We start from the raw sequence: 72089 nt of genomic DNA, 5'->3' as shown, positions 1-72089 counted from the left end.
AGACATATATTTTGAGTTAATATGTCCCATTCTCATATGCCAATAATTTTGAGAGTCATTATTAGCTATAAGACAATGTTCAATAATATTCTCTAGGTATAATTCATATATATTATTTTTTCTTATACCTTTTAAAATAATATTTTCGTTGGTGTCTGCTATGAGGCATGCATCATGTTTGAAGCTAACGTTATAACCTGTGTCACACATTTGACTTATACTTAAGAGGTTATGTTTTAAACCTTTAACAAGGAGAACATCTTTGATAAGAGGTTTGTCGATATTACCAACATTGTCAATATCAATTATCAACCCTTTGTTGTTATCTCCAAAGGTGACGGTTCCTCCTTCTTTATGATGAAGAACAGCAAAAAGATCTGGATGTCCTGTCATATGTTTTGAACATTCACTGTCTAGTATCCATCTGTTCTTCTTCTTTAGAGCCTGCAAAACATCAAGTAAAACTTCTTTTTGGTACCCGATCGAGTCCCTTTTTGTTAGACTTTGAAACCCATATCCATTTAGATTTGGGTTTGTCTATAGATTTAGAGGAGTACATGGTATTAAAGTTGAAGTTGTAATACTTCTGTTTAGGCTGAGCAGAACCTTTGACAAATGTAGTCCTTTGATTCATACAAGAAGGTTTATTTATATGCGAGTAACCAATACCATTCTTGTAAAAAGAAAATTTTTGAGAGGATAGGAGTTTATCCAGGTTCTCTTTCCCTTTGGTATACTTAAAAACCGTTTTCATAAGGTTTTCAGTTTTGCTTTTTAATTCTGCAATTTTTACTTGAAGATTTTTTTGTCTTGGAACTAGTAGAATTGATTTCAGAAGTAAGAATAAAATTTTTCTTTTTCAACTCAAAAATTTCAATACTGAGTTCTTTATTTTTCTGGAGAAGCTCTAGATTTTCAGATTTTAAAATTTTGTTTTTGAGAATCGTTTTTCTTGATTCTTCAAAAAGTTCTTGAAAAGCATTTTTAAGTTTTTTAAAAGAAAAATCAAAAGATTCACTTACCGAGCTTTCTTCTGTCATGAAGCACATGTTAGCTATTTTGGCTTCATCATCACTTGATTCTTCACTTGTGGATGGTTCTGAATCATCACATTGAGCATGCAGAGCCTTTTTCTTGAAGAACATTTTCTTTGGTTCCTCGGTTTTGGATTTTCTTTTTAGAAGAGGACAGTCACGTCTCATGTGACTTGGCTTATTACATTGATAGCACATGGTATCTTTCTTAGAATCTTTCTTTTCCTTGTGTTTATTTGATAGCTTGTTCTTTCTTATGAAGCTCTAAAATTTTCGAGTAAGCAACACAATTTCATATTCCTTTTCTGAGTCTTTTTTCTTAGAAATGGCTGGGAAGGCGAGATTTTTCTTTGTCAGTTGTTCCTCTTCCCTTCTTTCTTTCATATGAACTTCATAGGTCATAAGATTGCCTATTAAGTCATCCAGAGTAAGCTTGGATAAATCTTGAGCTTCTTCAATAGCTGCTGCCTTTTTCTCCCAATCAGTTGTGAGCGATCTCAAGATTTTCTTCACCTTATCGGTCTGGGAATAGGTTTCTCCCAGAGATTTAAGATCGTTGGTGATGTTGGTGAATCTTGTAAACATCTCTGTGATGGGTTCATCTTTATTCATTTTGAATAGCTCATATTTTCGAACCAGAGATAAGATCTTAGCTTCCTTTACTTTGTTGGTTCCTTCATGGATAACCTCCAGAGAGTGCCAAATATCATATGCAGATTTGCAGACTGATATTCTGTTGAATTCAATTTGATCAATGGCACAATACAAAGCATTCATGGCCTTTGCATTAAGATTAGCCATCTTCTTTTCTTCATCAGACCATAAGCTATAGTCTGAAGATGGAGATGTGTATGGACTTTCAACAATTTTCCATACAACAAAGTCTATAGATTTGAGAAATATGGCCATTCTGCATTTCCAATATCCATAGTTGGAGCCGTTGAAGAAAGGAGGGCGAGATGTGTGTTGTCCTTCGATGTCACGAGCATAAGAAGTTGATGTCATTAGTGTTGGAAGACTTGTTAGGTCAAAACCAGCAAAACCTGCTCTGATACCAAATGAAATTCCACTAGAAGGGGGGTGAATAGTGAAATATGATAAAGATCGATAATATAAAAATTAAAGGCAATAAGTCACAACACAGAAAACATAAGATTTATACTGTTTGGTCGAGTTACTGACCTACATCCAGTCCCCAAGTAAAACACTTGAGCTTTTCACTATAACATCTGTGTTACGGGATAAATAGTACAATCACCCTCTTTCACAGAGGTCTACTTCTCTCAACAGAGAAGGGATACAGTGAATAACAAAAAGTTACAATACTTCCTAAAGAACCTTCAGAATGATATGAATGCACGAATGAAGATTCTCATAATGTTCTTTTCTTTTCACACAAATGATTCTTTTGTCAAAGAGTTTTTCTTGACTTTTTCTCTTTCTTCTCTTTCTTTTTCTAGGTTCTCTTTTTTTAATATTGAATAGGAGTTTTTCTCTTTGTAAGCTCACATTTGTGTGTAAAATACTATTTTGTTAGTGTATATATAGCCTCAAGAAAATAGTCGTTGCCTTTTTTAAATGATTATCCTTTTGGGATATGAGATGTCAAGTCATTTCAAAAACAACTTTGTGTAAAAAGATATGTGTACTACATTGCTTTTTCAAAAAGTCTTCTTTTCATAAGTGTATCATTTGGGGTACACTATTTGTTGTTGCATTTTAAATGTGATATAATTTGTAATAGGTCTTTTCTCATAATAAATGATTTGTAGTACATTGAACGTTGGAGTGTAATCTGTCATGTAATTTTGTCTTTACTCAATTTAATGATTTGTAGTATATTAATATTTTTCTTACAAATCGTCACTTCTTTAGTTAAATGCATGTAAGTAATAAATGCTTTGTTGAGTACTTTATTTATAAATGGTCATTTCTCAAATGCTTTTTGAGGTGTCATTTAATGTTTACAGAGAAAATGATGACTTTAAGTAAGTCGACATTCTTGAGTGTGGATTTTATTATTAAATAAATAGTCATTTCTCAAATGCTTTTGAGGTGGCATTTAATGTTTACAGAAAGAATGATGACTTTAAGTAAGTCGACATTCTTGAGTGTATAAAATAAATAAAGTCTTGTGTAAATTAATATTAGTTTTCTCAATTTGTCAATTCAAGATAGACGATTATGTATTATGATTAAATTCATTTTGTCTTTTTCTTTCATACTTGAAATCATTAGCTTTTATTTCTTTTCAAGTTGTCTTTTTCATAAATGCATGTTAGAAGGTACAATTAATGCTTTTGAAATCATAAGCTATTATATCTTGTCAAAATACCTTTTTCATAAATGCTTGTAAGAAAGTATAATGATTTGTTTCAAAAAAGGTATTTTTAAAATATCGGATCCTTTTATGAAAACATAGCTTTTTGTAGATAGATTGCTTGTATGATAAATTATGTAATATTAAATATGCAATATGCATGCTTCTGAAGGTTCTGTTACATATGACTCTAAAGAAGAAAAAATCTTCATCTTGAAGTAGCCGATCTCCTTGGATGATCTTTAAGAATGTATGGCCCATCAAGCTTTTTCTTCAGAGAGTATGATTGCACCAAATAGTTGTACTTAAGTAGGTTGTCTTCATACTTCTTAGGTGAAATAACCTTGCATCAAATACTCGTTAAATGCATGACAAATCATATCCAGTCATAATATAACATTTTTCATGAAGGCATATCATCATATCATATTAAAGCATATATGACAGTATATCATATTATGTGTCAACAAAACATAGTTTCTCAACATTTTCTACCTAATTCCTGCAAAATTCAAGTTAGCACAAGGTAAAAGATGCACCTATAAAGAAATATCATATTGCATGCAAATGATGGAATGGATGCTAAGATGTATATGCAATATCCTAAGCTATTGGTGAAAAATAGATGTTGAACTATATAAATGATATCCTGAGCTAATTAGGATGCATATATGATATATCATCTAGATGGAAACATCAGACTTGTATTTGATGAGGAAACGGATGTGACTTATGCCTATACGTATGCCTATACAAGATTAAGATTAATGAAAATATATAACATGAGATCTGGCCAATGGTTGGGTTGGTGCTATTATGACCGCATGTGGTGATTCAACAAGGTATTATAAAATGAAAAAAAGCACAAAATCACAGTGAAGGTAAAAGCTAGATATCCTAGCAGTTCACAAACTACTTGTGAAAGCTCGAGGTGACCGATGGAGAAATGCACTTGCTAAGTGTGTAAATACAGCATTATGAGAAAGGTACTAGTGCATATATAGGTGAGAATGGATGATAAGCTGTGTTGAAGCTGGGAATACTTGTGCAATAGTGGCAAGAGGTGCTATGGATGGTAAGTGGTATTGTTGGTGGTATGGCAGGGTTGTAGAGTGCCTCAATGTAAATAGTGATTGTGCTGAGTGTGCAATAGTGAAGTGTGGAATGGCAAGGGTATAAGGGAGATTGAGAAGAGGTTGATGATACTGTGAGATCTGCAGAGGAGTGAGGTGCGGGATGCAAAGCATAGCAGTATGTGAAGTAGGTATGATGTTGTAAGTTGCAACAGGGTGAGTGGTGAGGAAAGTGCCTGTGGAATATGATGTGGATGTGAGTGAAGAATGTGACTACAGGTGGTAAGTGTTGAAGGGGTAATGTCATGCATCAGTGAAACATGCACGGGTGCAAGTGGCAAGAGATGCATGTGTGTGCTACAAGGTGGAGGTATGAAGGTGTGAAGCTGGAGAAGGTGTTGTGCTGCTGTGATTACAGCAGGTGTCGCACAGTATGAATGACAAATGCATGGATGTAGGGTATGCTGGCATGAAGGTGAAGATGCTAAAGAAGTGATGCTGATAAAATTAAAAATGGTACCAGGAAAACTTACACCCCATTGGAGTTATCTAATTGACTGATGATTCAATCCTATTACTAAAAATGTTACTCACAGAGCAGTCATCATGAACATGCCACATGGTCTCTCCAAGAAGATTTGCAACTAAAAGAACAGTCAGCTGAGGGGAATAAATTTAAAATTTTTTTTATCACTGGGATGGTGTTTGTAATGATAACTTCTTGAAATAAGCCACTTGAGAATCACTCAAATACAGGAGGGTTAAAAACAGCATGAGTGCTACATGCATAGATTTTCCTTTGCACCCTCTTGATGCAGAAGTATTATACCTTTTGCTATAGTCCCTGTAGTATCAATCATGCCATCCACCATAACAACTACCTTTTCCCTAACATCTCCCATCAAATTTATGACCTCAGCCACATTATGCTCATGACGCCTTTTATCAACAATCACTAAAGGTGCATCAGATAGCTTTGTAACAAAAGCACGTGCCTGAGCAACACCTCCAACATCAGGCGAGGCAACAACCAAATTATTTAAAGATTTTGCCTTACTAGACAAGTAATCAAGATTCACAGGCTGCCCATGCACATGATTCACTGGAATATCAAAGTACCCCATTGATTGGCCAGAATGAAGATCACAAGCTAGAACACATTTTACACCAGCCTCTGTAATCAAATTTGCAACAAGCTTTGTTGTAATAGGTTAATGCCCTTGAGTCTTCCTAGCTGCTCTATCATATCAAAAATATGGAATGACAATAGGTATAGGATGGATATGGGTGCAGGAGGGTGCAAGGATGCAGAGATAAGCAATGATGGTTATGAATGCAACCAAATGAATTTCAAACATCTATGTGTTGTAGCGACTTTCAACTATTTATGGCAGACAACATATATAAAATGCTAAAACTAAATGAGGCTGATTGCATAAAAGCCACTAGGCTAATAGCTAATAAAGGATTTTCGACATAACACATCAATGACATATGAAACATGTTGAAAACTCAGTATTTCTAAAGAGAAGGGAAAAAAATAGATAGATTATGACAATACACGTATCATGCTAAACCTAAATCTGGGCTAAAACTAATGTACTAATGCATAAGGCATGGCACACCTAATGAAATGACTTGCTAATGTATAATGAACTAGTTAATGAATTACATTGCTAAATAGGGGGAAAAGGAAGCTGGGAAAAACTGTCTCAGCGAATGGTGGGTTTACCGATAGGAGTGCCTTTTGCCAAAGCAAATCCCCAAAAGCTTCTGTCTGGAGTTCATTAGATGGCAAGATGCAGCCAATAAACTGATGAACAGAGATGACATAACTGAAGCATGATGCAGAGGCAATTATGTTGATGAAAAGGGGAAGCATAACAAGAAAATGCAAATGCTAGTAAGTGTTGGATTGCAGCATAATGATGCAAACCTGTCTACAAAAAAGCAAATACGGATGTATAGATGGGGAAGCTGGATCACAGAGATTCAAATGGATCAGGAAAAGAAGGAAATAAAATACTCACCAGAAGTTTACTGAATGAGATCATTCGACAATCATGGCATTCAACTTAAGCAAAACAAAATACATGTGGATTAAAAGGGGATGACCAAACTGATAACACAGATGGAATATAAAGTGCAAAATGCAAAAGCACACCTTCGGATCAGGTGTATTTATAAAGAAAAATGAAATGAGAACCGACTATGATGTAAAATGAAAGATGAAGATAGGGAATCAAAAGCATAAACAGACGATCAAGGTCAACAAGACAATCAAAATGAGAATAAGAAAATGAAAAACCAAAAAAATTGTCAAACGAAAATCAAAGATAAAAAAAAGAGGGAATAAAAAAAAATGAAACTAGTGATGGGTTGGAATATACAGGACGATGATGAAGCAAACAAGAGCACAAAATGATTTACCATGTATAGAATATGTTATGTAATAAAATGGAGCATATCAAATGCAAGTGAGAACCAAAATGTCAGGAAAACATAAACGATGCATATGAATGCTAGGATGTAAAGCTATGTAATGCTCTTATGCTACAGAGACAAAGGGGAATGTAGAAGCATACGTAAAGATGATAACCAAAAATGATTAAAAAATGACAATGAAAAAGAAGAAAGAAGAAGAAAAAGGGAGTGAAATAAGCTGCATAATCATAATTGTAGTGAGATACGCATAAATGAAAAGAAACACGGGTAAAATGCAAAATAAGAAGTTAATGCAAAGCATGTGGATGCTGATATCCAAAATGAAACAGGAAATCAGTTGTAAATTGGAAATCAGAATGAATATGAGAATAAAAAAAAAACGCAAATATGAAATCACATGTAAACAGATAATGAAAATAAAAACAGAAAAATCGGGTATAAACAGATGTTCGACTGAAAACCAGAGAAATTCAGTAGACCAAAAAAAAATATTGGAATGAATATTTTGTTGATATCACAATACGTAGATTGGCACTGCTATATGCAGGCCGATCCTATGAATTATGCTCAAAGTGAACAATAGAAAAACAAGGCAAAAAAACAAAAGAAATATTATAAATGGAAATTTTACAGAAAAGAGAAAAAGGGCGATGAACAAGAAAATAAAAAAAGATCAGAGATAACAAAGGGAAGAAGGAGTACTTACCGTGGTTGATGCTTTGGGATCGACCTTCTTCAACTAATTTGGGGAAGAAGATCAGGGAGAGGGGAAAGTGGAAGAAAGCAATAGGGAAGGAGAGGAAGAAGGAGCTTATTCATGGCAATGGAGGGGTGAAGGCGATCAAGAAGAGCCAATGATGGGGTGAAAACGGATGATCGACCCCTTCCTCTGCGGTCTCTCTTTATAACGAGAGACCGTTAGGAATTTTTTAAATCGGGTCCAAAACGTTTTTGAAAACTTTCATAAAGGTGGCTCCTTTCAAAAGATTTTTCTAAAAAGTGGTTTTAACAAAGCAATACTTTCAAAATAGGGGGTTTCTAAACTATTTTTTGTGTTTTGCTTTAACTTTTTCTATTTTTTTGTTCTTTTCTTTATATTTTCTAGCTTTTTTTGTGTTTTTGAAATAAAAACTTTTTAAACTGTGGAAAAATAAGGGATTTTAAACTATTTTTGTAAAATTTTGAAAATATTTACAATACAGGGGTTTTCTGAGAATTCAGGGTTAAACTTTGGGAATTTCTTCAGAAAATGGGTCTGAATCCAGAGCTTTGAGAAAATATTTGAGTTTTTGGATCTTGAATCGAGAGGTACAGAATAATGTATCCAAATGGATATCGAAGAAACTGTCTGAGCCCTTCAAAAATTATTTTTGGTATTTTTGTAATTTTGTTTTGAAAATTGGACAGCGAGGCTCAGATTTGGATTTTGACACTGGATTCGGATCCAAAATTGAGTCAGATATAGAAAATAGATTTGATTCTAGTAAAATTCGAGGAATAAAGTGGAATTTAGATTAAAATTGACTCAATTTATTCAAAAAATGGAGGCCAAGGGCAAAAGGTGAATTTTTGGTATTTTTTGAAAATTTTGGGGTGTTCACAGTTTCCCACACATAATCTTCTTACACAACGAAACTTCAACTTAGCGAACTTTCCTTTCTTTTAAGAAATCCTTTCGACATGGTTGTCGTGCATCCGATAGCCACTTACGTGCATAATCGTCCTATACCGACTAGCACCTCCAACCAAATAGCCAAATGTATCTTGTCGCTCACACAGGCAAGCGTACGGTGTCATAAGCCGAAACGTACCTATGTGGTACGATCGACTTAACCAATATCTAACGCGGGTCATAAGGAGCATGGTGCATCCCTAAAGCCTTTATCGATGCATGCTAAGTCCTCAAGTATCATTGTGAGACACCTTTCCTTAATTCTAGTCACTCAGGCCAACAATGCACAGATGCCTTAGTCTCGCCTACCATGGAGAGGATAGCGGCCCCATGAGCAAACCCCCAGCAGAACCTCACCACCAAAGGGACAAGGTCTTTCGACCCCCAGTCCGAAGACCAGTTGATGATTGAACACCATATCGTAGAGCACCACCCAAACCCATTCGTCGACGCCTAGGCATTCACTTGCCTAGCCCCAAGTCACCATACTCGATTGGAATCACCTAATGTGATCCCTGTGAGAATTGGCCTTAACCCACACGCACCCCCGTGTATCCAATCGCTACGCATAGAAATCTTGCAAGTCGAGAGGTCCTTAACCAAATCTCCAAAGGCAACATCCTTTGATCCGCTGGCACTGCTTAACAAAACAATGCTCCACGAGGCTGAATCTCTATTGAACCCATGTTGTTCTCAATGAACCAATGTCGTTCTTAGGTTGAATCCCTATTGAACCCATGTCGTTCCTAGTGAACCAATGTCGTTCCCAATGGACCAATGTCGTTCTTAGGCTGAATCCCTATTGAACTCATGTTGTTCCCAGTGAACCAATGTCGTTCTCAAATGAACCAATGTCGTTCTTAGGTTGAATCCCTATTGAACCCATGTTGTTCCTAATGAACCAATGCCATTCTCAATTGAACCAATGTCGTTCTTAGGCTGAATCCCTATTGAACTCATGTTGTTCCCAATAAACTAATGTTGTTCTTGGGTTGAATCCCTACTGAACCCATGTTGTTTCAGTGAACTAATGTCGTTCTCAATTGAACCAATGTCGTTCTTAGGCTGAATCTCTACCGAACCCATGTCGTTCTCAGTGAACCAATGTCGTTCTCAATTGAACCAATGTTGTTCTTAAGCTGAATCCCTATTGAACTCATGTTGTCTCCAGTGAATCAATGATATTCTTGGTTGAACCAATTCGAGTTTCGACTCAAATTTTCTTTCTTTTAAACTTTAATTGGTGGAGTCTCTCCTTTGGGGAAAGGAGAAGAAAATTTTTGTCATGGATGTGTTAAGTCGTGCTCCAAATGCTCGCTTTCATGAAGGATTTCAAGAATATTTTGCCAATTTGTCATTAAATGCTTATTGATTTCAAAATCTTTATTGCACAAAAAACTTTACCTAGGAATACCTTCAGTATTACTTCTGAAGGACAAAGCTTTCGCGAAGAAGGATTCAAAATTCAAAATCTTTTTTTGGCCAACCAAAAGGACGAAGGATAAATCTTTGATATGGCCAACAAAGAAAATTAAATGTTGTCATAAAGCCATAAGTGATTGATATTGATCGCAGTCAATGACACATTTTTAAAGATCATTCTTTGAAAATAAGGCAGTCGAAATATCCTGGGTGATACAGAAAAATCCATTTAATTTTCATATCTCCTCAATCATTTAAGCTGTAATTAAATATCTGCAAAAGGGATCTCTCAATTGTCGTCAAGTTGAAGATGAATTATGCGAGTTAGACCCCCGGGGCAAAAGAAGATTTGGATCATCTCCAAGATGAAGGAGTTTGTGATAGATCCTTCCAGGGAAAGTTCAGATCATCGTCAAGATGAAGGCGACTGCGATGAACCTCCTCACAAACCTTAAAAGATATTTAATTTCTGCTATCATCAAGAGATTTTCAACCAATGAGCCAATACTGTCAAGATAATCCCTGAGGCAAAGAAGGATCAAAACATCTCTGAGATGAAGGAGCTTGTGACGTACCCTTTTCAAAAAAAGAGAGAGAAAAGTCAGGACATATCCAAAATGAAGGTTGATGTAATCTCCAAAAATCTAAGAGAGCTCTAATTCTACCAAAAAAAAGAAAGTGCAGAAAGATCATCATGAGAAAAGAATCCCAGAATATCAGACTGCCAAATCTGTCAAGAATTCTCTTTAAATTTTGTGAAATTCTATTATCAATATTCTTTCACCAATTGCTTTCACAATATCAAGAATACTCTTATTTCTGCTCATATCAAGGAAATTGATAGCTTCCTTGAAAGAAAGTCAATTGCAAGCAATTTGAATTCGAATATTGATTCTATGAAGTTAAGCCCAATTGGAGGTAATACTTTGGGTAGAAAAGAAGAAATATTTTCGTACCGATATACATCATTCTTGAGTATTTTGAATCAACAAACAATTTTTAACATTTTGGCAATATTTTCTTACTATCTTGACATGAAGTGAAGAGTTTGGTGTCCATCTTGACACGTCCTGGTATCACCTTTTGCCTCCTTGAGAGAGTAACCGTTATTGTCTTTCACGTTGTTGAAAGATTAGCCTTCTCTCCAAAAGGATAGCCTTTGTCGTCTTTCACATTGTTGAAAGATTAGCCTTCTCTCCGAAAGGATAGCCTTTGTCATCTTTCGCGTTGTTGAAAGATTAGCCTTATCTCCGAAAGGATAGCCTTTGGCATCTTTCGCGTTGTTGAAAGAATTCATCTTTTGCATTGTCAAAAGAATCGCCTTGCTCCTTTAGATCGCCTAGTTCATCTTTCATGTTGTCGAAAGAATCTCTTTGTTCCTTTGGAACGCCTTTGTCATCTTTCGCATTGTCGAAAGAATTCATCTTTTGCGTTGTCAAAAGAATCGCCTTGCTCCTTTGGATCACCTTATTCATCTTTCGCGTTGTCGAAAGAATCACCTTGTTCTTTTGGATCGCCTTGTCATCTTTTGCGTTGTCGAAAGAATTCATCTTTCGCGTTGTCGAAAGAATCACCCTACTCCTTTGTCATCTTTCGCGTTGTCGAAAGAATTCATCTTTCGCGTTGTCGAAAGAATCGCCTTGCTCCTTTGGATCGCCTTTGTCATCTTTCGCGTTGTCGAAAGAATTCATCTTTTGCGTTGTTGAAATAATTTTCCTACTTCTTTGTCATCTTTCGCGTTGTCGAAAGAATTCGTCTTTCGCATTGCCAAAAGAATTACCTTGCTCCTTTGGATCGCCTTTGTCATCTTTCGCATTGTCGAAAGAATTCATCTTTCGCGTTGTCGAAAGAATCGCCCTACTCCTTTGTCATCTTTCGCGTTGTTGAAAGAATCGCCTTGCTCCTTTGGATCACCTTATTCATCTTTCATGTTGTCGAAAGAATCGCCTTGTTCCTTTGGATCGCCTTGTTATCTTTTGCGTTGTTGAAAGAATTCATCTTTTGCGTTGTCAAAATAATCGCCCTACTCCTTTGTCATCTTTCGCATTGTCGAAAGAATTCATCTTTCGCGTTGTCGAAAGAATCGCCCTGCTCTTTGGATCGTCTTTCGCGTTGTCGAAAGAGTTGCCTTATTCTTCTTCAAAAAAAAGTTGTCTTATTCGCCATCCAACTTATCATTTTCATTCTCAGTCAGGTTAAGGGTTAAACCTGAGCCTCATTTTGATGAGGTATTTCATTCCCGGTCAGGTTAAGGGTCAAACCTGAGCCTCATCTTGATGAGGTATTTCATCTCCTGATCAGGTTAAGGGTCAAACCTGAGCCTCATTTCTATACGAGGTATTTCTCATCCCATCCAGGTTAAGGGCAAAACCTGAATCACACGTCTTTGAAGTAAATCTCTTCTTCTTTATTCTCCATTTCATACCTATCATTTTCATCAGGGCTAATCTTCATATCCAGTTAGATCCTTCTAACTGGGGCATTTTTATAGCCCAAATTTGGTGTGTTTTTCTTTGCCACTAAGCTCGGCCCTAAACTGACTTAGTAGTAAAGAGGGGCATATGTAAACAACCCAAATTTTTCTCATCCATTCTCAGACAATCCCCCTCGTGTAGGTGTCAACCCTGCTAAGTCAGCATAGGAGTCCAACCCCAAATTTGTGTCAGAAAATTATCATTTTACCCACTTTTATTAGGAAAATTACCATTTTACCCCTAGGTCATCACAGACCCCAGTTAGTTGAAGTCAACCAAGCTCATTGGTCAGTTCAGAATAGTTAGAATATCAGTCATTTCAAGATCATCTGAGCTCACGATGAACCAATCATTTCCATTTCTGACCATTCTTGCTAGAAATGGGATCATTTCTTCAGAAATGAGCTCATTTCTCACTCAAATCCAAGCCAATTGTCTCTGAGTCAGTCATTCCTAGTCAATCTTATCCCTCTGAGTCTAGCTGGAGCTCACTAGAAGTTCAAGTGTTCCAGTTTCAGTTCAAATCCACTTTCAAGTGTCTAGGAGTCCATTTTAGCCCATTTCAGCTCTTTCAGCTGAATTTGAGCTGAGTCTAGTCAGTTGATCTAGTGTTCGAGCTTCAATTTTAGTTCATCTCAGTATTACCGATCTTTGTTTCAGCTCAAACTCAGCTCTGGCTTGTAATTCACTTCACTCTAGTGATCATTTCTCTAAAAATGACAGCTTTTCTTGATAATTCAGTCTAGGAGTCCAGTTGAGTTAGTATCTTGTCAGTTCATTTGAGTTCTAAAACTCTAAAACCCAGCTTAATCCAGTTCATTTCACTTCAATCCAGCTCATACTCCAATTTTCAATGTCACTCTAGCCTGACACAGCCCGAAAACCATTTCTCGAACCATTTTGCGACTTCTGTCAAAATTATCACTTTTTGAACTTGTACAAGTGTCAATCAAGGTCTAATATCCAAAATTCTTCATCCAAAGTCTGCATTTTGCATAGCATTTCATATCATTTCTCATCATTTTGTATCATTTCATCACATTCCATTTTATTTTCGAGATCCAAAACTCCAGTTTTATAAATTCCAATCCAGATTGAGTTTTAAAAGTTTTCAGAAATCAATTTCAAACACTGCATTTCCAAAATTGACATTTTTACCCCCAGGATTCTAAATTTGGAAATATTCTCTCAAGAAAAACAATATGGATTTCTTCCAAACTCAAATTTTCAAATTCTAAACTGGATTTGCTTCGCAATGGGGTATGGAACTTTAAATTCTGAGCTTATTTCAAAAATTGCCAAAAATAACTCATTTTGTCCAGAAACTTTCTAAAAAGACTATTCTACCACTATGATCCTCAAAACGAATTTTAAATTTAAAAAGTGAGCCCACTCTGAGATGGCTCCTTCATTTTCATTTTAAAATAAAAAATAAATAAATATCTTTTTCTTTTCTTTGTTTTCTTTTCTTTTCTTTTCTTTTCTTTTTTTTATTTGTTTATTTTTTTATAAGAGGAGGTGGGACCCACAAGGGGGTCAACCCTCCTTTCTCCCTTCTTTCCTTTTTCTTTCTCCCTTTCTCTTTCCTTCTTCTTCTTCCTTTCTTTTCTTTTTCTTTTTCTTCTTCTTCTTTCTTTCCTTTCTTCTTCTTCCCTTTCTTTCCTTCTTCCCTTCCCTTCCTTCCTTTCCCTCCTTGGTCCAGCTCATTCACGTACACTCATCCCCCTTTTCATTATCCTCTAAAAAAAAAAACCTAAGTCTATGGATGGATTAAAAACCTAAGTTCTAGGTTTTTAATGGGGAGAACAATCACACGGCTGCCCATTCTTTTCCCTCTCACACCTCTCTTTCTCTCTCTTTATCTCTCTCTTGCATTCTATTCAGCCACTCCTTGGCACCAGCCACCTCAAGCTCCACCTCCAGCCACTCTTTGGCTCCAGCCACCTCAAGCTCCAGCCATCAAGTAGCCTTCCCAAGCCTTACTCCAACCTCTCCTAGTTGCAACCTATGACAACCGGTTCAGCCATATCAAGGTAGCTGACTACCAATCTCCATCAATAACTCCAGCCGGTGAACCACCTTGCGACCTCCTCCTTCGACCATTGTAGCACTCCCAACAACATCTCCAAGAGCATCTCAGGCCATCATCTCCTTCACGCCACATCCAGAGCTACAGCCCCTTCCAAACCTTTACCTACAACTTCTCCATATGGTGCATGAAGCCTTCTCCATTACAGCAACAACCTTCTTTCACTTCCAGCTGATCCAAAGGAGGCAGCTCTTCCAACAGTTCAGCTGACGCCCTCCACCTTCCTCAAACAGTCCAACCAAAACCAGTGCAGCCTTGTTTCAATCTTGAAGTCACCATCCCCTCCATTTGTATCAGACTTCTTCCCAAGGTAAGATATTCACACTATCCTACTTTGCTTTTTCGGTTTACATTGCTTCATGCTTTTGCTAGTGAGAGAAAAGGATCTGTCCAATCAATAGACCAACCCCTCCCTTCTCATAGCCACAAAAAATAAATAACATATGATTCATACCCCCATGCATTTATTTTCTTTTCATGAATAAATATGCATTTTAGATGTTTTATTAAGGTAGTTTCATTGCTGATGTCTTTTTGTAATCGTTGTAATTTTGAAAAGATTTTTAAATGTAAAACATGTGAAAACCAGACATCAAATAATAAAAACCGGTTCTCACTAGTGGATGAGACCGGGTCGAACTCAGGGAACGGGAATATATCGTATTCAAGTACACAAATTTAAACTAATCTTTATTGCCGAATTATTTGAAATGTAAAATATTCAAGAAAAGTAAAGACAACTAACTATTACAACAAATGAATACCCTTCGCAGAGGGCGTAAAGTGCAATATTTACAAACCCAATTAAAATTCTAATTCTAAATTTAAAAGTAAAAAAAAAAAAAACTTTATTCTTCGTACTTCGTGTCACGTAATCTCTTCCACTCCAGTCTGTGCTATCCGAATTGGAATGATTAGAAGAGAGGTTGGAATCCTCTATCTTGCTTCAGCCATTGCCGGAATTCTCCACCGGAAAGAGGATGAGAAAAAGAGGAGAAATTAGGGAGAAGAAGAAGAGGTAAGAAGAGGTGGAGAGGAAGGGGAAGAAGAGAGGGCTTGGGCAAAAGAGAGAAGACAAGCCTCTCTTCACCCTACGTATGATATTTATAATTTTGAACTTTTCTCCATAAGTCCCTCTTCTTTGTAAAATTATATTTCAAAAACCTCTCTTCAAAAAGTTATTTACAAAACAACTCAAAATGACTATGTTTTAGAAAATACAAAACTAAGTCTATTTTAACTCTAATTTTTTTTATGATTTTCAAAAACTAAACTACTACAATTATGTCAAACACTAAAATAGGCATTAAAATGTAAAATAAAACTATTTTTCATGCATTTTCTATTTTTAAATCATTTTAGCACATTTACTCGAAACTAACATAAAATTGGGTTTTTAAATCATTTTCTCATGAAATCATGCATATTTTTATATGAAAAATCCCTAAAATATATGCATGATCAATTGCTTTATAAGTACTTTGCTTTAGTTTGTAGGTTTTGATTTTATACACAATTCCGGTTATTATTTCATGTCTAATTATTTGTCAATAAATTCCAAAAAAATTATTTGTGAGTGATTTTATTTGTCCATGATCTCATACCAAAAATTTAGATTCATTTAGGTTTCAAAACTTCTCTAAAAAACCGAATCCCAAATTGGGATTTCACCCTTCTGAAAATTCCAGGTTTTGGTTTAGCAGACAAGAACATCCGAGATCTCCCAGATGGATGATCCAAATCCTCCTCAAAAAAATAAAGTGGATCGCTGTTAGTATCTATTGTTTTTAAGTATTTTTTTAGATTTTTTTAATGAGGTTTAGTCTCTGCTAAAAATCGAGTTTTCCCGAAACCTGTGAAAATATCGATTTCTCATTGTCGGGGTCTGAACCGACCCTAATCCACTGTGATGCTTTAATACGTAGGTCAGATGTCAAAACCTTCAACAGTGGAATTATTCCTCATTATTCCCTATGTCATTCTCCAAAAATTAAGAATTTTAGGAGCATCCTAGGTATTTTTCCCGGAATTAAATTCCTTATCTGTCAAATTCCAATGTCTGAGAATTACAGAGATCTAGATCTTTGATAATCCTTTGCTCTCTTCAAACCATAACCCAAATCCTAAAACTATAAAAAAGGAAATTTTCCTCTGTTTGTTAGAAACATTCTTACAAAATTTCAGTCATTTTCTCCATTGTTTGCTATTTTTCCCATAATTTTTCCCGAAACCTATCAGTCTGCCCTAAGTCCTAGAGTCGCCGGATTTCGATCCAACTTGCCAGAGCTGTCAAGCTCCGACCATAGGTCAAAACCAGAATCTGTAAAAGGAAAAAATCTTTGCCTAACTGTCCTATGTTACCCCATAAAATTTGGAAAATTTTTATGGTAGTTTAGTACCCGAAATTCAATTTAGAGTTAGCATTTTAGGCAAAATCTTGATTTTTAGGATTTCTAGCTAATTTTCCATATTAAAACAATATATTTTCGAGTTCCATTATGTTTTTAGGGTTAGTTTATGCGTCCATGCCAAATTTGGCTCAAATCCAAGTTCATTTACCTTGTATGTTAGTTTACTTTTAAATTTAGAAGTGAAAATCAAGTTAAATTCGATAATTTATGATATTTTTACCATTTTAGGGTTTTTATCATGTGAATAAGCATATCATATCATATCATATTAGGGTTAATTTCAATATCATTTGCATTTCATTTTTCCCATTTTTGCAAAATATATTTCAGAAAACCTTGGTTTCAAGGCCATAGTATTGTTATCAGGGGCATTTTGGTCATTTTGACCTCAATTTTGAAATTCCAATCTTTATTTTTCTAAGTTTTCATGCATATCATCATATTGAATCATCTTATGTTTAATTTTATTTCATTTGATTTTCAAATTTCCTAATTTTACAAAAGTTCTTTCAAAAAACCCCGATTTCAAGGTCATTAGGGGTATTTTGGTCATTTTTACTCCAATTTTGAATTTCCAAGTTTATTTTTGAATTTTATAACATATTTTTCATGTTTATATCAAAGGGGGTATGAATTCGGGTTTATATCTGAATAATATCCGATAATTTCCAATATTTTCGGATAAATTCAGATAAACCTATATTTCTGTGCTAACATGTTTTCTAGTTTTGCAGGAACATTCAAGAAAGAGATTTGGTTATTTTATTTATTTTCTTTTGTTCAATTCAATGTAATATCAGATGTAATAATTTGGAATAAGAGTTACTTTTCAGCTTAGAATAGGATTACATTGCATATAGCTTAATTTCTGTAATTTTCAATATCTGATGTATGATGCATATGCACATTTTCCAAAATCACTGTGGTTGACACGAATGGCACGTGCACAAGATCTTAGGGAGTTTACAAATTTTGTGGGATTTGTATTTATGGCCATAGTCAGAATACGAAGAAAACCAAGATTTGTGATCTTCGTATTAGTCACATTCAGCCTACACTCTTAGGCTAACTTCAAAAATGCACTGCATTTCTTAAAACTCAAAAGCATTTTCTCAATTCCTCAATAAAATATCTTTCAAAGTCATATTCATTCATTCAATTTGCATCATTTTCAAACTCATTTCCTAATTCCATTTTAGAGAAATCAATTTTCTCAAAAATTTCCAAGTCTTTCTCAAGATTTGATTTTTTCAGAACTCTGAATTTTCGAATGAGATTTCAAAGTATTTCCCAAGTTCAAATCAAGATTTTTCAAGGTTTCTACATTTTCAATTTAATTTTCAAATCCCAAAATCAATTTTTCCAAAGTTCCTTGAATTATTTCAGAAGTTGGTTTCTCAGAATTCTCAAATCTCCTTTAGAAATTGATTTTCATTTCACACCCAAATTCCAAAAATCGATTTTCTGAGAGTTTCCCATTTTTCTTGAGAATCCATTTGCCATTTCAAAAATCATTTTCCAATAAACTGATTGATTTCCTCAGAATTCTCAAATCTATTTCCTCATAAAAGCAATCCAAACCTTAAAATTGATTTTCTCAAAGTTCAAGTTTTCCTAAGAATTCATTTTTCATTCAAAAATTCACTTTCCAATACAATTTCTGATTTCCAATAAAATTCAATGATTTTCCGAGGAATTTCATTTTCAAGTACTTTTCCAATCATTTTCCAAGTATATCTCAATTTTTCAAAGCAAACATCATATTTCTCAAATGTGCATTCTTTTCAAAATTCTATAGCACATGCCTAATTTTATGTGCATTCTAGTAAAATAGAGCATAATTTAGATAATTTAACTCAGTCAAAGCACACATTTGATCCTTGGTTCGATTACCCCTGGTAAAGGCGCCAAGAACAGTCGAACCTCGTACCGACAGGCAGATCCCATTCCATGGAATTTTTCCACAAATTTTCAAAACGGAGGCATACTGCTTCCTACACTCGATGCATTTTCCACTTAGTAGAGCTACGCAGTGCGCATATCCCATTTCAAAGGATCGACTCAGGACAATATGTGTTACGGGCTAAATTCCAAGGCCAAATTTTTCGCCATTCAAGCCAATGAACGCCCGTGTGGTACTAGGCCTCGCAGACTAGTAAGCCTCACAACACATGTTTCCCACGCGTAATCTTCTTATACAACGAAACTTCAACTTAGTGAACTTTCCTTTCTTTTAAGAAATCCTTTCAACATGGTTGTCACGCATCCGATAGCCACTTACATGCATAATTGTCCCATACCGGCTAACACCTCCAACCAAATAGCCAAACATATCTTGTCACTCACATAGGTAAGGGTACACTGTTATAGGTCGAAACGAGCCTATACGGCACTACCAACTTAACCAACATCCAACGCAAGTCATAAGGAGCATGATGCATCCCCAAAACCTTTATCGATGCATGCCAAGCCTTCAAGTATCATTGCAAGCCACATTTCCTTAATTCTAGTCACCCAAGCCAATAATGCATGAATGTCTTAGCCTCGCATGCCATAGAGCGTATTGTGACTCCATGTGCACGTCACAATAAAACCTCACCACTAAAGGGACAAGGTTTTTTGACCCCTAGTCTGAAGACCAGTTTATGATTGAACACCATAGCGAAGAGCACTACCCAAACTCATTCGCCAGTGCCTAGGCATTCACTCTCCTAACCCCGAGTCACCGTACTCGGTTGTAATCACCTAATGTAATCTTTGGGAGAATTAGCCATAACTCACATGTACCCCCGTACGTCCAACCGTTATGCATGAAAACATCTTGCAAGTTGAGAGGTCCTTAACCAAATCTTTAAAGGCAACATCCTCTGATCCACTGGCACTGCTTAACCAAACAACGCTTCATGTTTGTGCCGCCATACAACGATGCACTAACAACGATATTGTTGCCTATCGCATGCCATGCTACCACTGCACGTCACCGATCAAGCCAACACACACCAATCATTCTTACACTATGCATTTTTCACTTAGTAGAGCTCCACACTGCACATGCCCCATTCGGAAAGTTCAGTCCGAGAGATTCTCCCTCACCCAAATCATTGTCATCCTCGACAATGTCGATGCAGGTAAGAACACAATTTTCACTGATATGTTAATTGCACTTTGTACTTATCTTTGGTTTACTTTTTTCCTTTACCCTACTCAACTTATTCTGGTTTTTATCCACCATTGCCGCAACCTTTAACATGCAAAGTCTCATTCTTTAACGCGCCTTCAATTACTTAGACAACAGTCTTTTGCTTTATCAACATCAAGCATTCTCTGCTCACGAGACTCCAGTGCAGTCTTATACACAAGCATATCATCCTTTCTCGCACGACAAACTTGCCATCTATGCTCATGATTGAAGGTGCCTTTTCACCAGGGTAATTCTGTCGCACTTCATACACATCCATGCATCGATTGCCGCACCTGTGATGCACCACGCCTATGCATGTGCCAAGTCCCTTGCACAGGCCAATGCCGAACCCAAGCACAAGACACACTCCATGGCATACACACACCTCTTCCGCACCAGGCACCACACCAAGTCCCATACCACTGGCATATTGCAAGGCTCTTTGAGGCTTTGTGTGCAACACTCTCTTCCACTGAAGCCATCATCATCCTTGATGATCTCTTTGCCAACAACCAAGGAGTTCCCTTCGACAATGCAACCCATCTGAATGTTGTGCTTCTCCTTTATCCCATTCAGTTCATTTTTTTTCTCGCAATTACGGGACCCCAAGCATAGTCCCAATTCTCAAGCAGGTCTCCCATGCCCGCATGACATCTTGTCGTCTCAGCTCGCTTCACATGTGTGCCCTCTTTGCACATGGCCACTTTACCCACTCAGGCGCCCCCTTCGCTCCGACTTCACCACTCAATCATGCGGCCCATGCACAGACTGCCAAAACAAGGTGAAGCCCATTCTACGGGTTCTCCTCACTTGACTCCCCTGTAAGTCCTCATTGCTTATTCACTGGCTTGGTCACTTCAGGTTTCATCACTTCGTCCATACTTGACTACATACCACCTATCCTCTTGATTGTGATCCATGAAGAGTATGCTGGTACACACGAGCGACAACCGAGGCACTCTTTTTTCGCGTTGCCCTCAACTTAGAGCGACAATCGAGGCAATTCTTCTAGCATTGCTCTCAATCACGAGCAACAATCGAGCTTCTCCTTGTGCTACCCTCAACACAGAGCGACAGTCGAGGCAATCCTTCTCACACTGTCCTCAACGATGAGCGACAACCGAACTTCTCCTCGTGCTTCCCTCAACACCCAAGGCACCCTCAAACCCAAAGGTGTGCCTACACTTTGGCTTCAACACACAGTCATCACAACTTTTGAACACACTAAGTCTCATACCTTAGCGTGTGTCCAACAACAGTCCATCGCATTCCATAGCGACCTTCTGTCGTGCACAAGCCCTGATTCTTAGGGCATTTTCTTGGTAGTTGGTGAGCTCGTAACAAGTGAACACTGCCCTCTTCAGTACCGTTGTAACCCAAAAGATTCATCCTTTTTAAATGCACATTTTGTATGCCACTGTGCCTCACAAAGCTTTTGAGGCATGAAGGAAAACAATCATCTTTTCTGCCCACATAGGAACTGCATATTATTGTCCTGAGCTGACTACATAGTTGGCCTTCTACATAGCCAAACTCACCTCTAGCAAACCAGCCTTCATGCTAACTCCACCATGAAGCGTCGCACTCCGACTTTGGTGCTTCGAACAAGCCTTAGCAACGTGAAGAGAAACTCAACCAAAGGCTCTCCAACACATCCACCACTTAGGCACTCATGTGCTCCTACTCAAAACAAATTTGACACCTAACATGGCATTGTTGCCAAATCGGCTCTGATACCAATTGTCATGGGCTAAATTCCAAGGCCAATTTTTTTGCCTTTCAAGCCAAGGAACATCCGTGTGGCACTAGGCCTCGTAGCCTAGTCAGTCTCATAGCACGTGTTTCCCACACGTAATCTTCTAACTCAACAGAACTTCAACTTAGCAAACTTTCTTTTCTTTAAATCTTTTTTATATGATCATCGCGCATCCGATAGCCACTTACATGCATAATCGTTCCATACTGACTAGCACCTCTAACTAAATAGCCAAACGTATCTTGTCGCTCACACAAGCAAGGGTACACTGTCATAGGCCAAAATGAGCCTATATGGCACTACTGACTTAATCAACATCCAACGCGGGTCATAAGAAGAATGGCGTATCTAATGATGCATGCCAAGACTTCAAGTATCATTGCGAGCCACATTTCCTTAATTCCAGTCACCCAAGCCAATAACGCACGGATGCCTTAACCTCATGTGCCAAGGAGCATATTGCAACTCCATGCACATGACACAACAAAACCTTGCCACCAAAGGGACAAGGTCTTTCGACCTCCAGTCCGAAGACCAGTTGATGATTGAACACCATAGCGAAGAACACCACCCAAACTCATTTGTCTAGTCCCAAGTCATCATACTCTGTTGGAATCACCTAATGTGATTCCTGAGGAAATTAGCCCTAACCCACACGCACCTCGTGCGTCCAACCGCTACGTGTGGGAATATCTTGCAAGCCGAGAGGTCTTTAACCAAACAATGCTCCACGTTTGTGCCGCCATACACCGATACACTAACGATGATATTGTTGTCTATCGCATGCCATGCTACCACCGTATGTGGCGCCCTAAACCCCGACCTTGAAAAAAATCCTTTGATTTTTTAGTAAATCTTTTTTTTTTGAAATGGTTTTTATGACAAACAGCGGAAATCACCTAAAGAGAGGGGTAAACAAGGGAAAAAGGCCGCAAGTCTGAGCGGGCCACAGGTAAATGATACATATCCATCAAGTCCAAAATGTATAACCCAAAGTGTTTAAATACAAAATGAGACAAAAGTACATCAATCCTCACAGTCTCTAAAAAATAAGGAAAACATCCCCTTAAAATCCCAAACCAATAGGATTCAGGATCCGCAACTAAGTGTGGGTCCCCAAACCTTCATCGTGTGCCATCGCATCGCTGTTGTACCTATTCATTACCTGCATCCCCATGAAATGGGGTTAGCACTCTTGCGAGGTGGTGAAGAATCAATAACATTATATAGCTATTTCTCAAAGGAAAAGCATGTATATAGCATGGAACATGTGACGACATGTATATGTGCAAGTGTCAGGTAAGTGTACGTGCTACGAGTCTACGTAACAACAGAAGTATAAGTACAACAAGCAGCAACAGTAAAACTGGGAACTAAGCAACTACAAGTAGCTAAGAACAGTAAGTAGAACAAAACAAGAGCAGTAAATGAAGTAGCAAGTAAGGAACTATTAAGGTACGTTAGATGTAATTGGTTAGTATTTAAGTTCTTCTGATTACTCCTTTGGGTACGCGAAGGAACCTCGCATTCTGTGAGCCATGCACCCGACATCTGTTATTCAAATTCAAATATGGTAACCGAGGATGCTACAAATCGAGTAAATCTCATGCGAGTAGCATGCAACTGAGAGAAACCCTCGCATAGGTAAGCATTGCAATCCATACTACTGCAGTAGTGGGGTATCTTAAAAGATCACCTTGATCTCCCTAACTCTGAGTGACTGGAGGTCAAAGAATGCTATAGCTCCTATCAAAACACGTGTCGTAGTAATGACTAGTCACTCAGGGTTGTACCATCCGCCCTCTCTAAGGTGAACCGTTTTGTGAATGGAGTGTGGCAGGTTTATCTTTCTTAGGCTCATTTATCAAGTCATACCTCCTTTCGAGGTATTTATGCCTTGTGGTCCCTGCGGGGTACGCAAATGAGGACTTAGCCTGCCCATTCACATGCTTAGCCTCACGCGGCCAACAAAGAACACATTGCCTGTGAAAGCGATCATAACACCATTTTATTATTTTCATATCTAGGGTATAGACATACGTGAGCTCACTCACGAACAAGGGGCCATCGCCCAAAGACTTTAACTGAGTCTAAAAACCACAACAGTGTATTGCTCATACCCTATGGTGTTTAAGTCTACATCATTCTTTACATCTCATGTATAATGTGCACTTCATGCACTCATCAATGCCTCAAGCACAAGACCAAGGTGTACCTCTCGAGGTACGTACTAAGCAGTACTAGTGTCAAGTTGTGCTACGTGCAGGTGCGAGACTAAAGTCACACTTCCTCAAGTCATTCACACAAGTAATAAAATAGAGGCAAGCTACATATGCATAATTATTCTAGCAAGTGACAATGTGCGAGTGGGTGTACCAGTTCGCATTTCAGAGAAATAAGCAACTCTAATAGTAGAACAATATCAAGAATATGTGAACATCAAGTTATAACAAATATCGCAAACCAAATTGCAATTCTCCAAGCTCAGGATTTCTAAGTGTCATACCTTGACAATTTCCACTTAGTAGGACCAATTCTATGATTCTCGACACACTCACGTGTTAAGGTTGAAATCTAGAATATTCCCATTCATATGGGAATTACATTATCATATTCACAGTGAATAGTCGCACTTGCGGGATCCATGAAGCAAATATAACATAAGTACAATGAAGAATTTACCAATAGTCTGCATACTACTCACTGAATATCCTGCCCTAATACGAGCAAGACGGAAAACATTTTCATGGGAGACTCGTGATTTGACCTACTTACAAGTCGAGATTGAAATTAAGATACTCCCATACTTATGAGAATTACATTAGCATTACCACGGTTGGTTACCGCACTTGCGGAACCCAAATATGCTAATACGATGTTTTTAGGCATAACTGTCAGAAGCTTAAGACAGAGAAAATCTTTATGTACGTGTGGGCAGCGTAAAGCTCACTCGACAACTCATATTAATGTTGCCAAGATGATACAACGGAGAAAAACACAAGGTTTAATTCTGAATTCAACACTCCTTTGGCTACCCGATTGTCAAAAACGGGATATGAAGTACTGATGCGTCCAAACACTAGATGGGACCCGTAGGACCACAGGGCATGTATTTGTTCAAGACATAAAGTGTGCCAAGTGTCCAACTGGGTCTGTTGGATGGCGGACCCACACATTCCAACTTCTATATGTTCGCGGTTTAACTCACATTCTTTCTTTTATCATCATCATATATATATATATATATATATTAATGGATCGCTCTGCGAGCTTGCGACAATGAGGGGATAACTGCACTTATATAATGAGCAGCAAGAGTTCAACCTAGTCTGGTTCAGATGGGACCAGACTCCGCTAGCTCAATCTTGCTTAGATCCCACCAAGGGGGTGGTGCTGCAAGAGTGGGCGGATTGGAACTTCCCGGAATGGTGCAGTTCGGGTGTTCCAACCAAAACAAGACCCGACCTGAGGGGTCACAAGAGGCACTGGACTGAACCTAAGGGTTCAGTCCAAGCGCTGCACTTGATGTGCAGTCCGCACTAGGGCCCATCAGGCTCGATTAGCTCACCCGAGTGCATTAGCACCCGACACCCAAGTCCACACCCGTACAAGGGCAAAAGGGGCAAACCACGGGAAAAAAGAGGGTCTGGTCCTCTAGACCAGACCGTAGTCTAGGACCTTCTCTGGTCTGAACCTAGGGGTTCAGGCTAGGGCTGCCATGTATCAGTAGGCCCAGAGCAAAGAGTTCAGGCCCGCAGGCTACCCGGGTGCAACTAGCACCAAACGGCTAATATAGCGCCAAGGCATAGCTGCCGAAAAAAAAAGAAAAGAGGCCACTGGTCTGGTCCTCTAGACTAGACCTTTAGGTCTGAAAAAGTTTTGGTCTAAACCCACGGTTCAGACCAGACACACATGTCGAGGTTCAGTAGCCCAGAGTCGGGGCTACCCGAGTGCAACTAGCACCCGACGGCCACTATGGCGCCAAGGTGAAAATGAGAAGAGTTGGGCCGCGGGTCTGGTCCTCTGGACCAGACCGTTCGGTCTGACCAACTTACTGGTCTGGGCCTATGGGCTCAGACCAGACTTCGTCGAAGGATGGGAGCTCGGTCCAGGCTCCCAGGCCGACTAGGCTACCCGGGTGCCTTCGGTACTCGGTGGCCTGCTGTGTGCCAAGAGGGAAGACCCAGGGGCTGGGTGCACCTGGCCAAGCCCTACTCAGCTCAGGGTGCACCTAGTTGGGTTTGTCCTAGCAGAGGATAGTCCAACCGAACCGTGCAACAACAATCACAAAAAAAAAAAACCAAAACCGAAGGAAGAAGAAGAAAGAAAAAAACAGAAAAGGAGAGGGGGATTTGGACGATTTCATGCAAGCACAAGAGCACAATATAACGAAACGTGAAGCTGTGCGAAATCTAACAATTTTCAAGAAATGCAAGTGCATAAACTGAGTGCAAACGAAGAGAAAGAAAAAGATTTTCGAACCACAAGCAGAACAAAATGGAATGCAAAAAAAAAATTGATAATCCGAGATCAATAAGCAAAACGAGAAACAATGGGCAAAACGACCATCCGTTTGTTTGGAGCATCCTCTTCCTTCTCATGGATTGAAAATAGAGGAAATGCTCAATACAAAGAAAGAAAATGAATGTACTACTAAATCCACTGAGAAACCATGCATGCACGTATACAAAAAGGCTTCACGGTTTCATGATCACACTATGTACCGATTTTCCAAGAGAAAACAAAAGTAGGGTGTTGAAGCTTCACCATGATTCGGTTGAAGGTGAGGCTCGGTTGCAAGGGCTTCATACAAGTGGTGGCTAACACACACCACACGGCTAGAGGGGAAGGAATGAGAATGGGAATGAGAGAGTAAGAGAGAGAGAGAGAGAGAGAGAGAGAGAGAGAGAGAGAGAGAGAGAGAGAGAGAGAGAGAGATGCTCCAAACTCGCCAACTCCAAGAGTGCTCTCTCTCTCCTTTCATTAAATTTTTTATACTTTATTGCTTAATGAACCAAGGACTGGGATTAAATCTGCAGGAGATGAGTGGCTGTGGGTGATTCACGCCCCCCCCCTCCCCCCATAGCCGCCCACTCCACCATACACCTCCTTTTCAAAATTTCTTAAAGAGTTTTCAAAAACGCCATTCAAGAGGCTATCAATTTGCCATTAAAGTTGTCAAATTATTACATGGGGAGCCCCAAGGCTGCCGCCCATTATGGCTAGTGAAAACACGCCATTTAAGCGTCACTTGAAGCTTTACAAAAATGCCATGGGTTGCCGCCCACTTGGCCAACCCATGGCCGGCATTCAAAAAGAAGTTGGAGTTTTACCTCCATGCCACTGCCCAGACTGGTCAACCCCTTGACCAGCTAGTCCTCATGGCCACAACCGTCTCACTAGAGGGTCACCCCTGGGCTTGGGTCGCCCCTTAGTCAAACCTCGCTTAAAAATGAAAACCATTAAAAATATATATAATTCTTTATTAATTCTTTAAATGAAATAAAATAAAATAAAATATCACCACATATTTTCATTCTTAAATTCTCAATTATAATTAGATTTTTCGAAGCATATCTCAAGAAAATTTCATCTCTTGCAAAATTTGCTCTCGTTATGACTCACGTTCTATCAATACATGTTTTCAGTAATTCACATGAAATAACAAAGTTTTTTTATCTTTTGGATCCCAAATTCGGGGATAAACTAAATATACATATTGTGAATTTACCTTAGAATTTTTAGAAGTTAATTCATTACAGATCGCATTCGATTGTTGTGTTCATCTCACTTTCGCGATTTCAGACCTCGTTTATCCATACAGATATAATTATGAAAAGTTCTCGAAATCATAAAAGAAATTTCCATTCACTGAAGCACATCGTATTATATTATCTTAAAAATATCGCGGACCTTACACCGTACGTCACCGATCAAGCCAACACACACTGTGTGTTCTTACACTCGATGCAATTTCTACTCAGTAGAGCTCTGCACTGCACATGCCCCTATTCTGAAAGCTCAGCCCGCGAAAATATGATTGCCCTTAATTAATGGGGGTCTAAATCATGACATCCAAATTGTCCTACTATATCGTTGAAATTGAAAAAAAGACAACGCAATGCCACGATACTTCATTGTAAGATCTCATGAACCATGACACAAAGGGTGGCTATCACTGATTCACCCTTCCATCTTCTCCACACTATACTGAATGGAAGCAACGACTATATAGAGTGATGATAACATGAAGACCACACTCATATATCGTAGATGATAGCCCACTTTACACGCTCCAATATGGATCTTTAACTCAGGAAGCCTTTTGTTCCATCTTTCATTCTTTGGATGGCTTGTGGAACTATTGACATATTGGGTCTATGGCTAATGCTCATCTTTATGTTTTTTTTTTACCTTCTTTTTCTCGGTACTATTGAGATATCAATCATGATATAGACCAGGATTTTATCAATATGGATCAAGGTGTGGACCAGAAAAGTGTAGCTTGCATGGATCAAGGCCTAAGCCACAAAGATCAGCAGAATCTGATTCCTTTTTATTCCATGTATCTCGCTCTTTGGACTGTTGAGTTCCCAATCACATATCATTGTCGCAGAGATGAGATGGATCTACGTACTTATATATATGAGCAGAGTGCCCATATTATCTATGCTCAGGAGATTGGATTTTGCAACTAAACACGGATGATGTGGCAGAATGGCCCCCAGAAAATGCTATCAGAGGCACAAAAGCATGACGAAGTAGGTTATATGCCCCCCCCCCCCCGAACAGGGCATCTCATGCTCGGGGGTCCCAAAAAGCACCATGTATTTAAGCCTGTGCATCTTGTATCCCCATGTTTGTCAGCATTAATTAGCATTGGAGTTTGATGCGATTGCAAAAACTTAAGTACCCTCTCCTCCATTGGTGCCAAAAAAAAAATAACGATTCTAGAAAAGGAGTGATTGTAAAGACTTAAGTGCCCCGAAGAAGATTATTTAAGACCCAGTCTTTGCACTGCAGGATTATCAGAGAAAGAAATCTCTCCTAGAGGAGGCCATGAACATCAACCCTCTCACTCTCTCTCTCCCTTCTCTTTCGGCTTCTATGCACATCCAACAAAAGATCCTACATTGCTCCATCAAGCACCGACTGACCTGCACATTGACTATTGTGGAACTTGATTCAGAGTTTTTACCCTTACAGGAGGAGGGTTTGGGGGCTCCTCCCAGCGTGGGTAGCATCATTCAACTAAATGAGTTATGGATCTTGATTCAGAGTTTTTACCCTTACAGGAGAGGGGTCTGAGGGCTCCTCCCAACGTGAGTAGCATCATTCAACTTGAAGAGTTGTGGAGCTTGATTCAGAGTTTTTACCCTTACAGAAGGGGGGTCTGAGGGCTCCTCCCAGCGTGGGTAGCATCATTCAACTTGATGAGTTGTGGAGCTTGATTCAGAGTTTTTGCCCTTATAGGAGGAGAGTTTGGGGGCTCCTCCCAGCGTGGATAGCATCATTCAACTTGATTGGTTGTGGAGCCTGATTCAGAGCTTTTGCCCTTATAGGAAGGGGGTTTGGGGGCTCCTCCCAGCGTAGGTAGCATCGGTCAACTTGATTCGTTGTGGAGCCTGATTTAGAGTTTTTGCCCTTACAGGAGGGGGGTCCGAGGGCTCCCCCCGGCACGGGTCCCGCTGTGCGGTCAGCGGGCGGGGGTCCAGGGGGGCCGCCCCTGGCGAGGGGGCTCGTGGGGCAGCGCCCCCCAGACCAAAATTTTTTGAGGCCTTGTATAATTTTTTTATTTTCTTTCCCTCTTTTAACTATTGAAAAAGAGCAATAGAGCATTTTGTTTAATCGTGGGGCTCATGTTTCTTTCGGTTGTTTCTTGCTCGAGGTTTTTGTAACACCCCTTCCCACGATTTTTCTATTTTTCTTTTTCTGTTTCTTTTCCATGTTTTTTTCAATGACTCCCCCATATTGATTTTTGGTGTTGTCGGGTCTCCAACGAGCCCCACAACGATTTATAGTATTGTTCGGTCTTCCAACAACGATTTGTAGTATTGTCGAGCCTTCCTACAATAATTTATAGTGTTTTGGGGTCTCCAACGAGCTCCACAACGATTTATAGTGTTATTCGGCCTTCTAACAACGATTTGTAGTGTCTTCCATAAATGACTATAGCGATTTATACTGTTTTTGGGTGTCCAACGAGCCCCACAACGATTTATAGTATTGTTGAATCTCACTATAGTGATTTGTAGTGTCTTCTGCAAATCACTATAGCGATTTGTAGTGTTATTCAGTAAGCAAATCACTGTAAATCGCTACCCGAATTAGGACCAACTTGTCAGGGTCATATCTCCTTAACCAGAGGTCATTCCAAATTCGTAAAAAGTGGTGTCTTCGTTACTGTGTCTAGTTTATTCCTATAAATTTTCAGCAATTTCTATTGTCATTTGATTCCCCATTTTAACTAAAAACTGAACCCCTATTTTCAGCGAATGATGTTGTGCAACTCAAATAACACAGAATAATAGGGGTCTGGTTTTTAGTTAAAATGAAGAATGAAATAACAATAGAAATCATTGAAAATTTATAATAATAAACTAGACACAATAACAAAGACACCACTTTTTACGGATTTGGAATATGATCTTTGGTTAGGGAGATATGACCCTGACAAGTTGGTCCTAATTCGGGTAGCGATTTACAGCGATTTGCTTACTGAATAACACTACAAATCGCTATAGTGATTTGCAGAAGACACTACAAATCGCTATAGTGAGATCCAACAACACTATAAATCATTGTGGGGTTCGTTGGAGACCCAAAAATACTATAAATTGCTATAGTGATTTACAGAAGACACTACAAATCATTGTTGGAAGGCCAAATACCACTATAAATCGTTGTGGTGCTCGTTGGAGACCCGAAAACACTATAAATCGCTATAGGAAGGCCCAACAATACTGCAAATCATTGTTGGAAGATCGGACAACACTATAAATCGTTGTGGGGCTTGTTGAAAACCTGACAACACTAAAAATCACTATAGGGGAGTCATTAAAAAAACATGGGAAAGAAACAGAAAAAGAAAAATAGAAAAATTATGGGAAAGGGTGTTACAAAAACCTCGAGCAAGAAACAACCGAAGGAAACATGAGCTCCACGATTAAACAAAACGCTTTATTGCTCTTTTTCGATAGTTAAAAGAGGAAAAGAAAATAAAAAAATTATACAAGGCCCCAAAAAAATTTGGTCCGGGGGGCGCTGCCCCACGAGCCCCCCCTGCCAGCGGCGGCACCCCCTGGACCCCCGCTCGCTGACCGCGCAGTGGGACCCGCACCGGGGGGAGCCCCCGGACCCCCCTTCTGTAAGGGCAAAAACTATAAATCAGGCTCCACAACGAATCAAGTTGAACGATACTACCCACGTTGGGAGGAGCCCCCAAACCCCCTCCTATAAGGGCAAAAACTCTGAATTAGGCTCCACAACCAATCAAGTTGAACAATGCTACAGTCAGTGTGCAGGTCAGTCAGTGTTTGATGAAGCAATGTAGAAACGTCTACTGGATGCGCACAAAAGTAGAAAGAGAAGGGAGAGTGAGTGAGAGGGTTGATGTTCATGGCCTTCTCTAGGGAGAACTCTTTGCCTCCCTTGATTTCTTCTCTAAAAAGAGAAAGCGAGATGGTTTTACAGTGTTTTACGGAGAAGGAAGAAGAAGAAGATGATGATGAAAAGTTCAAACAGACATTTTTGATGGCTCAGATTCATTTCACCGGATGACCATCGGATTGTCGGCTCACCATCGGATTGTCGGCTCACCATCGGATCGTCGGCTAAGGTTCGTTTCGCTATGTAGACTTTGAAGAGTCAACATCATCCTCGACTTTATGGATGAAGGACATGTTTGTTCTTTTTTTGAACCGTTTGTTTTTCTTTTTTGAATGAAGGACATTTTTGTCATTTTCTCAAACCGTCATTTTATGGCAAGAATAGCAAGAAAGGGTACTTAAGTCTTTGCAACTGAACTAGACTCCAATGCTGAGTGATGTCAACATACACAGGAATACGAGCCTCATGTGCTTATATACGTGGTGCTTTTTGGGACCCCCGAACACAGACGTGGGATTCAGTGAATCATCGGGGGTGAACATACACCACCCTCTGGGAGCATGGAAATGAGAACGAATCGATTGCACTTTCTACAGAAGAGAGAGAGAGAGAGAGAAAGGACGAAGGGCCTATGGATAGCTCACATGTGGACGAAAGATACGGGGTCGAGAAAGCGAACCCATCCGTTGACACCAAACGTGAGGGCTCGTCGCAACCAATGGGTGCCGGGTGAGCTCGCCCGGGCCGCTATCCACCCTCCCTCGCTTTCCTGGGGCTGGACCAAGCGGTCCGACCTGTTCCCTCCATGACACAAAAATAATTTTTTTTTTCAATAAGGAATCTTCATTTTCGGATTGGCACTTAAATTTTCCACATAATTCAAGAATGCACCTATGCGAAAAATCCACCTAAATATTGTTGTGGTTAATAAAAAAAAATGCAGTTTTAATTGGCATCACATGTATAGGAAGATAATGATGGTGATGATCTAAATATCGATTTTTTTTAAGAATAACTAAGCAACAATAGATTGAAAGATCGAGAGAGGAATACATCAAATCAAAAGCAACATAATTGATAAGCCGTGTAAACCACATTGCATATATAAAACTAAGGACATCTTCTAAGTTTTGGAAGGTAAAACAGCAATATCATATATGCCAACCACAATATAGGTTAAAGCTGCCTTTAATTAGCTTGGATCTCTAAGGAGAACCGAGGTTTTGTGGATCGAGGAATGGGGTCCACATCTTGATCCAACCTCCATACAAACAGAGGATCTTAAAACCTCTTTTTAGGCCAACGCCGAGACACACACAGACTCGAGAACCCTGGATCTCTAGTTAAATTACATTGGATCTTGGACACAAGGTAATCAAACGTTCAGTTAATTTTATAAGTCTGTCTTAGATCTTCCTAACAAAACTTTCTTTAGATTTGGAAAATTTGAAAAATACTTGGGGTGCCTTTTGGAGGAGCTATGACAGAAAAGTTGGGTGCCAATTTGTAAACTTTCATGACAATAATTATAGAATTATAAAAAAATTATAATAATAATTTCCATATTTTCACCCCTCCTCTAGAGAGGGCAGTGGAGCGGGGGCGGGGGACAAGGTCTCCAACCTGCCCCATTTCAAAATCCGAACCTTCATCCCCGCCTTCATCCCTGCACGGGGATGAATTTTAACCTCCATCCCCGTTTCATGTCCTCCATCCCCGGTCCAAACCGGGGCGATGCGGGCCCTGTTTCCCCTTAGTCTATAGTCATTCCTTAAAGGACTGGGGACGGGGGCGGAGTGGGGAAATGCGTAAGTCCATCCCCGCATGGGGATAGATTTTAACCTTCATCCCCGCCTCCATTCCCGTTTCATGCCCTTCATCCCCGCCTCCAGCCCCGTTGTCCCCCGGTCCACTGCCATCCCTACCCTCCTCCTTGTTCTTCCATTTTTATTTTAAATAAAGGTTTTGCAATAATTTAAAATTAATGAATGTCGTTAAATACCAAACCCTGAGGGGAAGGTCAACTCATTCTCCTCCCTCTTCCCTTTGGAGAATCAATCTCTCATCAGTGGTGGAGCTCCATAGAAGGTCATCTTCCACTCCTTCCCAAAGGTAGTTTCTTTATTTTTTCTTTTATTTCCTTGCGTATTTTCTTCTTCTGCCATTCTTTGTAATCTCTTTTGAATCTGGGGCTGTTTGAGATCGATATCGGGACCATTATTCTCTTTCCGGTGATTTTTCTTTTGATTTCTTGTTTTTTTAAGTTTTGTGATCTCGAAGACGATTATTATGCGATGCGTTTCGTTGGTGATGTATTTAGTGAAGTATCGTCGGTTTTTATCTTGATCGTTTCTTGGCGGAGAGTTGTATCAGAAGAACTCTTTGGGCTTGTGACCAGGAATAGGGCGTGTGCGGATCTCTGTAGGGGCATCGAGATTGGTGATGAATCTTAAAGGCGGGTGTGTTGGAACTTCTACTGTGGTAGTTAGTAATAGGTTCTGATTCAACGTATGCAGAGCGCGATGTGTGGAAGCTTAATTTCTTTGTTTCTACTAGAACTTCATATTGTTATTCTCCTTGGAAATCTTCTTAAGAAACATACATCTTTGGGAAGAAAAAAACTTCTAATGTTCATTTGCTCATTAAAATGAAAATTGGACTAAATTGATACATATATATGTGCTAAATTGAAGCTTTTCTCTGTTATAGGACAGAAATTTTACCTTATAAAAATGTTTAAGAAAGAATCAGCCACACTGAAAATCTCAGATATTTTCACGAGAAACCAATGACACCTTGATCAAAATTGTCAATTTTTTTTTGTTTTCTAACGGTATGACTATTAGTGCTTGATTCATTTAATTTTAAATATTTGGGTCTTTTGGGTGTACTTCAAACCAATCATAAGCATCTCCATCTATAGCATTAGCTGTTTTTTGAGAGAATGAATGAATCAGAGAACACAAAAGAGAGAGGTGGGGGCTGACAAGTTGCCTTCGACGTGGTTCACAAAGAATGAAAGAAAAGGAGAAAAGAAAAAAGTGAAAAAAAGGATAGAAAAACTATGCAGAAACTGTAATAGAACCTTTAAACTCAATCTATCAGATAACAATTTCAAGAGAGAACTTCTTTCATGGATCATTAGTCGGCCTTCTATCTTGACCACCTTCATCTGACTCTAGTTAGTGGAGTTGTGGCATCAGTCTGTTGTTGATCCGACTTTGGTTAGTAAAACTGAATCATAGGAGCAGTTTTCCATGGTTTGATCTGACAGTTCTGCATGCATTATTTGCTTGATCTTGTTGGATCTCAATAGCATAATTTCCCATGTGAGTCATTCACTACAGACTAGTTGGTTTCAACTGAGGGATCTATCTCATACATCTTCTCACAAGACGTTTTGCCTACATGACATTTGCAAGAATCATTATTATTTTTTCTTCTCCCAGTCAGACTCTTTCAATCACTTTTGTTTCCTTCATTAATCATTATTGACCGCTTCTATCTTGAGCACCTTTATCTGACTTTGGCTAGTGATAACTATGGCTTCATTTTGTTGTTCCTGACTGGATCATGGGAAACAACTTCTCCGTGGGTTGATCTGACTGCATATGTTTTGCTTGATCTCATTGGAATATTGACAAGTAATAGAGATGCTATAATATTTTTGATTTGTAGTTGTTTCCACTTGATAGTGAGGACTCTGTCTCATGCCCTCTTGTAAGACGGTTTACCTACTTCATGTTCCTTTGCTTGCAAGCAGTCACAGTCTTGAATAAGCCTTTTCAAGCTATTGCTTCAATAATTATATCATAATAATCTTTCTCCAAAAAAGACCTATGTTTTTATATGATCAGCTATTTCATGCAGCAGGGGATGTTACGTTCCTGGGCCCATAAGGTAGTTCTAGGTTGGTTAGGTAGGTTAGAAACAAGATTAGTTTCAGTTTGGATTTTGACAGGTTTTAGTAAAAAATTCAATATGCCTAAATTACGATAGATAAAATGCTACAAATTTAGGGAGATTTAGGGCATGTGGAAGTAGGTCATGTTAAAATATCAGGGCCAAACTCCACTTGGTTCGAGATTTATGAGCTTGGGATCAGGTTGCAGAAAACTGGGTTCAGACTGGGTCTAGATTGTGTTTTGGGTTTGGTAGGGTTAAATAGAAAATTCGGTTCTCTCTACTGGGTTGGGATCTAAGGCTGATTTTTGGAGGGTTGGTTGGGGACATGTGGGAGCACCTACAATTAAAATCTTAGGCTTAGATTAAGTCAGGTTAGGGAGATATGACTCAAGGAAGCCGAGTCAGATTCTGCAGTTCACATCAAGCAGAATATATTGGGTTTCTTGAAATCTGTTTGGGTCAAATGGTGTAGACATAGGTTTGGGCTAAGGTGAGGGCCAGTTTGACTCAAGGCTCATGGTGAGTTCGCGAGCATAGCCTCTGTTCTTATGGTTTAACTACACGTTCACTCCTTAGAGCTTGTTGGGGCAGCAACCTAGATGACCACCGAGAGCCTTAGAGATGTCAGCTAAGAGTGACAGTCACTTGCAGAGAGAGAGAGAGAGAGAGAGAGAGGGGATAAGGTTTCATTTCATTTCATATCACGATTTGAGCTACAAAAGAGCCTCCATATATAAGCTCAAGGGAGGCTATTAACAACACCTCACAAGTTACAAGATTTAATAAATAAAATGCAAATTCCTAAGAGCCTTTTAAATAGAACCTATTAGAGGCTAGATAACACCCAAGCCAATTTTTCCTTATAAAACAAGTCATAACCAAAAATATGACTTAAAAATGGTGATTTTCATGTTATCCAAATGTGTGTACCTTATCCTTTTTCCTTCTTAGATACTTGTAATGCTCACCATCACAAAAAATTCCAGTTCATACTCTGATAAGTGTTGCCCGTTCCCAGCTTGGCAACTGATAGCTAACGATAAAAAATGTTGACCAATGGTTAGTTTGCCACATTGGGCATTATTCAAAGCCAGCATGGCCAGCTATTTTTCATGAACGGGTGCTTCTTGTAATGCACAAGAAGAATGCACCCACCACATCTGTGTAGATTTTTTCTGCTTTGACAAAGCCCAACAATCTGATTGTTACATCAGCATCTTAAAGTAACATAGTTCAAATGCAGTATGCAGGAACTGCACCATCTTTGACCAAATCAGGAAAACTGTTGCATGCTGCATATGCAAGCAGCATGACAAATGAATTTTCCTAATATAGTCCAAATTCTAGAGGACCCTGCTCCAGATCCATTGCCCCAATCAACAAAATGGATCACAATCTTAAAGATCCCGACCCACACTCATTGGCCCAAATGGATCTAAGTATGGCGTACTCATATCCAAATCCGTTATACCAAGGGATTTGGGCGGATCCAAGCATTACTACAGAGCCAAATGTCGAAGACCTGGTTCGAATTTTGAAAAACCCAAATCTAAGTTTTGTGGTCCAGGCAATCAATGAGGACCCATTTTCTACAGATTCAAATCCAAATTCCATCTTGCTGCGGGACCCACCTCTAAGGTGCCACATCAGCATCCTCAGTCAGTTAAGTACAACATTTGGTATGGAGTGTCACCTTATTTTGCATTTGGGACCTAGATCCAATTTGGAGTTGGACGGAGCGAAGCAAGAACCAAACCTGTTTTGGATAGACCCGGATCCAAAGGAGACACCAAGGGCCAACCAGCCAAGTGGAGTCCACCTAGAGAGGTCGACCTCCCCTCTTGAAGGCCCTAGATGGAAGTGACAAGGTGATTAAAGAAGGCTCGGCTCACCCAAAAAACTCAATGTACAGGCTCAACTCGACATGGCCTGAGCCTGAACCACTGGTGTTCAGGCTCGTCTCGTGTCGAGCTCGGCCCGGTTCGTAAGCTTGTTCTGAGCTATGGGCATGCATAATGGATCGAGATGGCCTGGGCTCGGTCTGTTGCTTTTGGTGAGAATCTCAATTTGCAACCTGTTTGTCTTCAGAAAGAAAGAGAGAAGGTGGCCGGAAAATGGCCCTAGCAACCCTTTTTCTAGTCAGACAATGACGGGGTGTGGGAGAGACAAGGAAGGAATAAGGGTGGGAGGGAGAGGGAATCCTAACTAGCGAGTCGCAAGGTTGCGATCATGAGGAAGGAAAAGGCGACGAGGCTGCAGGTGGCTGTAAACTTGGAGTCCGACGGGCGACTAGAGAGGCTGCAAGGAAGGAGAAGCTGAAAAGGGAACAAAGTCATGAAGGTGTGACTGCTGACTGGTGGGTGACTGCATGGCGATGAAGGAGAAGGGGATGAAGGAACGAGTGGATGAAGGGATGCGTGGGAGATCGAAAATACAAACAACAACAACAACAACAACTACGCCTTCATCCCAAAACAATTGGGGTCAGCGATATGAACCAAAAAAGAAATTCATTTTGGGTCTTCCACATGAATCCTTTTCCTCCAATCATTTCTATCCAACGCCATGTCCTCGGTGAGGTTCAAAGCATTCATATCCTTTCCTATCATCTCCATCCAAGTCTTCCTAGGCCTACCCCGACCTCTTTTAACTAATATATTTTCCCATTTCTCCAACCTTCTAACTGGAGCATCATTAGGCCTTCGCCGAATATGTCCAAACCACCGTAAACGATTCTCTCGCATCTTATTTTCAATGGGTGCAACACCTACCTTCTTACGTATCTCTTCGTTCCGAATCTTATCTTTTATTGTATTTCCACACATCCATCTAAGCATCCGCATCTCAGCTACACTCATTTTTTGAATATGATGTCTCTTGGCAGCCCAACATTCCGTACCATATAGTAAAGCGGGTCTAATAGTCGTCCTATAAAACTTTCCCTTCAACCGAAATGGCATTCTACGATCGCACAGCACTCCAGTAGCACTTTTCCATTTCATCCACCCAACCTTTATCCTATGATTTACATCTCCATCAATTTCTCCATACTTTTGAATGATGGATCCCAAATATTTGAAATAATCATTCACCGGTATATCTTGCTCACCAAGCTTCACTACACTCCCATTACTACTTCGTTGCTTACTAAACTGACATTCCATATATTCAGTCTTACTCTTACTCAACTTAAAACCTCTAGCTTCCAATGTCTGTCTCCATAATTCTAACTTAGCATTAACCCCAGCTCTAGACTCATCAATCAAAACAATATCATCAGCAAACAACATACACCACGGTACATTTTCTTGAATTGATCTCGTAAGCTCATCCATTACTATCGCAAATAGGAAAGGGCTTAAAGCAGATCCTTGATGTAACCCAACCGTTATCGGGAAATTGGTTGTCACCCCTCCACAAGTGCGGACATTGGTTACTACTCCTTCATACATATCTTTAATTATACTAATGTACTTGAGAGAAACACATTTCTTCATCATTGTCCACCAGAGAACGTCCCTAGGTACTCTATCGTATGCCTTCTCTAAATCAATAAAAACCATATGCAAATCTTTGTTCCTCTCTCTATATCTTTCAATAAGTTGTCTAAGAAGATGTATAGCTTCCATAGTTGATCTTCCAGGCATAAAACCAAATTGATTCTCCGATATCATGACAACCTTCCTCAACCTAGACTCAATCACCCTCTCCCAAAGTTTCATAGTATGACTCATGAGTTTTATACCACGATAGTTTGTGCAATCTTGTATATCACCCTTATTCTTATATAAAGGCACCAAAGTACTCTTCCTCCACTCATTAGGCATCTTATTTGTTCGCCAAATCAAGTTAAAAAGATTTGTCAACCATTCTAAACCTTTCTCTCCCAAGCATTTCCAAGCCTCGATAGGTATACCATCTGGGCCAACTGCCCTTCTTGATTTCATTTTCTTCAAAGCCTCTGCAATTTCTTTCTTTTGAATCTTGCGCATGAAGTCACGATTTATCTCATGAAAAGGAATGGAGAAGTCTCCAAGATCTTGAGCATGACTATCATTAAATAGCTTATCAAAATAATCTTTCCATCTCTCCTTAATCTCCTCATCTTTGACTAAAACCCTTTGCGTTTCATCTTTGATACATCTAACCATACCCAAATCCTTCGATTTCCTATCTCTCATCTTTGCAAGCCTATAAATATCCTTCTCGCCTTCTTTGGTATCCAACTTGTCATAAACCTCCTTATATACCTTAGCCCTCGCGTTTCGAACAACTTTTTTAGCTTCCTTCTTTGCTATCATATACTTCTCCAAATTCTCATTATCACGACTCTTACTTAGATTTCTATAACACTCTCTTTTAACCTTAATAGCTAATTTGACATCCTCGTTCCACCATGATGTATCCTTACCTAGTGGTGCACCGCCTTTAGACTCACCCAATACCTCCTTAGCTACTTTTCTCATACCACCCGCTATCTTATTCCACATTGATTCTGAATCCTCCTCGAGACACCAATCAACTTCCTTAACTACCTGCTCTACAAACATTCCTTGTTTAGCTCCTTTCAGTGCCCACCACTTAATTCTACGATCTATCCTATGTCTATCCCTTTTGCGGCATTGTCTAATTCTAAGATCTAAAATTAAGACTCTATGTTGTGTAGCTACACTTTCTCCTGGTATAACCTTACAATCGATGCAACAACCCCTATCTCTCTTTCTAAGTAGGAAAAAATCTATCTGACTCGTATTAACCCCACTTTTAAATGTTACTAGGTGAGACTCCCTCTTCCTAAACCAAGTGTTTGCTAAGATCATATCATAGGACAAACAAAAATCTAAAATCCTTTCTCCACTTTCATTTCTTTCTCCTATACCATAGCCTCCATGGATATTCTCAAATCCATCCCTACTAATGCCTACATGTCCATTAAGGTCATCGCCGATGAAAAGCTTTTCTCCATAAGATGTCTCTTGTACTACTCCATCTAAATCTTCCCAAAATTGATGCTTAATGGAATCATCTAAACCTACTTGAGGTGCATAAACACTAATAATATTAATAATATCCGTACCTAATACTAATTTAATAAGTAAAATTCTATCACCCTTCCTACGGACCTCAACTACATTATCTATAAACTGACGACTCATAACAATCCCTACTCCATTCCTATTCCTATTTATTCCTGTATACCAAATCTTATATCCCCAAGGTTCTATCACTTTAGCTTTCTCACCTACCCATTTGGTCTCTTGAAGACATAAAATAAAAAATAAAAAACCCAAAATTGAAATTCTCAAGGGGTAAAAGGGGCTGGGCGGCATAAAAAAAATATACATATAATATATATCTTTTATTATTAACATGTAAAGGAACCGAGTCTTATCGAGCCTACTTGAGCTCTGTAGGCTGACCAAGCTCGGCTAAGCTCATTTAAAGGGATGGACAAGCTTTGGGTCAAGCCCGATTCAACTCAGTTTGTTGTGCATGCTTAGTTGTGGTACACTGGCACTTGTTTGACAAGGCCCTAAATAAACTTTTGCCTAATGCTTGTTATGATTCCAAATCTTGTGTCATTATGTTAAATTGATGTGTATACCATTTTTTGAATTTGAAAGAGTGTTTGGGAGGCCCTTCGACCATGTTCACTTGAATGTTTGGGGCCATGCGTTGCTATTTTGATGGAAATCAACCCAGTTAACCCAATTGAACTGAAAGTTTGTTTGGTGGGGTTGGAGAGTTGTGTGGTCGGGAGAACGTAGATCTTCTCCCACGGGGTCAACCTGTTCCTTCTTGTCCTTCCTCCCTCTTATCTTGCTCACATAAATGTAACCACCATTCAAAGTCTCAAACATAGGGTGGCGAAACCAGAGTTGCCAGTCGAGGAAGCGGGAGCGGGAAGCGATACGAGAAGCGGAAGCGAGACACTTCTAAAATTTTAGGAAGCGGGAAGCGCGGGACGACTTAGGAGCGAACCGGGAAGCGTTTCAGAAGTGACCTAGGAAGCGTCTCGGAAGCGACCTAGGAAGCGAACCGGAAGTGACCTAAGAAGCGAAGAAGGAAGCGACATAGGATTCAAATGAGAAGCGAAAGGGAAGCGAATAAGAATCAAAAGAGAAGCGAAAATGTAATTATATATTTTTATTTTATCACATACATTTTAAACACTTCTTCTTTCTTTATCTTTTGCCAAAAGAAAAATCTCGTCTTACTTTTTATGTTATATTTCATATTCCTTCAAATTTAAAGTGAAATTTCCCAAGATTATTCACAAACTTATAATGTCCAGAGACTAATATAAGTGACTATGCTTTAAACAAAGGAAAAGAACAAACCTACTTGTAGAAAGTTGGCTTGTGTGTGAGTTTGTGACTGATGTAGGAAAAAGAAAAGAGAAAAAAACATTCTACCGCTAACCACAAGTAAAAGGCAAGATCATGATTGCAACAACTATACATCATCATCAAGTTGTATTTTTGCAATATCATGAGTCCGCTTTCTTCTGTGTACATTCACATTATTATGTGATTGTATTCTTCTAAAGGTGAAATTGATGATCAAAGAGCACGTAATTAGATGAAATCAAAGATGAGCAATGTCACAAATTCAAGAAATATCAGTGCAAGACTTGTTTTAGTGATGGTGATGAAAAAGCTACAGACATCTCAGTTCATGAGCATAAGATCCATCTCAGTTCAATCATTATTTGAGAGCATGTGCTGGCAGATTTTTTTTATGGCATCTCAGCCCAAGGTAGCAGCATGTGGGAAACGAATGACAGCTACAACCATGACAACAAGATTCCTCGTAGGACTAGCTGTGATGGCAATCTCCTCCACAGTTGTAGGGTTGAGAAAATCATTATTAAAGATTGCTATTGTACATGTGAGTGATGAGTTGTGGAGCCTGATTCAGAGTTTTTGCCCTTGCAGTTAGGGGGGGTCTGAGGGCTCCCCCCGGCGCGGGTCCCGCTGCACGATTAGCGGGTTTAGGGGGGCCGCCCCTGGCGGGGGGTTATAGGGGGGCAGCCCCCCCCCAGAAGAATTTTTTTCTGATTGTGACAGATTTTGCCACAACAGTAGCCTTGCCAATCGATAAAGCTACTGCAAGATCAACACATTTGATCGATTTTATCATCATCCACTTCACAAAGCAAGTATAAACATTCACGTCCATGAACACAAATGGAAGCAACATTGTCATATGTCTGATTGCCTACGCATGCACATATGTGTGAGAGAGAGAGGGTGAGAGAAGAGATAGAGAGAGAGTGAGCGTACCTGAAAGGATTAATCGCCAGAATTTTTTGAGGTCGTCGGAACTCGGAGGTCGCTAAAAACTCGAGAGAGAGAGGGAGGAGTCGGATGAAACGTGAAAAAACAAAACCCTGAGCCCCTTCCAGTTTTGTTTTTTCACGGGTTTTATAAAATACCCATTTTACCCTTAGTAAGAAACAAATTCATGTGTTAAATTTTTTTTAAAGGGCAAATTTGTCTTTCCAATTAAGCATCCGAAATGCATCTCCCTTTAAAGGGGTACGCGTCTTCTTTTATTGGGGTACACATCCCCTTTAAAAGGGAAGTGCATCCCCCTTTAAAGGGGGATGCGTACCCCTTTAAAGGGGGAAGCGCTTCCTCAATTGAATATGTGCTTCCCCACGCGTTTTGGAAGCGCCGCGTTTCGCACTTCCGAAATGCGTCTGGGAGAAACGCGCTTCCCCTATACCATAGGCGTTTCTAGTAATTCTGGGCGAAACAACAATTGAGAGCAGGTTGAGCAGTGCCATCTAACATGGGGGGTACCACCCTGGTTAGTATCTGGTGCAGTGTTATTAAAAACGCGCCTCAAGGCGCAAAAAGCGTGCCTCACCACAAGGCGAGGGCCTTTGTGCCTTGAGGCGCAGACATGAAGCGTTAAAGCATCGAGGCGTACGCCTCGAGGCGAGGTGCGCCTCACGGTGAGGCGCACACGCCTCATATTGTTGGTCAAATGAGGGTCAAAGCCCTCATTTGACCAAAAGTAAAATGTTACCCCCGACCCTAATGAGGGTCGGGGGCCCTAATTTTTCTTTCGCAGCCCCTCTCTCTCTCTCTCGTCTCTCGCAGCCCCTCTCTCTCGTCTCTCACAATCTCTCACCTCTCGTCTCAGTCTCTCCCACCTCTCTCTCTCTCTCTCGTCTCTCGCAGTCCCTCTCTCTCGTTTCTCACAATCTCTCCCTTCTCGGCCTCCTCCTTCTCGCTGGAAGCAGCTGCGACACCAGCAGCCCTTGCCAGACCCCAGGTAACCCCGACCCCCTCTCTTCATATCTGCCTCCCTCTCTTCGATCTCTCCATACGGCAGGTATCAAGGATTAAAGCTGTTTCTGACTGTTACCTTATATGCAATCAAGTTTCTAGGGAATTTTTCTTGTGAAGCATTTTTTTTAGTCATTTTTGTGCATGTCCTCTTACAGTTCTGTATTGATGATTTTTTTTGTATGCTGCTGCTGCTATCTATCTAGAAGAGCAGATGGGCATTAGATGCAATCTGAATACTTGGCTGTGGTTGACATTGCTTAGTTATGCTTTGATTGTAGACACTCTTATTTTTTGGATGTTTGTTTTTATGTGCAACTATGCTATTTTTGTTGATACATTCTTTTGATCTCATATATTTGGTTACTTATAATGGACGTGACTTGTAGGAGCAGAAAATACATCAAATTTTGTGTAGTGTGTAGCTTTTACTTAATAAGGAAGCTTAAAGATGTGCACGGGGCTGGCTTTATGCCACTGACTTGCACCATTTCAAATATAGTGTGACTAAACTGTTTAATATTCTCATTTTACAATAGTTTCCTGACATTCCTTTCTATGCAGATGATGGTGGTGGCATGGATCCGGATAAAATGAGGCAATGCATGTCACTTGGATATTCAGTAAAGAGCAAGTTAGCAAATACAATTGGGCAATGTGAGCTATTATTTTCTCTGTATTACTCATACTATGCATACTGTTAAAAGAGGAATGTTCTTAGATAGCATTTCTGGATGTAGGCTACTTATCTATCTGTTATCCAATGGAGCATATAGCATTGACTATCGAGTGATGAACTATTTTCATTTGATGAATGCTCGTATAGAGAGATAATTACATTTTTTAATATGCATTTTGTTGTTAATGTTAATTTTTTATTGAATGAATGCTCATATTTTATTTCTTAGATACTTACATAGATTAAGTTGTTGCATTAATGTTACTTTTACATGTTAATCTCATATTTTTTCCGTATTTATTTGAGATTTTTTGTTTCTTGTTGGTTGTTGCTTCATCAATAAAGCATTTCTTATTTATTTATAATTTTAGAAATTTTTTATAATTTTTTTAAGTTTAATTTTTTTTTGAGGCTTACGCTTTGCGCCTCGAGGCTTACGCCTCGCCTCAAATTTTGGTGGAGCGCTTCGCTGCGCCTCAACGCTTTTCACAATACTGTGTTACGACAATGAAGTCATACATGATACTTCAAGTACAAGGTTTTGATGATGAGCAAGTGAATCAACTGCATTTCAGCTAAGGCAATGAAGAAATATGACAAACATTGAAGAATTCGATGAAAAATCTTTGAAGACTAGTGTGCAAATGTTAAATTCATTAAAAGTCTTAGATTCTTGTAAGAGCCTTACTTAGAGTGCATATTTCAGTTGCATTTCACCTAAAAAGTCTTTAAAAAAACTTTTCTAAAAGAACCCTTCATGAAAATCTTTTTAGAAAACTCTTTATTTAGTTTTTCGTGTTTATTAGTCGACCAATAGACTCACCAGTCGACTAATTCTTTCGCGCCAAATTTTCTAAACAAAATGTCATTTTTGTCAAATTAGTCGACCGGACATAATGTCTGTTTTCTGGAATTTTAGCAGCAGTCGACTAATGATTTTATCAGTCGATCGGACAAAACATGTATTTTCAGAAAAGTTTAGCAGCAGTCGATTGAAAGGTTTTTCAGTCGACTGATGATATTATCAGTCGACTAACTCTTTCTCTAGTCGACTAACTTTCAAAACTTCAGAGTTTCAAACTGCTCGATAAAGAGATCAGTCGACCGACGATAACTGTCAGTCTACTAATAGCTAATTATCAGTCGACTAACTACTGTTCCAGTCGACTAATTTTGCCATTTTTCCTGAAACTTTTAAAAGGCGTGTCTTTTCATTTTTTAAACGTTTTGATCGTTCAAAATGGACTGTTTTGACACCCTTTTATACCCTCAACGTATGAAATCTTTCAACAATAAATATGAGTGCATTTTACACTCAAAAGTACTGCAATTTAATCAATTTGAATCTATTACTCTTTGTTTTTCACTCATATTCATTTTCTCACTCACGTGATATTTTTCACTTCAGTTTTTCACTCAAATTCCTTTGAGAGACAGTGAATTCGTGAGTAGAGTATTTCAACAACCTCAAAAGTCAATTGCATCTCATTTGCATTCATAAGAAAGACTCATAAGTTGTTTTGTAAGTTGTTATTTATTTTTTTTGTAAAAGGAAGGACTCCTTGGTTTAAAGGAGTTTGCTTTCAGTAGGTGTGTTACTGGAAGTGGGACCGGATTTGGTCTGTATGATCTTGTAGTTACACAAGGTTGATAGTGGAAATCTCAAGCGAGTTTTGTTTGGGGACTGAATGTAGGTCGGGAAAGACCGAACCAGGATAAATTACTGTGTTCTTTGTGTGTTTGCTTTGCAAATTGCAAAATCCATCAAAAATTCCGCAAACGATATTTAAAAACACTATTCACCCCCCCCCTCTAGTGCTCGTTGCCTCGATCCTACTGCACTTTCATTTGGTATCAGAGCAGGTTTGCTATTATTTTGATTTGACCATCATCTAGCATGACAACAACATCATCTCAGCACAAAGAAGGATGCTCCTATGTTCGTCCTCCTCTCTTCGACGGAACTAACTATGGATACTGAAAAGTGAGAATGACAATATTCTTACAATCCATAGATCTCGAAATTTGGAGAGTCGTTTCAGAAAAGTACCAAATGCCATCAACTGATTTCAGTCAATGGACAGATGAAGAAAAGAAGACTGCTTCACTTAATGCCAAGGCTATGAATGCATTGTATTGTGCCGTTGACAAGGTAGAGTTCAATCGTATCTCTCAATGCTCTACAACAAATGAAATCTGACATACTCTTCTCGTGACTCACGAATGTACGTCAAAGGTAAATGAATCTAAAATTGCTTCTTTAGTTCATAAATTTGAATTGTTTAAAATGAAGCAAAATGAATGTATATCGGACATGGTAACAAGAATGATCGATATCACTACCACTCTGAAATCTCTTGGAAAAGAATATTCACAAGTGGATTTAGTTAGAAAAATTCTAAGGTGTTTAACTCCTGAATGGGAGAGAAAAACCACAGCTATTGAGGAAGCAAATGACTTAAACACTCTCACTCTTGAAGATTTGGTTGGTAACTTAATGGCATATGAAGTCCAACTTCAAGACAGACAAGAAGAAGAACCCAAGAAGAAATCTCTTGCTTTTAAGGCTACTTCTGATTCTGAAAATTCAAAAGAAGATGAAGATATTGCCCTTATTACAAGGCAATTCAAAAGATTCATAAAAAATAGAAGATTTCAAAGAAAGATAAAGAAAGCGGATTCTTCTAATCCAAATGAAGTCAAGTGCTTTAACTGCAAAAAAGGCAGGACATATCAAGAAATATTGTCCTCTTCTCAAAATCAGGCCCAAGGACCAATTCAAGAAGAAAAAGGCATTTCAAGCATGTTAGGATGATAGTGACTCTTCTTCCGATGAAGAATCAAATGAAGAAGTCGCCAGCATGTGCTTTGTAGCACAAAAAGACTCGGTAAGTCAATTTGACTATGACGATTTATTAGAAACATTTAATGATTTATATGCTAAATTTAAGAGTCTAAGTTCTAAAAACAAAGAGTTAAAAACTGAAAATTCAACTCTTGACTCTCAAAACAAAGTATTACTTCAAGAGATAGAAGATCTCAAGAAGGAAAACTCTTGTCAAGCATTTGAGATAAAAGAAATTGGAATTAGAACCAATCTCTTACAAAAAAAAATAACTTGTCTAAAAGAAAAATCAAATGATCTTCTTTCTATTGTGACCAAATTCACAAATGGTCAAGAGAATCTAGAAAGACTTCTTGGTTCTCAAAGATGCTCGGTTAATAAAACCGGATTGGGATATAGCTTCTTTGATACTCAAACTAGACCAAACTATGTGGTGAAGAATCAAAGACAATATTCTCAACCATTTGTTCAAAGAACTAAATTTTCTAGTTATAATAGAAATGCATCTAATCATGGCACTTATAATGCTTATAAGCCTAGACATGATTATTCTAAAAATGCTAAATCTTGTTATAAAAAGAATACTTTTTATCAAAGGAAACCAAAATCCAAATGGATATGGGTTCCTAAGACTAACTCTCATGGACCCGAAAATAGAAAGGGGTCAAATGCTTTGTCTTCTAATTTTGTTTTAGGTACACAAAATAAGGAGCAAATGGATATTGGACAGCGGTTGTTCCAAACATATGACTGGAAGGCCGGAGTTATTTTCCACCCTTCAAAGTAAGGATGGAGGAACCGTCACCTTTGGTGACAATAACAAGGGAAAAGTAATAGGTATTGGTAATATTGGTAATCCAAAATTTTTCTTGATAGAAAATGTTCTTTTAGTAGAAGGTTTAATGCATAATTTATTATCAATTAGTCAATTATGTGATAAAGGTTTTCTTGTTTCTTTTGAACATGATTAATGCTTAATTTTTGATTTTCAATCTAAAAAAATCATTTTTAAAGGTAAAAGAAGGAACAATGTGTATGAACTTTATCTAGATGAGTTACCCACTTTTAATGAAAAATGTCTTATTGTTTCAAATGAAATTCAATGGTTATGGCACAAGAGACTTGGACATGTTAATTTTAAAATTATTTCCAAGTTATCCAAGAATGATCTTGTTAGAGGCCTACTTAGAATACCATATAAGAAGGATCACTTATGTGATGCTTGCCAAATGGGTAAACAAATCAAGAGTTCTTTTAAAGCAAAAGATATAGTTTCCACAAAACGTCCTCTTGAACTTTTACATTTAGATCTATTTGGACCATCTAGAATTCAAAGTTTGAATGGTAGCAAGTATGCTTTTGTTATAGTAGATGACTATTCTCGATTTACATGGGTGATTTTTCTAAAAAGCAAAAATGATGCTTTTTCTAAATTTTCCAAACTTTGTAGAAGAATTACAAATGAAAAATCTATATCTATTATTAAAATTCGTAGTGATCATGGTGGTGAATTTGAAAATGAATATTTTCTAAAGTATTGTGATTTACATGGTATATCTCACAACTTTGCTTTTCCTAGAGCGATTCCACAAAATAGAGTTGTTGAAAGAAAGAATAGAACTTTGCAAGAATGTGCTAGAACCATGCTTCAAGATAAAAATTTACCAAAATACTTTTGGGCTGAAGCAATAAATACAACATGTTATGTTTTAAACCGTGTTCTTATACGACCAATTTTACATAAAACATGTTTTGAATTGTATTATAATCGTATACCAAAGATCTCATATTTCAACGTTTTTGGTAGTAAATGCTTCTTGTTAAATACCAAAGATAATCTTGATAAGTTTGATTCAAAATCAGATGAATCAATATTTCTTGGATATTCTTCTAGAAGTAAAGCTTATCGTGTTTTTAATAAAAGAACATCTTGCATTGAAGAATCTTTACATGTTGCATTTGATGAGAATTGTGAACAGGTTATACCTCTAAGCGAAGGAGAAGAAGTAATACTTCAAGAAGAACCTTTGATAGAGAGTACTTCTCAAGAAAATGTTCCTCTTGTGATGATGAATTTTGGCTTTTGGCCATGTCTGAAGAACTTAACCAATTTACTAGGAATGATGTATGGGATCTAGTTGATAGACCAAAGGATCATCCAGTAATTGGAACAAGATGGGTCTTCCAAAATAAGTTGGACGAAAACGGCGAAGTCATTCGAAACAAAGCAAGGCTATAATCAAGAAGAAGGCATCGATTTTGATGAAACCTATGCACCAGTGGCTTGTTTGGAGTCAATTCGAATGATGCTTGCTTTTGCTAGTTACATGAACTTTAAGTTATATCAAATTGATGTTAATAGTGCATTCTTAAATGGACACATCAATGAAGACGTTTATGTAGAACAACCTCCAGGCTTTGAAAATGAGAAATATCCAGAAAAGTCTACAAATTAAAAAGAGCTTTGTACAGACTTAAACAAGCACCAAGAGCGTGGTATGAAAGACTACGAAATTTTCTAGAACAATCTGGTTTTTCCATTGGTTGGGTAGACTCTACTTTATTTATTAAAAATCTTACTTCAGATATTCTTATTGTGCAAATTTATGTTGATGACATAATATTTGGTTCTACTAATGATTCTCTTTGTAAAGAGTTTGCTAAAGCTATGCAGGAAAAGTTTGAAATGAACTTGATGGGCGAATTAAACTACTTCCTTGGACTTCAAATAAAGCAAACTGAAGAAGGAATCTTCATCAACCAGGCTAAGTATACAAAAGAACTTCTAAAGAGGTTTGGGATGGACTCATCGAAATCAAGAAGAAATCTTATGAGCACAACTACTTCTCTTGATAAAGATGAAAATGGTAAAAATGTAGATACTAAGCTCTACAGAGGTTTGATCGGATCTCTATTATACTTAACTGCTAGTCGACCTGATATTACGTTTAGTGTTTGTATGTGTGCTAAATTTCAAGCTAATCCAAAGGAATCTCATTTAACTGCAGTAAAACAAATTCTTCGTTATTTGAAAGATACTTCAGATTTTGGTTTGTTTTACCCAAAATCATCTTCCTTTGATTTAGTTTCATATAGTGATACAGATTTTGCAGGAAGTAAATCTGATCGCAAGAGTACTAGAGGAACTTGTCATTTCTTAGGAAATTCCTTAGTCTCTTGGTTTAGTAAAAAGCAAAATCCAGTGTCACTCTCAACAACTGAAGCAGAATATATAGCGGTTAGTTTAGCGTGTTCACAAGTACTATGGATGAAACATACCTTAAAAGATTTTGGTTTGAATTACTCCACAACAACTATTTATTGTGATAACACTAGTGCTATAAATCTTTCGAAAAATCCTGTTCAGCACTCAAGACCTAAGCATATTCAAGTTAGCCATCATTTCTTAAGAGATCATGTGTTAAAAGGAGATATTTCGTTAAATTTTATTTCCACTAATGAACAACATGTCGATATCTTCACTAAACCACTTAAAAATGAAGATTTTATGAGAATTAGGAGAGAATTAGGCATTTGCTTGTTTTTGGATTTATAAAATGCTGATTTTTGAACAAAATCTCAAAATCGCACCATATTAGTTGACCGATAAATTTCTAGTCGACTGATGCTTTAAAAATTTTACAGAATGAGTCACACCTTATTAGTCGACCGATAAAAATCTAGTTGACTGATATTTTTTTTTAATTTTTTTTTAAAGGACCCGATACCCTTTGGTTTTTAACGCATCGTTTCATTTTTACGCACCTTTTCGTTTTTCTTAAACGAAACCCTTTGAAAAACGAAACCCTCTCTCTCTCTCCCTCCTCTCTCTCTTTCGAAAAACCCTTGGAGTGCCGTTCGAACCTCTCCTCGCCGGAATCTTCTGGCCGTGATAGGGAGTCTCTTGATTTTTCGACGGAATCCTCTTGCCGTGACCGGTGCCTCTTCACTCCTCGCCGAAATCCCCTTGTGGCAGCCTCCTCTCACCTGTCGTCGTCCACCGCGGACTCTTCTCTGAGACTCGTCGTTTTTCTGTAGCAGCCAACCCCTCTACAGTGTATCCACAACATATCTACTTGTTTATCAATCACTCTCACCCGACGACATTTGGAAGCCGACATCAACTGCGATTCGTCTTTGACAGGTGAATATGTTTTGTTCTTAACAACCATGTCTCGTCAAAAGACTGCATCTGCACAAGGTTCTCCTTCAACTACACCTCCAGCAAGACATGAATTTTCTCTCAGACTACTCAGAAATCCTCTTTTATATGATACTTTTGGATCGATTTCTTCATTTCCTGTTTTACCAGGCCGAAATGTCCTGTTTCATCTGTTTTCTCGTTACAAAATCAGAGAATTATTTCCAGGTATTTCACATCTTTTTGATGTCGGTGCAGACCCCCTTCATTATCCTTTTCTGATCCACTTGTTTTACACAAATTTACAAATTGATCATGAAACTGTAATTCTTTCCTCTCTTGTTCGCGATGTTGAAATTGAGTTTGATTCTAAAATGCTTGGACAAATCCTAAAAATTCCACCTTCAGAAACTCTTTTCAATACTATTGAACTTAATGATGAAAGAATTTTTGAACAAATTCTTCTTCCCGGTGCACCTCATTCTCCTCCTTTCAAAAATACCAATCTTCAAACTCGTGCACGCATTGCTGGACGAATCCTTGCCCACAATGTTCTACCTAAAACTGGTTCTTTTGATTACTATTCCACAGATCTTTCTACGGCTCTTTATGTCTTATTTGGAAATATTTCTGTAAATTGGGCCAATATGTATTTTACTAATTTGTGGAAACAAAAACCATTTCTTCCGTATGGATGTCTTACTCGTATTTTCAGATATTTCAAAGTTCCCTTAACCAATGAAAAATATATTGAGCAAAAGGAGTTCTTTGATCAAACTATTTTTAAACGAATGAAAATCAAATATCTGCCTCCTTTAAACTTTGATCAAACTGAACCATCTGAACCATCAATTTCTGAACCCTTACCATCTTCTGTGACACCTTCATCTCAAGCAAAACGAAAGAAATTTTCTACTAGTCAAGACAGTGATGAAGTTTTGCAGCGACTGAAAGCTTTGGAGCTGCATCAACACATTTTTCGTGAAGATGTGACTCAACAACTTTCCTCAATTCAGAAAGATATTACTGCAATCAAGGAGTTGCTCAACTCACTTTTCTGATCTTTGTTTTCTGTCTTTACTAAACTTTGATACTTTATGGGTTGTAATATTTTGAACTTGAATTTACATTTTGCTTATGTTATGACTGCCCTTACTCTTTTTTTGATTATGACAAAGGGGGAGAAAAAGATAGAACTTGGTGTCTCTTGGTAGACACATGATGAAAATTGTAGGAGAAAAAGACAGAAATTACATGAGAAATTGCATAAAGATAGAACTTGCATGAGAAATTAAGAGAAAAAGATAGAAATTGCATATTGCATTATGACATGAAAATTACATCATGTGAAAGCATTGAAAATTGCATTTATAAAAAAGTTTTAAAAATGCATGAAGTAATGATGGAAATGCAAACCAATCAATATGTGATATATGTGCTTTGAATGTACTAACTTTTAATGTTTTGCAACATATTGATAGGGGGAGTAAAATCTCCATTTATGCATCTAAATGCTCCATCTTTGATTAGTTTGTCATCATAAAAAAGGGGGAGATTGTTACGACAATGAAGCCATACATGATACTTCAAGTACAAGGTTTTGATGATGAGCAAGTGAATCAACTGCATTTCAGCTAAGGCAATGAAGAAATATGACAAACATTGAAGAATTCGATGAAAAATCTTTGAAGACTAGTGTGCAAATGTTAAATTCATTAAAAGTCTTAGATTCTTGTAAGAGCCTTACTTAGAGTGCATATTTCGGTTGCATTTCACCTAAAAAGTCTTTAAAAAAACTTTTCTAAAAGAACCCTTCATGAAAATCTTTTTATAAAACTCTTTATTTAGTTTTTCGTGTTTATTAGTCGACCAATAGACTCACCAGTCGACTAATTCTTTCGCGCCAAATTTTCTAAACAAAATGTCATTTTTGTCAAATTAGTCGACCGAAGGTTTTATCAGTCGACCGGACATAATGTCTGTTTTCTGGAATTTTAGCAGCAGTCGACTAATGATTTTATCAGTCGATCGGACAAAACATGTATTTTCAGAAAAGTTTAGCAGCAGTCGATTGAAAGGTTTTTCAGTCGACTGATGATATTATCAGTCGACTAACTCTTTCTCTAGTCGACTAACTTTCAAAACTTCAGAGTTTCAAACTGCTCGATAAAGAGATCAGTCGACCGACGATAACTGTCAGTCTACTAATAGCTAATTATCAGTCGACTAACTACTGTTCCAGTCGACTAATTTTGCCGTTTTTCCTGAAACTTTTAAAAGGCGTGTCTTTTCATTTTTTAAACGTTTTGATCGTTCAAAATGGACTGTTTTGACACCCTTTTATACCCTCAACGTATGAAATCTTTCAACAATAAATATGAGTGCATTTTACACTCAAAAGTACTGCAATTTAATCAATTTGAATCTATTACTCTTTGTTTTTCACTCATATTCATTTTCTCACTCACGTGATATTTTTCACTTCAGTTTTTCACTCAAATTCCTTTGAGAGATAGTGAATTCGTGAGTAGAGTATTTCAACAACCTCAAAAGTCAATTGCATCTCATTTGCATTCATAAGAAAGACTCATAAGTTGTTTTGTAAGTTGTTACTTATTGTTTTTGTAAAAGGAAGGACTCCTTGGTTTAAAGGAGTTGTTTGCTTTCAGTAGGTGTGTTATTGGAAGTGGGACCGGATTTGGTCTGTATGATCTTGTAGTTACACAAGGTTGATAGTGGAAATCTCAAGCGGGTTTTGCTTGGGGACTGGATGTAGGTCGGGAAAGACCGAACCAGTATAAATTACTGTGTTCTTTGTGTGTTTGCTTTGCAAATTGCAAAATCCGTCAAAATTCCGCAAACGATATTTAAAAACACTATTCACCCCCCCCCCCCTCTAGTGCTCGTTGCCTCGATCCTACTGCACTTTCACACTGATCTGGTGTTTTCTCTGCAACCAAAAGCTGGAAAGTGACTGTGGTTAGCTCCATCAATGTGTCCAAGAGGGATGGAACCACCCAGGTGAGGAGAGGGAAAGAAAAATGTAAATAATGATGTTGAATTGCACGAATAAGAAGAAGAAATGATGATGATGATACAAAAGAAGGTGATGATCATATGATGAATAAGATGTGATGGAGGTGGTGGTTGTCTTTGATGGAACAAAAAGTGGTGGTGGATTTTGATGGAACAAAAGAAAAGATGTTGATGATCATGATGCTGATTATAATTTGTATGTAAAAGAGAGTTGGAGACTATAAAACATGGTTTTGTGTCGTCCTAACAATCATAACTGTTTACTCAATATTCTTAAAAAAAGTACCAGTCCATAAATCCCATTATAGGTTAAAAAACTTAAATTTTGTCATCAAAATGCACCCTAGATTGTTTTTTTTTGGTGGTCATCCAAAAATTCACTTAGTCATTAGGTTTTATATTTGTGCTTTGGTTTTATCATCCTCTATTGTAGAGTTTTACATCTCATCCATACGATCATGGTTTAAGCAATTTAAGGAGCTTAATACTCCTTGCCAAAAAGTGCATTTGGTTCAACGTTTACATAAAAAGATAAGAGAAAGTGACAGAAAATTTAAAGTTACACAAATCAAAGGCAATGTTGTAGTTTACCTTCAATTCTGTCAAAATATGAGATTCTCTAGTCAATTTCAAATATGTTAAAGGTTTAAATTGGTGGTGACTGGTGAACTTGTAAAGTGGAAGTTAACAACTCTCATATACATACAAAAGTCGCTAATTAATGGATGAGTGTTTTTTGGGGTAGTTGGTCTGGCTTTGAACCCATGTGCCTATGACTTCACTTTCCAGGTAATCCGTGCAGCAGAAGATCCTGAATTTGATGCTTCCTGCTCCAAAATTATTCTTTTAAACAAAGGCATCTGTGGATTGCAGCTCAGAATCAGCCTCATTTGTATGAACCACGTAATCATAAGTTACTGGATTTTTTAGCTATGGGCCTAGCAAAAGAAAAATTAGGAAAGGTTCCTATAGGATCCTTTTCCCCCCACCCTAGAAATCGGATGAGAAGGTTTCCACTCATCAGGCTAAAGTAGTTATACAAAACAAGGGGGTTCTAACTTCCAATTTTTGTTCCAGGAAACCCCCAAAAGTTTGTATATATGTGCAGATGTAGGTGTAGTGTAGGTCACAATGTAATCAATTTAATAAAGAATATTTTTCTGAACTAAAATATGTGGTATATTATCTGTTAGAGTTTTACATATGTAAAAGGTATATGCATATATGCAGTTTATAAGATATGTTTAGAACTGTTATGCTTTCATTACTGAAACAGTTAATGCAAATAATTAATTAGATTCATGGCTTAAAGTATGTCTTAATTTCCACAATTTACCTCCTTTTGCATCATATGGAGGAACCTAACAACTGAACATACGATTTGCAAGTCTTAAAATGCATACAACTATTTCTTGGTTACAAACAGAACACCGTCCACTTTCCTTCTTACTCAAAAGATACATTACTGTAAGAAATGGCTCATAATGGTTTCAGTAAGGGATAGTTATCTTGGTCATAATGGACATTCTGAAACTGAATAATCACATTATTGTGAAAATGTGGAGAAAGGGTAATAACTTTTTATCAAAATTGCCAGTGAAGCAGGAAATTCTGATAAGTGGGAGCTTTCATTGGCATTAGTTAAAGTACCAACCTGCAATGTATTGGAAAAAATATTAGCAAATTTTCTTTAATTTTGTATTATTTTATATTTTTAGTGTTTCAAAAATGCCAAGATCACATAGATCTTCGGAGGACTGTAGGCAAATCTATAGTATCACAAGAAATTGCCTTGTAAATATATCCGCTGAAATCATTATTGGTGACTAATTCTGAAATATTATGGAATACTCAGATGTCCAATTGGTTACATGCATTACACTTAGTACCTCCTGCAGATTATATATGAAAACCCTACTAGTTCAGGTTCAAAGCGATATCTTAAAGAATGGAAACTTTAAAGTATAATATGTTTGTACAAGCTAGTGACTGTCCCTTTTGATAATCTTTTACATGCAGTCAGTAAGCCCCTTCGACTCTGGATCGAATATGGGATCAGACATTTATATTGACAGCACAGAAGGAAAAAAGTTTCATCCTTCCTGTCTGAAGAGATGTTAGGATTTGATGAAACTTTTCAGCCATCAGCTGAACTCTGTGTTAGTTTTGAATACCAATGCAACGTTTATTCTAGAGACACCTCTGTGAATTTGGATGAGCTTGAGAATATAGGGATCAAAATCCCAAATCCCATCAGAAGGAACAGCAGCTTTTCTTGTTTGTCTGGTGCTGCACTAAGTGCTAATGCCACTTTAGCAAATACAAATATGCTGAATGGTCTCATTGGGGAAGAAATACTACCTGGTTTGGATTCCCCAAATTCATTTCGGCCACTGTCATCTTCTCCGTCTCTCTCAAGGTTGGATCCTTTATCATCTTCCCAAAGCAATATCTCAGCCTTGCTTGGGAGTGTATCTACTGACAATGATTTCCTTGAAAGCGATAAAGATTTGTCAAGAACTATGAGTGTTCCTGCAAGTGTTGAGGCGTCAAGCTTTCTAAGTGCTATGAATGATGTACAAGTGGCTGGTGGAGCTGCAGGTGAAGACAGAGTCCAGGCTGTTTGCTCTGAAGATAATGGATGGCTATTCTGTGGAGTCTATGATGGTTTTAATGGACGTGATGCAGCTGACTTTTTGGCTGTAACCCTCTATGAAAACATTGGGTTTTACCTGCATTTGTTTCAGAATCAGCAGCAAGGGGAAATGCCTTTAAGCATGAAAAGCTTTCTTGAAAATAATTTAGAAGATAGAAGCATGAAAGTCGATTCTGCTCTTAACGTCCACAAACTTGAGGCTTCCAATAATGTTGTGGAGGGGAAAACATTTCCACAATCTTCTGAAAAACCATCTTCAGAGCCATTTCGTCAAGGTGTCATGGATTGCTTGAGGAGTGCAGTTGCTCAAGCAGAGAATGATTTTATGCATAGGGTTGAACAGGAAATGGAGGAGCGTCCTGATTTAGTATGTGTTGGATCGTGTGTGCTCATTGTACTTCTTCATGGTAAGGACCTATACACACTGAATCTTGGTGACAGCAGAGCTGTACTGGCAACCATCGATGCATCTGTAGATGGTCTATTGAAAGTTGTGCACCTGACTGAAACACATACAGTTGATAATGAGACAGAGCGTGATCAGCTCTTAGCTAACCATCCTGATGATCCATCAACAATAGTTGGGGGAAGAGTGAAAGGCAAACTAAAACTAACCCGTGCATTTGGTGTTGGTTACTTGAAAAAGGTCAGTTCAATCATGTTGATCTCATACTAAGGTATTTTTATGTTTTGATTATTTGAGTGCTTTTACATTCTCTAAACATTGATATATTTCTTTTTTCAGAAAATAATGAATGATGCACTGATGGGTATTCTTCGAGTTTTCAATTTGCGCAGCCCTCCTTATGTTTCTACTCAGACATCCATAATGAACCATAGAGTGTCAGATAATGATCTCTTTGTTGTTATTGGAAGTGATGGACTGTTTGATTTCTTCACCAATAATGATGTTGTTAATCTGGTATACCTTTTCATTCGGAATAATCCATTTGGTGATCCAGCTAAGTATCTGCTGGAGGAGCTGTTATTAAGAGCTGCTGAAAAAGCAGGTCTGTTCTTTACTCACATTTTTCTTGGGGTGCATTGCATCATTTTGAATATGAACTTTTTCCATGGGCTCAACATGCATGAAGGGGATGTGCATTTTCTAAGCATTCAATCAGTGGCTCTGCTGATTTATTTTGTTCTTTTTGTTTGATGCAACTCAAATCTTTTGATCTTGATCTAAATGGTTTCTATTCTATATTACATTAGCTTGTTAGGTTGATTCACACCATTATAAATTTCCTTTACTGTGTGTATCATCATCCTTGTTTTTCTCTTTTAGGTATGACTACAGAAGAATTGATGAGGATTCCTGCAGGGAGAAGAAGAAAGTATCATGATGATGTCACAGTGATCGTTATAATGCTTGGAAATGCACAGCGGACGACGACTGCATCAACAACATTGTAGATGTTCAGTGCCTTAGGAGATGGCTGTACATGTGTTTTAGATGCTATGAATATACGGAAAGATGACATGAAGTATACTGATTGTATAGTTCCTGGAACTAGTTAGCAAAAGTTATCTGGGTAGGATCAGATAATGGAATGCTTCAAGATCATTCTGCCATTACGTGGATTAAGTGGTGTAGGAGGAGATGGCTGTATATGTACTGCTTTTGGTGTAGTAGGATATCACTAAGTTTGAGCAAAATTTAGTGTAAACGTTGTTGTGAACTGCACTGTTGGAATTGAGATTTGTGTAAGTATATGCTATCCACCTTTACTGGACAATAAACAGTCAGTTTTTTCAAGAAACCAAGGGAGGATCCTCCTCCATCATGGCTGTAAGCAAATTTGTGAGTTATCGTACTCTTGAGGCAGCTATCTTAATGCTTTGGCATTATTTGAAAATTTTCATCGTGTCAATATCATCTTCTCTCTGTAAAAAAATCATATTGAATTGTGAACATGGAACCACATCGATATATTGGCAGCTGTTTCGGAGTACAAATGGGAAAATGCCCTTTCTCAATGGATGATAGTTTTATGGCAATACAACAACAACTATGCCTTCATCCCAAAACAATTGGGGTCGACGATATGAACCAAAAAAGAAAATCATTCGGGGTCTTCCACATGAATCCTTCTCCTCCAATCATTTTTATTCAATGCCATGTCCTCGGTGAGGTTCAAAGCATTCATATCCTTTCCTATCATCTCCATCCAAGTCTTCTTAGGCCTAACCCGACCTCTTTTAACTAATATATTTTTCCATTTCTCCATCCTTCTAATTGGAGCATTATTAGGACTTCGCCGAATATGTCTAAACCACCGTAAACAATTCTCTCTCATCTTATTTTCAATGGATGCAATGCCTACCTTCTTACGTATCTTCTCGTTTCGAATCTTATCTATTATTGTATTTCCACACATCCATCTAAGCATCCTTCTCCTCCAATGATAGTTTTATGGCAATACTCGAGAAAATTGTTTAAGAGAAGTGTGCATTGATAACGGTTTTATCAATGCATTTGAAATGTTTTTTGCTAGCATATTTTGAGAGTTCATCTTATTCTTTGGTTCTCTTCAACAATCCATGAATTGTTGGGGGTGGCACCTTCTGCTCACCATTGTATCAATCTCTGGCCTTGTTGTGGCGAGAAACTACATGGCATTCCTCTACTGGTGCTGGACGAGGTGAAGGGTTGGAATTGGGTCCTGATGTGAGCCTGTCCCTAGCCAATTGAGTTTTCAACACTAGTGAAGCTGGAGAGACTGAAACTCTCCTGGTCCAGAAGCCCATCACCACTAGCATCACCAGGTTCTGGTTCGAGTTTTTTCAGTTCAGGTGTTGGAGAGGGTAGTTAATAATTTCTTTACAGTTCTCTGCCGTGGTTACAGTGGGTTCATTCTGAATGCATGAAACTCATCGTGAGTTACTCTGTCTTACATGTTTACCTTTATCCTAGATGCAGATAGACAGAGATCTTATTCGGAAAGAGGGAAACGTCGTACCTAAGAGCAATGCGATCTTATCTGTTTTGCTATATTAGTTGCAGTAGCAGGGTCACATGTTAGTAAGATATTAGTTGCAGTAGCAGTCGGTCACATACTTTTGCAGGAAATAGCACCATATCGTTGTTGGCTAGGATCTGCTTTGAAAACTACGCACAAGTTGGAATGTCTCAACCCATTCTCTTGCAAGTTTCTCATCTACATTACATGGGTATTAGTGAGAACTTAACGTAATTTGTTTCTAAAATATTAGTAAAGTGAAATTAGTATCGGTGCTGAATGGTAGGAAAAATATTAGTATATTGAATAAGGAATTCATTCCAGAACAGTGACTTCTTTAAGTTCTATTGTACATACTTCCCATTCACTAGACTTGGGATGTTATGTCAATGATACATACGGGTGACAATGAAAAACCCCAATAAAGAATAAAGAATGGTTAAAGAGAAAAATAAGAAAAGGCCATGGCCGAGACATCTGGAGCAAGAACGCCCGAGAACCACACAACATAAGACAGAGAATTCCTGTGTCAAACGTAGCGAAAGGTTAAACAATTTGAGTCTTACCAATAGTCACTGCATGAGCAGATACCATTCTCGAAATGATGGAAACGGTTTGCATCTCTTAAGGTGATCTTCAGCCTGTACATGTCCGAAATAAACTTGAAAGCAGAATGGCAATCACAGCAAACCCTGAGATTGTTGGTTACCTGTATCGGTGTTCCAGGACTTGTACGCATTAAACCAAAGGCAACAGCTAGCTTCTCACTGTGAAAGCTGAGAATATGTTCTTTATCTTCCTCCTCAACATCATGCAGTACGCAGCTTGGCTCCGGCACATACCCGACCTCTCTTATTTCGGTGATCAACATCTCTGTTTTTCTATACAGCACTCCTAATTCAGGATGAGTACGATCTGATGAATAGAATGCATGAACTTCTCCACAAAACTCAATCATGCTACTCGCAGCTGGTTTCCTTAATCTTTTATACTTCATCAGTTCTCTCATTTTCCCCACTTCGTCCCATTTCCCAGATGCAGCGTAGACATTAGACATGAGAACATAATACCCAGGATGTTCTGGCTCCACATGAAGCAGATTACTGGTTGCATATTCTCCTAGTTCCAAGTTCTTGTGGATTCTACATGCACCCAGCAAGGCTCCCCATACCCCGTCATTTGGTTCTGATTGCATCTCTGATATCAAGTTGCAAGCTTCGTCCAAAAACCCTGCACGGCCAAGCGTGTCGACCATGCAAGCGTAATGCTTCACCGTAGGTGTCATGTTTATATGCTTCATGCGATAAAAACATTCCCTACCCTCATCTACAAGTCCAGAATGGCTACAAGCAGAAAGGAGGCAGGTAAAAGTAATGTGATTTGGTTCAAACCCTTCGTCTTGCATTCGATAAAATAATGTCACCGCATCTTTCCCATATCCATGCATTCCATAACCTGAGATCATCACATTCCACGAGCTGGTGTTTCTTTCATGCATGGCTTCGAAGAGTTGGATTGAAGTTTTTAAGTCTCCACATTTTGCATACATGTCCAGAACCGCATTCCATAATGTAGTATCAAACTGGATTCTGTTATCGAGGATAAACTTGTGAATTTCCTTGCCCAGGTGCAGAGATCCAAGGCACGCACATGCAGATACCACAATCAACATAGTGACCGAGTTGGGTTTGACACCAGACAGCTTCATTCGATTAAAAAGAAGCAGGGCTTCTCTGGTGTACCCATTTTGACTGTATCCCGAAAGCATCGAATTCCATGAAATATGGTCTCTATCCAACATTCCATCAAACATCTTACGTGCAAGATCGACGTCTCCGCATCTAGCGTACGTGGCTACAATGGAATTCTCAATAGGGAGATCATCCTCAAAACCATTTCGAATAATGCATGCATGAATGGATTTAGCCTCCTTAAGAGCTCCTAACTGAGCAATAGCCGAGGCCACAGTCACCAGTGTAACACAATCGGGGACGAAACCCGCTTCTTGCATCTGCAAAAACATTTCCAAGGACTCCTTGGCACATTTGGACTGCTCAAAGCCGGTAATCATGGTCGTCCAGGACACCACATCTCTTTCAGACATTTTATCAAACACTTCCCTGGCTTCCTCCAGCTGACCGCACTTAGCGTACATATCGACCAAACCAGCCTCGACGAAGGCATCTGATCCGAATCCAGTCCTAACAATTTGTCCATGAATCAGCTTACCCTCCGTCAGCAGTGATGCCATTGCACAAACCTTGAGAGCGAACGGGAAGGTGAAGTTGTTCGACCCAACACCCGACTTGTGCATAAGCACATAGAGCCCGAGAGTTTCCTTGCAGAAGCCGGCCTTCGCGTATCCTCTGATCATGGTATTCCAAACGAAAGAATTTCTGTAGCATATCGTGTCGAAGAGCGATCGGGCATGGTCCAACATCCCGAATCTAGCATAGCTGCTGATGACTCGAGAAACCAAGTGGGGACATCCCTGAATAATCCCATTCGTGATCAGGGACGAATGTATCTGCTTCAGCTCACTCAAGCCACTGCTGGACTGTAAAAGGAGATCATAATGCTCAGGATCAAAGCTGGCACCTCCAGAAAACCATCTTGCAACACCAAAGGTCTGAGCCACATGATCAACGAACGAATGCAGCAAGCGGGGCGTCCTCTTGTTGGTGGAAATGGTGCTGCTAGTAATAGTAATATTGGCAGTTTCAGATGCCAATGAGGCCCAAAAATGGAGTGCCCGAGGAGTTTTTGAATAACAGAGACCACGCAGACGCAGCATTCCTCAAGAAACACGTTCATCAACGAAGCTGTTATCCCACCAACTTATACCTAAGCAGGTTATATGTTCCCCCCTAAGACCCACTGGGTTCGAATGAGCGCCGCATATATAAGCATGCGAGGCAGGCAAATATCCCCGTGTCTGTCACCATCACTTAGCCTCCGAGTCCAATGCTATTGCAAACTACCATTTTTTGTCTTTCTCATCGTTGCCACCATCAACTAGGTATACCTTTTGGGTGTTTCTCCTCTGCTATCGGATTTTCAAAACTCGTATCATTTCGGTGAATTTCGTGTAAGGATATGAATGCTTTGAACCTCACCGAGGACATGGCATTGGATAGAAATGATTGGAGGAGAAGGATTCATGTGGAAGACCCAGAATGATTTTCTTTTTTGGTTCATATCGCCGACCCCAATTGTTTTGGGATGAAGGCGTAGTTGTTGTTGTTTCGCTGTGCAAACAAATCGATTTATAAATCTGAATGCTAAATCTTACAACTGATTGTACTATTCATGCTAAATAACACCTACTTTTATACTGAAACAAATCGATTTGTACCTATCTACTTTCTGGGCGTCGAAAAACAGTTAGCATGATTTATTCTTATGAAGCAGCAATAATTTATACATTTGAAGCAGTGACAATTTAATGAAATTACCACAATTTGTACTTAAGTTTGATAAAACGTACAACAATGTTTACGTATGAAGCCCAAACGTTACAACGATATGTACTTACGAAGGTTGCGATTTCTACAATGATTTATAAGTTTGAAGCAGTAACGATTTATACATTTAAAGCAGTAGCGATGTATATTTATGAAGTTACCTCAATTTGTACTTAAGTTTGCTAAATATGTTTACTTATGAAGCCAAATATTGCGACGATTTGTAATGTAGGTGATTGTTTAATGAATGGGATAATTTGTATTATTATATACTTAGAGAGGTTGTTGTAACATATAATGAGCTGTTAAATTTATGTGTTGTGCAAGTTAGCAATGTTTAAAGCTCGTCAGACAAGCCAAACATATATTCGATAGGATGACCATTAGAGAAATTATTCGTCAATCCCATCTATATGAGCGTTATGAAAGGTACCAAAATATAATAAAAATTGAGAATGATAAAGACAGGGACAAACCATTAGAATTGTATAATATTGAGCATTATTCATCAGATATTGAGGCTGAAGAGCAAAGGAAGCATGAGGAAGAACTAAAGATGATGAAGAAGAAGAAGGATGATGAAGAGAAGGAAAACCAAAGAAAGAAAAGACAAATGAAGAAGGAGGAGGAGGAGAGGGAAAGGCAAAGAAACAAGGAGGAGGAAAATGAAAAGCAAAGGCAAATGAACATGGAGGAGGAGGAGAGGGAAAGGTAAAGAAAGAATAAGGAGGAGGAGGAAGAGAAGGAAAGGCAATTGAAGAAGAAGAATGAGGAGGAAGAAAAAAAAAGGCAAATGATAAAGATGAAAGAGGAAAGGCAAATTAAGAAGCATCAGGATGAATAAGAAAAGGAAAGGCAAAGGAAGGAGAAGGATAAAGAGGATGAGAAAGAGAAGAAAAGATAAAAGGAGAAGGAAGACGAGGAAGAGAAGAAAAGGCAAAGGAAGGAGGATGACGAGGAAGATAAGAAAAGAGAAAGGAAGAAGCAGGAGGAGGAAGAGAAGGAAAGAGAAATGAAGAAGCAGGAGGAGGAAGAAAATGAAAGAAAAAGAAAAAAGTAGGAGGAAGAGAAGGAAATGAAAATGAAGGAAGAAATTAAAAAGCAGAGGGAGGCGAAGGAAGGAAAAAGAAAGGCAGAGGATGGAGGGAGGGGATGAAGAGGAAAAAAGTATGACCAAGGTACGTAAATCGATCATGTTTGTCATGATTTACTGTGATAACGATTAATGTGATAGCGATTACTATGTATAACGATTAATGTGATAGCAATTACTGTGATAGCGATTACTGTGAACGATTTACTGTGATAGGTATTATTATGTATAATGATTACTGTGATAGCGATTACTATGAACGATTTATTGTTATAGGTATGATTATGTATAGCGATTACTGTGATAACGATTATTATGTATAGCGATTACTGTGATAGCAAGCGTGCGATGATTATTATTTATAGCGATTACTGTGTACAACGACGTATAGAAGTATAAATAAGACTAATTTTGATTTGATACAAATAATATGCTATTTTGTGTTACAGAGAGGTCAGAAGAGAAGTAGGGCACCAGGTGAAAAGCTTAGAGGGTGGTGTCAGTTGCTTGTAGTTCTGTCATAGTATGGACAACTGAGTGAATATCAGAAGGATCGATTACAAAATATACACTTTGGCGGCCTTTTGGACCAACATTATTTTAAAACGTGTTGGAATACCATGACCTATATGGTAAATAAGTAGAATAATAATACAAATACATTCTAGTTTGATTCTTTTGATATCACCATGACCCTAAAAGATGTGGTGCAGATTACGGGTCTTAGGAGTTATGGAAGTGTTGTCCTATTACAAGATTCAAACTATAACACAAGGGACAAGTGCACTGCCCTTCTAGGAATGTCGATGGCAGACTGGAGTCAATGTATTTCTGGTAGAAACAATTTCACATCTATGAAAGTTTATTCTTTTCGTAATAAATGAGAAGGTCAGTTCGCTACATATGCATCTGAAAGAGCTGACCAAGAGTTTCACGACTTCCTTCTTTATTTTTTTGGACTTACTTTATTTTCTGATTTGTCTGGTTCGATGATAAGTTACTTGTGGCTGCAATTCTTGGAAGACTTAGATAAAGTCGACAACTATGCATGGGGTGTTGCTATGCTCGCACACTTGTACAATCAACTTTACCGTGCGAGTAAGAGTATAAAAACTGTTGTAGGGTTTTGGCCATTTGTTCAGGTAATTGTTTATTACATATTTTGTAGTTGTAGACTAAGATCATCGAAGGTTATAGTCTTACTAATATATTCATTTTGTAGGCCTGGTTGTGAGAGCATATTGTCGCCTTGCATCCTCAGTGTGTCCCTGCGATTTGTAGTTTTCCAAAGATCGGTCGGTGGGCTGAAATAAATGTCAAGGAAGATAATGCTAAGTTTATTTTTGATGGTCTACAATTAAACGAGGTAAATGGTTTAAAATCATTTACAATCGTTTCAACATTTATCATTCATTAGTATAAATCGTTAAAATGTTTAACATTCTTAAGTAATCATCGCTGCAGAATTTTGTCTTTGTTAGTACAAATCATTTTAATGTTTAACAGTCTTAAATAATGATTGTTGCACGATTTATATTCTTTAGTACAAATCGTTATCGCTTTAGTATTTAACTTTCATTAGTGTAAATCATTATAATCGTTAGCATTCTTAAGTAATGATCATTGCAGGATTTTATATTCCTTAGTACAAATCGTTATCGCTTGAGCATTTAACTTTCATTAGTGTAAATCGTTATAATCATTAGCATTCTTAAGTAATGATCATTGCAGAATATTTTTTTCGTTAGTATAAAGCATTATCATTTTAGCATTTTACATTCGTTATTGTAAATCATTGTAATATGTAGCATTCATTAGTGTAAATCATTTTAATACAAAGCTCTCATTAGTAACAATCGTTGTAATATATTTAACACTCGTTATTATAAATCATTTTAATATTTAGCATTCATGAGCATGAATAATTATATCTATACCTAAACCATAATCTCCAATGTATAGGTTATGTGGAGACCGTATGGAGATGGAGAGGACATGGACCAAGAGGTTGTTGCTCAGGCTGCAAAGCTGTTTGGCTACGATATTTGATTGTTTAGCAATTATGAAGTCGAGTTATAGTATGGTAGTCGAGTTCTCCTACAAGCTGGCTTGGGACCGTCTACCCCAAAGCAGCCTGTGAAAGTGAGAAGGATGATGAAGAGTGGTTGGGCCAGGAATGTGAATTGGCATGAACGCTTTAAAGAGCAATTGGATAACTGGAACAAAGCAGGTGTTCGTGCCATAGCATATGATTATAAAGAACGACAATATGACCCTAACTATTTCAAAAAATATTGGAAACCCATGCGTCGAAATCTGAAGATTGAGAATAAGCAACATGAAAATGTTGGGAACCCATGTGTCCCTTCTGTCCCCAATCATGTCGTCTCCCAGCATAGAAAACACATCCATTGTGTCCCTTCGGTTACAACAATGATTCCTTCAGTTGCATTACATGATGAGAAGTGAACACAACTCACAAAAAATAAAGTAGTCTCCACCACAAGGTTGGAGATGTTGGAGAGGGAGAATAAGGAGTTACAGAAGCCGGTGAAGACACTACAAGAAAAACTCTAATTAGCGACGAAAATTTGTGACCAATTTTTTCTGTCGCAAATTTACGATGGATTAGCTAGAGAAAACTATATGTCGCTAACATTCAAATTATTTGTGGAATTAGCAACGAAAAAAATTTCATTGAGAATTCGTCACTAATTAGCGATGGAACAATTCCGTCTTAAACTCTGTTGCCACTTAGCGACGAATCAGCAGTACAAATTTTTTGTCGCGAATTTGTTGCTAATTAGTGATGGATTTTTTCTGTCGCTAATTTCCCCCATAAAACCTTAATGTGAGCCCCTTTCTGTTTCACTCTCATCATTTTTCCAGCCGGCGAGCCCCATTTGACAACCCCCTTCCGACCTCACCCCATCTCACTCTCCCTACTATGGCCTCTCTAGTCTGTTGACACCAATGTCGGCTCCTTTTAGGTAACTCCTGACTCCCCTCTCTCTTTCCTTTTTCGCCGGCTGGCGAGCTCCTTTCTTTCCCTCCGTTTCCTTTTTCGCCAGGGAGGGGCCGAGCCCCCTAACTGTCTCTCAGTCTTACGGGATGCAAGGGAGGGGCTCGGCCCCCTCCCTGTTCTTTTTTCGCCAGGGAGGGGCCGAGCCCCCTCCCTGTCTCCCTATCTTACGGGATGCGAGGGAGGGGCTCGACCCCCTCCCTGTTCTTTTTTAGTCAGGGAGGGGCCGACCCACTGTGACCGTTGCAAAATTTTTCCCTTTTCCTTTCCCTTTTCTTTTTAAGGGGAAAAAATAAGAGAGAGAAAATTCTGTGCAAGGTCTCACTTGACCTTTTGAAAAAGATGTTTTAAAATTTACTCGCCTCCATTTTGAAATTTTGTGAGAAAATGGAGAGATGGGATTCGCTCATCGGTACGAGGTTCAGCCGTTCTTGGTGCCTTTACCCGGAGTAATCGAACCAAGGATCAAATTCATATGTTTGCTTTGCCTAAATTTGACCGAGAGATTATTCTGAAAATCCTAAATGCACATGGAATCAGGCTTGTGCTATGATTTTTGAACTTGAGAAATGTGTGTGCTTTTCTTCGAAATATTTCAGAAATTTGGATTTTTCCAAGTGATTTTTGAAAAATGGATTTGAAAATATCTTTTTAGAAATAACTTTGAAGTTCAGAAATTGATTTTTGAAAGGTTGAAATTTGAAATGGATTGAAGGCTTTTGAAGATTTTGAAATTGGATTCAAAATTGAGAGCTTTGAAATCTGAAATTGATTGAAAATTGAAGTTGAACTGATTTTTGAATTGAGATTTTGGACTTAGAAATTGATTTTGAGACCTCGAAATCAGAATTGAAATTTGAACTTAAATTTAGAATTAAAATTTTGGAATTCTGAAAGATTGAGTTTTAAAGAAAATGAACTTGTAGATTGAAGCTGAATTGGAATTTAACAGTTTGAAATGAGGATTCAGTTGAGATTTGAACCTGAACATCTAAATTTTGAAAAATGGAATTTGAAATTAGAGTAAAGAGTTTAAAATTTTGAAAGTTTGAAATTAAGATGGAACTTGGAATCGATTTTTGATTTGAAATTGAGATTTTAAAGCAATTCTGAAATTTGATTTGATGTTTGAAATCAGAATTGTAATTTGAATTGGAAATCCAAAGTGAATTTCAAATTTAAATTGAGAATTGGAATAAAATTCAGATTTTGAAAGTGAATTTATAATGAAAATAGAATTCGAAATTTAGAATTTTTGAAAAGAAATAAAAAATTTGAATTTTAACATTTGAATTTGAAATGAAATTCAAAGTTAAAATATGAAATTTAAAATGTGAAGTTCAGAAATAAGAATTGAAAATTGGAATTTGAAGTGAGATTTAAAACTGAATAGAATCGAAAAATAAAAGATGAATCTGCATTTGTGAATGGAAGTTGAGAAATGATTTTGAATTTTGGAAATGAAAAACTATGCTTTTGAAAATTTATTTCAAAAATCACTTAGAATTTTGAAAATGACTTGAAATGATTTGAAAAGATGGCAAATAATGATGTAAAATAATGAATGCCTTGAAAGAATTTGTTTAAAATTGGAATTTGAAAAGCAAATTTTATTCTTTAATAGAATTGAAATGAGATTAAATTTTAATATATTCATGACTATGGTCACAAATATATTTTAATTTAATCTTTATTTAAATTCTAAAAAAGAATAAAATTAATTTTTGTAAAGCAAGATTAAATTCCCATATATTTATGACTATGACCACAAATATATCTCGATTTGATCTTTACTTTGAATTCCTGATAAAAGAAGAGAAAGCATTTTTGAAAATATGATGATTTTCAGAAAGGGACCTAAAGTGGAGGCCCAGTTTTATTTCATAAAAGATAAAAATCCTAAGTATTGTTCGCATTTTGACTATGACCATAAATGCGAATCATTTACTTAGGGTTATTTACCTTATTAGAATGGTGCATGTGCAATTTGTGTTTCACCATTGTGCTTTTTGAAGAATAAAATAAAAGAAAATGCTACAAACAATTATGAGAATTTAAAATTACAACTATATGCTCATACATTCTATTCTAAACAAAAAGTAGAAATTCTCTTTAATATGAAATTATTACAATCGTGAATCGAAATTGAAATATTTAAACTTTCTATTTTAGGAAAAAAAAATCATGATCTTCCAAGCTTCCCTGCAATTACAAGATTAACACAAGTCAATAGAAATGCAAAATATAGAAAGGAATTGAAAATACTATGTTAAAACCAATATGCATATGATTATGCCTATGCTTTGATGAAAATGTATATGCATATGTAAAGATGCAATGCTTATGTTAATGAAGGAATGCATATGCATTTGCCTAAGTGCAATGCTTATGCTAATGAAGGAATGCACTTGCATTTGCCTAAGTGCAATGCTTATGCTAATGAAGAAATGTATATGCATCTACCTAAGTATGATGCTTATGCTAATGAATGCATATGCATCTACCTAAGTATGATGCTTATGCTAATGAAAGAATGCATATGCATCTACCTAAGTGTGAGACTTATGCTAATGAAGGAATGTATATGATGAAGCTTACAGTAGAACCTGAGCATGCTATGAGAAATCAGATGACATGCTGTTAAGAAGTCTAATGACATTGTAAGAAACCAAATGGCATGCCATAAATGGTCACATGATATGCTGCTAAGGAATCCAATGACATATTGTAAGAAACCAATGATATGCTATGGGAATATCAAGTGATAATGATGTAAAAATGTCAAGTGATGTGCTGTGAAAATACACAACGATATATTGTCAAAATACTAAGTAATGTGCTGTGAAAATACACAATGATATACTGTGAAAATATCAAGTAGTGTGTTGTGAAAATATCTAGCCATATAATGTGAAAACATCAAGTGATGTGCTGTGAAAATACACAGCCATATACTGTGAAAATATCAAATAGTGTGCAGGTGATTTGATATGCTAACTGTTGTTAATGCAGGTGAAAGACTAACATACAGATGACTGATATAATATGCAGGTGATTAGCTAGGTGACATACAAAAGTGCTGTAAGAGGTGGGATGTTATAAGAAGTGAAATGCTGCAGAATGAAGTGTTGTGTAATGAAATGCTGTAAAATGAGGTGTTGTGAAATGAAGTACTGTAAGGAATGAGATGCTCTAAAATGAGGTGCTGTGAAATAAAGTGTTGTAAGGAATGAGATGCTGCAAAATGAGGTGTTGTGAAGTGAAATGCTATAATAAGCAAGCTATTGGACAATTGATCACAAGACAGGTTTTGTAAGAGCGACACCATGATACTATCACGGAAGGGAAGAGTTTTATCATTCAACGCCCTACGTAAGTCACCTGTCACACCAATGGTAACAACACAAATTTCATGTTTATCACAATTTCGAAGACCCATCTCCAGAAATGGGCTGAGATCCTGCATATGATTTATGGAGCCCGCACCTACCGTGTATGTCGATGCCCTAATGGCAAGCATTGCCTTTTCATGCACATCAGAACTTTTGCATGACAGAACTCTGATAAAATGACTCATCAACTGATCTGAACGCTGAACCAAATCACATTTAGCATTAACAAGAGCTGTCAACTTCTGGATCACAACTTGTAAACGCCCACATAGGAGGCCTTGCAGCTCATATTGGGCTTCTCCTTTTTCAGAAGATAACTTCTGCAGATTGAAAGCTGCATCCAGTTGGGATGCAAACACTGGAACTAGTTGCATGACCACTGATGCAGATGTTCTATTGAGCAGCCTCAGATGATGGGATTGGAGCAATAACTGGTGATGATGATGATGGAGCTGGGTTTGGTAATAGACTTTCGGCTAATAATCTAATTCAGCTTGCAAGGGTAACTATTAACCACACTAGATCATGCATGACATTAGGAGATACATGACAAAAAATAGAAGGTTTTCTCAATATAATGTGTGCTATATAATTTGCAAGAAAATAGTCTTAAAAAAAAAGATACATAGCTAAGGCAAAGATTCAAACGAACAAGATAACAATTTTGTTATTCTTGAGGATATCCGAACAACCTTTGTTTTTCCCAGCCAAACCATTATCATGACAAGACATTTCAATCAAAATAGCCAATTGATAGCAGATTAACCAATGTTCACATCCATCAATGGAACGTGAGATGAAAATGGGGAAAAGCTCTGTGTGTATGAGAGCTGACACCTGCATAAGAGAATTAGAGTTTTCTTTTCCTTTTCTTCATGAACCACTACCACACACACCAATAAAGACTCACTCAAATTTTACCAGATGTATGTGCGCAATAGATCCAATCTAACACAGGGTCAGATCTAATCTTATTGCAGGTCTAATGGCAAAAGGGGAATGCAATGAATGTATGGTGCTGCAGATAAGCTCTACAAAAATTCTGGAAGAAAGTGATTAAAGCTCGGTTGAGCCTTTGCTTGGTTGTTTCACTATATTTCTGGATA

At 38.1% G+C, this 72089-nt stretch overlaps 1 protein-coding gene and 2 pseudogenes across 2 annotated transcripts; 1 reads left to right on the top strand and 2 right to left on the bottom strand.

Annotated features, from left to right (window-relative positions):
* Positions 1-4976: 4976 nt before the first annotated feature.
* On the bottom strand, positions 4977-5785 carry LOC149840314 (ribose-phosphate pyrophosphokinase 1 pseudogene; annotated as a pseudogene).
* A 17216-nt stretch (positions 5786-23001) lies between these two features.
* On the bottom strand, positions 23002-62806 carry LOC149840312 (pentatricopeptide repeat-containing protein At3g26782, mitochondrial pseudogene; annotated as a pseudogene). Its single transcript, XR_016431682.1, has 2 exons — positions 60579-62806; positions 23002-23042 (listed from the first exon to the last, which is right to left on the bottom strand). The product of XR_016431682.1 is annotated as a pentatricopeptide repeat-containing protein At3g26782, mitochondrial pseudogene (transcript).
* On the top strand, positions 33312-59029 carry LOC149840313 (putative protein phosphatase 2C 40). Its single transcript, XM_090004388.1, has 4 exons — positions 33312-33598; positions 56413-57695; positions 57795-58059; positions 58338-59029. The coding sequence occupies exons 2-4, from the start codon at positions 56508-56510 to the stop codon at positions 58463-58465; spliced, it is 1581 nt and encodes a 526-aa protein (XP_089860514.1). The 5' UTR covers positions 33312-33598; positions 56413-56507; the 3' UTR covers positions 58466-59029.
* Positions 62807-72089: the final 9283 nt, after the last annotated feature.

This window comes from Nuphar pumila, chromosome 4, assembly GCF_984573655.1.
Source record: "Nuphar pumila chromosome 4, dmNupPumi1.hap1.1, whole genome shotgun sequence".
NCBI lineage: Eukaryota > Viridiplantae > Streptophyta > Magnoliopsida > Nymphaeales > Nymphaeaceae > Nuphar > Nuphar pumila.
This window is presented reverse-complemented; position numbering and strand designations above follow the sequence as displayed.

What these genes read in the sequence shown, in the direction of transcription:
- LOC149840313 (XM_090004388.1), top strand. Translation starts at nt 56,508, where the DNA reads ATGTTAGGATTTGATGAAACTTTTCAGCCATCAGCTGAACTCTGTGTT. An exon ending in GTGTTGGTTACTTGAAAAAG is followed by an intron (nt 57,696 to 57,794) that starts GTCAGTTCAATC and finishes TTCTTTTTTCAG; the next exon opens with AAAATAATGAATGATGCACT. An exon ending in AAGAGCTGCTGAAAAAGCAG is followed by an intron (nt 58,060 to 58,337) that starts GTCTGTTCTTTA and finishes TTTCTCTTTTAG; the next exon opens with GTATGACTACAGAAGAATTG.